At 46.6% G+C, this 70,954-nt stretch overlaps 1 protein-coding gene across 1 annotated transcript; it reads left to right on the forward strand.

Moving 5' to 3' along the window:
• The first annotated feature begins 18,271 nt into the window (after positions 1-18,271).
• Positions 18,272-56,974, forward strand: BCAS1 (brain enriched myelin associated protein 1). Its single transcript, XM_068208064.1, has 14 exons — positions 18,272-18,290; positions 21,557-21,630; positions 21,719-21,800; positions 28,687-29,204; positions 34,094-34,246; positions 34,748-34,792; positions 37,478-37,618; positions 40,470-40,505; positions 40,775-40,975; positions 45,364-45,531; positions 48,628-48,693; positions 52,026-52,156; positions 52,264-52,522; positions 55,888-56,974. The coding sequence occupies exons 2-14, from the start codon at positions 21,562-21,564 to the stop codon at positions 55,960-55,962; spliced, it is 1,944 nt and encodes a 647-aa protein (XP_068064165.1). The 5' UTR covers positions 18,272-18,290; positions 21,557-21,561; the 3' UTR covers positions 55,963-56,974.
• The last annotated feature ends 13,980 nt before the right edge of the window (positions 56,975-70,954 follow it).

Genomic DNA, 70,954 nt, shown 5'->3' on the forward strand with positions numbered 1-70,954 from the left:
GAAGTGCAAGCTGAGGGAAATATTTGCAAGGTAGTGAAATATAATTTTATCAGATTTATTAGTTCCAGAATGAGTGGTGCATCCTACCTGTCTGTTAAATACCTATTTGTGTGCAGATCAAAAAGGATTTTTGGGGACAGAAGGAGCCACAGAGCTGCAATAAGAATTCAAGCCCATAATTGCAAGGATGATTTATTTATTGATCTGTTTATAGATGATGCTTTCATTTAGACACCACGGGCAGCAGTTAATGGGAGTCACTGGGAGTCAAGTTCTCCTGAAATGGAGAGAACTGGTCCCTGGGAGCTGCTCACACCAATCCCAAAGGACAGGGCAGCTGGGGGAATTTTTCAGGTGTGGTTTCCTCGCCTGCAATAAAATCCCTGTGGAGATTGCACCTCCACAGGGAAGGTGCACCTCCACAAAAGGAACTTTGTGGTTCACAGACTGATTATGAGCCCTTGTCCTTCACCCCCTTTCGTGAGCAGGGATCCTGGGACTTTGATCCAGACAAAAACCTTTTTGTGCAGGCTTGGTTTTAGCAGGGTCACAGGGCTGCTCTGACTCACCTCTTGGCTGCAGAATTGCTGGAGTCAACAGCAGGAATGTGGCACCAATTTGTGTCTGGGGATGAGACCTTGGGGCTGGAAAGGGCAAGACCACTCCCATGTGTAGCCAAAGGAACCAGGAAGATCCCCAAGGTCTCTCTTAAGAGAACTTCAGGTGCTGAATCATTTAGTTTGGGATGCAGTCCCTCAGGTTCTTAAATATTAAGATGAAATGAAGCCACCTAAAACCAGCAGGGCTTTAGTTTTTGTTCTAAACCCTAAAATTTCACTTTGTATACATGAGAACCTCTCGGGGACTTCCCTTCTGGTTGGAAGGAGAAAAGAACTAATTGCAAAAGGAATTTTTGTTGCTGAACAGTGGCAAAACAACTTCCCAGCACGGGGCCAGGCTCCGAGGGAAGCCTGGCAAGGGAGACAAGGGAAGGTGTGCCCCAAGACGTGCTCCAGACAGGACAGAAGCTCCAAATGCAGTTGATTCATAACTCTTCAAAGCTCTTCTTGCCCAAAGGCAGAATTGAAAGGGAAACTCATTGCTTAAAGAATCAGAGTCAGCTGTGAGGCAACAGATAACCACTGCAGTGGGGGAAGTTTTATTTGTGTGTGGATACTGATGAATGGAATAAAGGTTTAAAAATAGCACATTGTGCTGCCTGCAGGAGGAGTTGTTCAGGGAGGGATGTGGCTGGTGCCAAATGTTTGATCTCTGCTTTGATCCAACAGCAGGGCTCTGGCAGGTGCCCTCACAAACACAGAGCACTGAGGGATTTTTTTTGCATATTCAACATCCCCTGGGGAAGCTGCTCTTTCCTCTGAGCCTCTCTAGGGTTGTGCTTGGCACCCAGAGCGGTGCCAGACTGGAAAACATTTATTTTTTGTCAAAACATTTGTCAAAAAGGATTTGTGACATGGAGTGAGAGGAGTGTGCTATTTATAGAAGTCAATGGCATCCAGGAAAAAAAAAAAAACAATAGCAGGAGCAACTGGAATTTCTGGGGGAATCAGAGCCCCTGGGCAAACAGAGATGTGGAAATAACATTTTGGGGGTCACACAGTGTCAGTGTGAGCCACGTGCCCCACACTGACCGTGCTGAAGGACAATGGGAACCAGGTTTGCTATTTTTCTAGACAATCCTGAAATTTAAAGTTCTTCTCTGCTTGAAAATCTGATTGAAGTGGCTTTTTAGCAAAAGATTGAGAGAGAAAAAACACATCAGCTGGATGCAAATCTTATGGGAAGGAAACTTTTGGAGAACTTGGAGTTGTTTTAAAGATTAGCAGGGCTGTTACAAGAGCTTCCTCCAGGACACAGATTTTTCTTCCAGTCTAGCTCCAAACCCGTAGTTTTCAACATTATTATGACAACAACTCTTTATTTTAATTTTGAAAGGGCATTTCATGAAAACCCCCTCAGTCTCACGGCGTGTTTTGATTTGTAGAAAGCAGCTCCTCCCAAACACCTTCAGGCACAGCACCAGCAGGCCCAAGTCAGCACCACTAAATTGAAATTGGACAATCTTGGTCTGAGCAGGAGAACTTTACTTCTGCCAAAAGTTGAACCTTTTTTGTGCGTGGATAGCACTTAAATTTTCAGAAGTATGCAGCCATTTCTACCTTGGTGCTCTTGTCTTGCAGGCAGAGGCAACTGATTTATTTTCAGTGGTTAATCCAGAGGTAGAGCTTGGCTTACCTGGCAGGAGAGCCAGACTGTAATTAGGCAGTGTTGGTCCTGGGGAAAACCTGCTCCTGAGCCGCTTCCAGCAGCCTGTGCAGGACTTGATCATCTCCTCAGCTCGCACAGAAATCATAAATATGACATTAACAGTGAAAGTTTTAAAAGCTCAGGGAGCAGCATGTAACTCAAAGTTAATCCTGTCATTATCAAAAGCAGGTGAACTCCTCCTCCTCTGCTTCCTCTCAGAGTTCTCTCCTCTCATTTTGTGCTGCACTTTCCAGATTTACCTGGTACCACTGGTTAGGAGTTGAGGAACCATCGATTCTCACCCTCAGGGCTCACCTCAGCCTGTCAGAATCCTCCCCCTTCCCTCCTGGAATCCCCCACCCACCCAAATTCTCTCCTTCCCTGGGCTGTTTTCTCAGCCTGCCCCAAGTCCTGGTTGGGACAGGGGCAGGCACTGCAGGTGACACCTGCAGCTCATGTCCTTCACCAGCCCATCGCCGATCACACTTAATAAAACACATTGAAACATCCTGGAGCTTCATTTCACCTCATCAGCTGAAAAGCAGGAGAAAAAAATATATGTATTAATTTGGAAATACAGCCAAAAGATGTATTGTAAATACAATGTAAATATAAAAAAATATATTGTAAATGCGATGTAAATATAAAAAATTAATAAATATAAACAGATGATGGGTTTTTGAACACATTTATCCCACAGCTTCTGAGGAATTCGGACGTGAGTGTCAGGGATCAGTTAGTTAGTATAGTATGTGGGTTTTTTTACTAAGAACAGTTAAAGTTTCATCAGGGTCGGACTTTTGTGTCTATTTTTGGCATTCCTCGGTCGGAGAACGCACTGGCTGAACCCGCACTCCCACCCTGTGCTCTGCTATTAATAGCAGGGGGTTTAATGAATAACCAGTGCCAGGGCATGGGGTGAGGGGGAAACCTTCAGCCAGAGACCTTTTCAAGCAGCCACACACAAAAAGCAGCTCAGGGCCCGCCGGGATGAGGGCAAGGGGGACACGGCCCGGGCTGGGAAATGTCCCCAGCTGGGGACAGAGCAGCCCCAGCCTGAGTGCCAGAACTGTGACACTGGTACCCCCCAGCTGTGGGGGAAAGTTGGAAAAACTGGGATTGTTCAGCTTGGAGAAGCTTTGGGGTGACATCACTGTGGCCTCAAGGAGCTGCAGGAAAGATGGAGAGAGAATTTATAGGGATGGAGGGACAGGACACAGGGAATGGCTTCAAAATGACAGAAAGGAGGGTTAGGTGGGATATTGGGATGAAATTCCTCCCTGGGAGGGTGGTGAGGGGCTGGGGTGGAATTCCCAGAGCAGCTGTGGCTGCCCCTGGATCCCTGGCAGTGCCCAAGGCCAGGCTGGACAGGGCTTGGAGCAGCCTGGGGCAGTGGAAGGTGTTCCTGCCCACAGCAGGGGGTGGAATGGGATCAACTTAAAGTTTCTTTCAACCCAAACCATTTTGGAATGAACTGTGGCCAAAGTGCCCCAGATTCCTCCCTCCAGCCTCCAGGGGATGGAGGGAAGAGCAGCCCCCGGGAGCAGGGATGCAGGCTCAGCTGGGATGCAGCTCACAGCTCTCAGCTGCACATTTGCCCAGATTTCCCCAATATTACCATGTTAGGAACTGCTCTGAGTCTGAAAAGCAGGGCAGAATGACGGTGTCAGAAGAAATAAAAGACCCAGGTAATTTTAAGATACTTTGTAAAGATAATGAGGGTCAGGATGCGACCCAAAAATGCAGCAAGTGGGAGTCAGTGTCAGAGTGTGGGCAAGCAGCACATTGCAGCCGTGTGACCTCGGGATAGAGCAGGAAAAACAGCAGGAAAAGCAGAGCAGGAGAGCTGCAGAGCAGTGTGAGACACTCTCATGAGTAATGGGACCTTTCCTTGAAAGGTTAAGTAAGAAACAGAACAGAGTGGCCGTGGCTCTGTTCCAAGGATAATATTTGAACTAATGCAGCAGCTTTGATCATCCCACTACACATCGTGTTTATTGGTGAAAAATGCCAGCATTTCTCTAAGCTCGTGTGGATTTCCCCTCTTTCTGATCCCGCAGCACCCTCAGCTTTCCTGTAAGGTCGCAAGGATTAATCCATGTTTATGATAACTTGAGAAATAAAGTGTTCTTTGTTTTTACATTTTCCAGACTGGGCGGGATTGAGACAAATAATAAAATTGAGCAGAATGACTGGTTGCTCTTCCCTGCCCTCCCAAGTTAAATATTCTTTGTCACAGGCACACTCAGAGCAAGATTTCCACCAGCTCTGAGCAGTTCAGAGCACAAAAATATTTCCTGGTTTGGCAGTGATGGTTAAAATGGCAGAGTAATGGCTGGCTGTGCTGGAAATGACCATTTCCATTTTCTAAAGAGATCATTAAAGCTCCATTGGCCTTCACCTCAAGGAGTTTGTTGCAGCAGAGAAGCTGGCATTAATTTTGTGTGTTAATTGCTGTTTTTTCAGCCAGAACTGTCAATAAGGGAAATTATGGACATTTTCTCCAGCAGGGCTTGAGTCAAGACCACTTTGTTTGCACAGAGGATACTGAAAATATTCAGAGATGTAAAAATCTTTGTAACCACTGTTTTTCTTTTACTGTGAAAATGTTTCGAGAAATTATCTCCCAAACCTATTTCTTCTCTACAATTTCACTGAGAATTTTCAGCTGGAACTGCTTCTGTGTTGAATTTCTTTCTCTTTTACTCTCCCTCTCTGTCTCACCCAAAGCAGAAGCATCCTAAATCCCACACCCTAAACCCTGAGTTTGCTTTTGCATTTTCAGTTATTCCCCCACCCACCCATCCCATCTCCACATTGCACAAACTTTTAAGCCCGGGTTTGTTGCTACCAACAAAAACATTGGGTAGTCAGTGGTGTGAAAAAGCCTCACTGAATTTTCTTTATTATTCTTGGGCAACCTGGTAGGAAGAAGCCAGTAGCAAAGGAGGGTTGGCTGGGAGGAACATATTGCAAAAGGCTGTTCCTCCTTTTTACCAGCAATGAATAAATTCCTCTTGGAGGATGGATGAGTGAGTTTGCTGGGATTATCAGGCTTGCCCATGAGTAAGAGCACTGCCCTGGCTTTCAGCAATTGCTGATCTGAAGGAAAACAGTTCCCAACTTTTATCTTTTATCGGACACTATTAAGGGTAGGAAAAAACCCCCACTGGAATCTGAGGTCTCTGAATCTCCAAGCTACTTCCTTGGTAGAGTTACAACCCATTTTAGCAGCTGGGTGATCCACCAGAGCTGCAGAACATTCACATGGAAGTACAAATATATATATTTTATCATGGTGTGGCTTCTCTAAGCACCGTTTTCAGCAGAATTCCCTTTGGTCATGCCTTGTGCAGGCTGAGCTGGAGCAGAGGCTGGGCAGAGCTACAGAATAAAGCAGGGATTCATTAAAAGGATCTCCCCCATGGATCCACCTTGGGCAGCACCAGAGCCCAGCCAGGGCTGCACCCAAATGAACCCAAATGGTCCCAAAATGCACGAGCGCTCCCGGGGGCTCTCACTGGGATCAGCTCTGCTCCATGGGCACATTGGAGTTCATTGTCCCATTCCAGCTTTAGCCCATGCAGTCCCATCCTGCTTGTTTTCCTCTCTCCAGCCCACGTTGTTTGTGCTCCTGGGCCTGAGGTTTGGATCATTTGTCCTTGGTCCCCAGCTGGAGCAGGAATTGTTTTGTCTCCCTGCTCTGTGCAGAGAGCTCACCATCCCCTAATGTGAAGCCCAGACCCACAGACTAAAGCAGCACAGAACCTGAAAAATGGAAAAGCCAAAACCTGAGGCATCTTTGGGACCAGCTCAGCCCCCAGGAATGCAACCAGGTGGTACCTGGAGCATCAGGGCAGCCTTGGGAAGGGGAGCAGGCTGGGAATGCACAGGGAGCCATGGAGACAGGCTGGACCCAGTCCTGGCCGTGCCTCCTCCAGCCTTTTCCCACTCCTGAACGATTTGCTGAGTGAATGAACTGCACTTCCAAAAAAACCCCAGCTTTGGGGAATCACGGAATGCAGCCACGCTGTGTGTGCACAGCAAACCCGGCTCACCCCGAGCACGCCCAGCAAACCTCCAGCAGGAATCCCTCCTGTGATAAGGGAGAGGCCAACGAGGGCAGCCCATCCCAGCCCTGGCAGTACATGACCCACTTTGCCCCACCAGAAAATCCCTGGGCTTCAAACGCCCCTGCTCTCCTCCTGTGAGCTCCCACACCAGCCAGCAGCCACAGGAAAACTCCATCTCCCACGGTTTTCCTTTAATTGGAAATTTGGAGAAGAATATATATAATAGTGGGGTTTTTTTTCTCCTCTGAGAGTGGCCTCAAACTGTGTAAACTTTCAGGTTAAGTGCTCAATTAAAAGGTCAAATTATCCAAATAGAAAACTGAAGTGTCAGGCAATAATTGTCCACTGGACTCCGTTACCTGAGGAGTTGATTGCACACTGACCCCCATTAAACATTTCCCAAACTAGTGGTACGTGTAGTGCTTCCTGGCAGTTATTTATAACTCCTCAAATCCGGAGTCAGGGAAGTGCCAGGCTCGCTCTTCGGAAGCGTTTGCATGTGAAATTTGCAGGATACACAAACACAATAACGATGCTTTTAGAATTCCCAGCCAATTGTTTTTCCTGGGGCAAAAAAGTAGTCCCTATCTCTCACCAGCCTTACAAAAAGTGACATTTATGTAACAGAATACCGTATTCTCATGCCATGAGAATCCAGAATACGTAAGCTGTTACTAATCCTTGCTGAAGAATTCTCATTTTATGGAATGCGCCCACAATTTTCCTATGGGATTTCTGTTCTGACTCAACACTTCAAGCTCATTCTTTATTTTTGACCTAAAAAACCTCAGCTTCTGTTGCTGCTGTGTCAGCCTCTAGCAGGGGACAGTGGCATGTGGAAACCGTTCCCTCTGTGATCCCTGCTCAGCACATTGGGATGGAATATGGAATTCCTCTCTCTGAGAGTGGCGAGGGGCTGGCATGGAATTCCCAGAGCAGCTGCGGCTGCCCCAACCCTGGAAGTGTCCAAGGCCAGGCTGGAGCACCCGGGACAGTGGAAGATGTCCCTGGCCATGGATGGATGAGCTTTAATGTCCCTCCCAGCCCTGGTTCTGTGATCTGCACAAGGTGCCCGTTGTTAATCTCTGTGCACATTAAAGGTGTTTCCAGAGCTGACTAAAATGGGTGGGTGCCCTTCCCTGGGGTTGGACGTGTTCAGATGAGACCTGGAATGCTTCTGCCTCTTGCACTCAGCAACCCCGACGGTGCCACATGATGCAGAGCTCCCCCTTCCCTGTCCCTCGGGTGTCCCCTCTGGAAGTCACATGCCAGCTGCAAAAACATTAACCACGGTGTCCTCTGTAAACCCAGCCCTGCAGCAGCTGCAGGAGCCCAGGACCTGCTGTTTTCTGGGACATGTGGGCCAGATAAGGGCTATCTAATCCTCTCACAGAGCTACAAACAGTTAGTAGGAACACACACAAAAAAAAAAAAATCTGTTATTCCTCTTTCTTTTAGAATTCCGTGAGCACAAATCATCTCAACACAATGATAAAAAAACTTCCTGAGTCACTGCTGGGTTTGTTGTGAGGCCTGAGTGAGTGAGCCCTGACATATGAGTCACCTTAAATCATTAACCACACCTGAAAACACCAGCACGGACTCCCTGACCCCAGGGAACAAATTTAACAACACAAAAACTTGATCTGAGAGAGAAAAAAAAAAAAAAAAAAAAAAAAAAAAAAAAAAAAACACCAAAGCTAACTTTAGAATGAGCCAGGTTCAGAGCAAACAGTGGCAGTTGTGTGGCTGGAGACACAGCCTGAGTCGTGTGGTGGCATTTATCTCCCCCCCACCTCTGCCTGCACAAGAGGCATCTTCAGAAGGTGTCTCATGCCTAAATTGGGGTTTTTGCTCAAAATGGGAACAAAGGGATGAAGCTGGAGTAGGAGTCAATCATAACAGCCGGTTCATTAATGCTGGAGAGAGAAACTGATAGTTAAAGAAATGTTTAAGTTACTCCTAATTACCCAAATATCGATGTTCAAATCAACTTCTCTTGGTTGTATTTCTTTATTTAAAGGACAATCACCATGATAACCTAATTTTTAAAGGATGTATGAGTATGCCCTTGACCTGTTGACACCCACATGTTATTTTCACAGCTGGGACCTAGGATTTTGCTCAAGATGCTAAAAACAAACCTGCCCATGAGTCTGTCCTGACAAGAACAGCTCTTGTGCAGCCAAACTCTCCCCTCAGTCACCACAGACTGTCTATTTTAACAACACAAGGACAACAGTTGGTGTTGTAGCAGCATGGAGGAAACCCAGAGGGCTTGAAAAGATTATATTTTTTTCCAGAGCAGGCAATTAAAGAATAGAAATCTCACTTCCAGTTTGAGCTGCACAAACGTGCACAGACAGGTGCAGTTCATCAGCCAGGTTTGTCCTTGGCTGAAGGCAGAAGAGAACAGACAGAAAATTCCTTTGCAGGAGGGGAAAATGGATGGAAGTACCTGGAAAGGGTTGGAAGGCACAAGGCTGCTTGAGAGCACCTCATTTTGAGTCCCAAATGCTCAGAAACTTAAAACTGAGGTTGGTTATCTTGTGGCACCTTCTCCCAGGGAGGGAAAGGCAAGGCAGGGAGTGTTTTCCAGCCCTGGAAGTTGCAGGACACAGATGCCAGAAGGAGTTGTGTAAATAATGTCCAGAACCCCTGCTGAGCCTTGGATTTGAGGACAGGTGAGGCAAAATCAGCTCCAAACTGCCCTGTAGCAGTTGCCAAGTGGGTTGGGATCCTGTGGCAAGGTGTGAAGTGCCAGAGGGATTTTGGCCAGCCCAAACCTGTGTTTCCAATAATCCTAAATCTGATATTGCAGTTGGCCTTTGGTGTGGGGACAGCACATGGGCTGAGAGGGAGTTTCTGCTGGGAAATGATGCAAATCCCACGGTTCAGAGAAATCTGCTGGGCTTAACCAGACTTCCCTGGAGTTCTCTCTATCCCAAATTCATAAACAGAATGCAGAGCAATTGCACAAAGATAAACACAGGGACAGCTCTGAGCCAGACCAAACCCATTTGGAAAGACAAACTCCCAAAGCCATCCCCACAGGATGAGCTGGGAAGGCTGGAATCCCTCGTGCTCAGACTGGGATCACTGTCACATCCTCCAGGAACCTCAGCGTGGGTTAGAAGGAAAGACCAAACCATGGACACAATTGATGCTTGCTGCAATAATGGAAATTTTGATGGATACAATAATCTCATTTGGTAGAAATAACGTGGAGGGATATGGCTGGTTGCTAGGAATCTTCTTTCCTACAGTTACCTGGATGCCATCTAAATGATTGAACAATCAGTGGAACTGCAGTTCCAGGTGAGACCTGGGTGAGCCAAGGATCCTGCTGGCTCCAGGAGTGATCCAAGACTTTCAAAGCAAGGCAGGAGAAGGGTGGTTTCAGCAGATACCAAACCCATTTCTCCTTATTAGGGGTCTCTGAATCTCTACTAAGAGATTTTCTTAAGTGCTAAAATGTATTGTTTAATGTTATTTCAAAAGCATATCAGCAGTTACTGTTGTTATCCCAGATTTATGGCTTTTTCCAGGTGGAGGTGTCTGAAATATTTGATTCGTTCATGTTCTGTGGTCAGGCTTTGTCACTGTGTTCACCAACATTTGAAAGAAGAATTTGAAAAGCAGCATTTGAGAAAAGGAAATGCCAAGCCTGAAAGTGTGAGGTGTAAAGTCGTGAAGGAGACAGGTGTGGCAGGAGGAGCAGCAGTGAGCAAAGTGACAAACCCTCCAGTTCATCAGGGAGATAAAGCGGGGGAATGAGGTCACAGCTGGATCTGGAGAGAGCTCCAACGATGAAACCCCAAAACCCCGAGCCCATGAGCAGCGCTGGAGGTGATTCCTGGCCCCATGACCTGTGAGGGTGACTTTGGTAACCAGGGAAAGCGAGATGCCAGGCAGGCAGAGTGTCCCAGGCACTGCCAGTGAGTCACTGCAGCAGCAGTGGGAAATGCTGATCACCCCTTCTCCACCCTTTCCCTTCCTTCACATCACCCAGCACAAAGCCCTGAGCTCTGGGCAGCCTCTCTCTCCCTGCAGGCACCTCCTGCAGCTCCCGGGGGGCTGACAGCAGTGCCAGCCTGGCCCCCAAGTCCTCAGCTGCACTGCAGAGAGCCCCAGCTCCCTCCAGCTCCCTCCAGCTCTCCCCTGTAGCCAGCCAGGCACGTCTCCTCCCAAATCCATTTGCAGAATTCCCAGACAGAATTCCCTCTGACTGGGGGCACTCCTTCTGTCAGGACAAGTGCACTTCTGTGCTGTCACCACGGCAGTGGTGACACTGAATGGCCTCAAATGCTTCAGTCCTGGGCTGCAGCCCATGGGCTCAAAAAACTGTAAATAGATCAATGCAAAGTGAGAATTGTAAATAGATAATGAGAAGGGAGAAGGGAAGGAAAAAAGAGGAAAGAGGAAAGGAAAGAAAAGAAGGGGAAGGAGAGGAGAGGAGAGGAGAGGAGAGGAGAGGAGAGGAGAGGAGAGGAGAGGAGAGGAGAGGAGAGGAGAGGAGAGGAGAGGAGAGGAGAGGAGAGGAGAGGAGAGGAGAGGAGAGGAGAGGAGAGGAGAGGAGAGGAGAGGAGAGGAGAGGAGAGGAGAGGAGAGGAGAGGAGAGGAGAGGAGAGGAGAGGAGAGGAGAGGAGAGGAGAGGAGAGGAGAGGAGAGGAGAAGGAAAGGGAAAGGAGAGGAGAGGAGAGGAGAGGAGAGGAGAAGAAAAGGGAAAGGAGAGGAGAGGAGAAGAAAAGGGAAAGGAAAGGGAAAGGAAAGGAAAGGAAAGGAAAGGGAAAGGAAAGGGAAAGGAAAGGAAAGGAAAGGGAAAGGAAAGGGAAAGGAAAGGGAAAGGAAAGGGAAAAGAAAGGAAAGGGAAAGGAAATTCATTGCCCGTTTTGGGTAAAACGCTGGGCTCAGCTGAGCGCACTGAGCATCTCCTCGCTGAGCGCGGCTTAACGCCGCCACCTGCTGACAGACTGCCGGGCATCCCGGAACTTCCATGGGTATCCCTGAGCTTCCCCGAGCATCCCGAATCTTCCCTGAGCTTCCCGGAACTCCCATGAGCATCCCGAATCTTCCCTGAGCTTCCCGGAACTCCCATGAGCATCCCGAATCTTCCCTGAGCATCCCTGAATTTCCCTGAGCACCCCTCAGCATCCCTGGCCATCTCTGCCAGCTGATGCTGAGAATGTGGTCAGATTTAAAGCTCTAATTGCTTTTTACAAGTGGGCAAAATAAAGGCAAAAGTTAAATGTTATATGGGAAGTGTCATTCCCAAGCCTTGGCCATGGAGGACAGGGCAGGTCCTGCTCAGCAGTGCCACTGCTGGAGAGCTGCTCTCAAATGAGGTGAAACTTCTCCATTTAAAGCTCAAAAAGTGATATTTGGGGTTGAATCCAGGAGCAACTGCTCCAAGCTGCACCAGCCCTAAAAGTCTTCCTATAGTTTAAATTTTTTAACCAATTTTGAGGTCAGATGTGACAAGATGAGTTTTTTTAGCTCCTCAACTTCAAAAGCACAGCTCCCACTTCTGCTTTTGAGGATTTACACGTTTAAATATTTGAGTCACAAGCTTCCTACCTGGCAATATTATCCCCTCCAAAACTGTAGAATATTGCTGGACTTGGGATTATTGATTTTACTGCCAGTGAGTTAAGTCAGGCTGGAGAGCCTCAAATTGCACTATGAATTCTGAATAGCTGATGTCTCCTCTTTGCCTCTCTTTGCAACACTGACAATTTTCTCACCCTGATAATTACTTTTTTTAACCCAAACCTATCAAAACACTTCTAAATGCACTCAAAGCCATGGAAACAGCTAAATCAATAAAACAACAAAATCCCAGGTGCATAAGTTAGTTTTGTTTGTTTGTTTGTTTGTTTGTTTGTTTTTTGTTTTTTTTTTTCATTAAATGAGTGGTTTCATGAACCAGGATTCCCAACTCTCCCTGTGCTGCCTGAAATTCCTGTTTTGTTTCTCCCATGCTGGTGTCACCTTGATGCCTCAGATTTTGGCTTTTCTATTTTTCAGGTTCTGTGCTGCTTTAGTCTGTGGGTCTGGGCTTCACATGAGGGGATGGTGAGCTCTCTGCACAGAGCAGGGAGACAAAACAATTCCTGCTCCAGCTGGGCACCAAGGACAAATGATCCAAATCTCAGCCCAAGAGCACAAACAACGTGGACTGGAGAGAGAAAAATAAACAGGATGGGACTGCATGGGCTAAAGCTGGAACTGGACAATGAACTGCAATGTGCCAATGGAGCAGAGCTGATCCCAGTGAGAGCCCCCGGGAGCGCTCGTGCATTTTGGGACCATTTGGGTTCATTTGGGTGCAGCCCTGGCTGGGCTCTGGTGCTGCCCAAGGTGGATCCATGGAGGAGATCCTTTTAATGAATCCCTGCTTTATTCTGTAGCTCTGCCCAGCCTCTGCTCCAGCTCAGCCTGCACAAGGCAGCAGTGAGGATGTGCTACGGCAGTGTGCCTGCCCGCCAGGGAGCTGTGCTGGAGGACAGGCTGCTCAGGGAGCCCTGGAATTCTCCTGGAATAAAGCTTTGGCTCTCAGCAGTGCTGAGTAATCCGGCGGGGTCACAGAGCTCACACGAGTTCAGAAAGGGAAAGGGACAGCCCAGGGGCTGGCACAGCTCCTGTCTGATATCCCAGTGGCAGCAATAAAATTATATCAAATCCTTATCCCTCACTAAGATTAATGTTTCCTCCCGTAGCGTGAAAGCTATTATCCCTTCAGTGGACTGCATCAGGGATATCCATCCTTGCCTTTCCACTCAGCAAATTTTCAGCAAATCATATTTTTCCAGGGAGAAAAATTGGCTCCAGCTGTCCTAATCCTGCAGTGACCTGAGAGGGCTCTCCTGTGCTGAAGAGGAGCTTTAACCCCGTGCTCCAGGGCAGCTGCAGGAATTCACAGCTGGAATTGCAGGGAGAGCTGATCCCGGTGAGCAGGAAGCACCAGGACAACGTGCCTGAGGCCATTGATGTTTTTTGTTTGTTTGTTTGTTTGTTTGTTTGTTTTGGGGAGAAGCCCAAAGAAAATAGAAGAAAATTTGGACTTTTCTCTCAGCCCAAAGCCACACGGGTGGGGAAACAAATGTTTCATAGCAGCACCTGACAGAAGGGCAGGAGTGTGGCCATCGCCTCACCCGTGTCCAGTTGGCAGCAGGAATTTGCCAGGACAGACCTGGCTGTGGGCACTCTGCTATTCCCAGCTCTGCACTTCCCATCAGAGAAGGCTCAGCTCGTACCCGGCCCCTCCTCAGGACAGGAGAACATCCTAGACCTGACCCAGGTGGGTCAAACACCCCCCGAAAACCATCACTTCTCTGCCCCTGCTGCGGGTCCATGCTCATGTGCCTGCTACTTCCTCACTAAAGGCAAGAATTAAATACAGGGTTTACAAGAAGAATTTTTACACTTCTTTTTCTTTTTAGTAGCTGCAGCTCCTCAAATTTTCCGTATTTCAGGCTTGGGAAGGGGAAGTGCTGACAGGGGAAAGCAGAGCCTGGGGGTTCAAAGCAGAGCCTGCTGGGGAAAGTGGTGACCCAGGCTGTGCAGAAGCTGCATGAAGGAAGTGAATATTTGACATAGTATTGTTATCATCACTGCATATTTGATAGAGATTTAAAGTGCTCCTACAGGAGAGTAATTGTGGTTCAAATGCCTGTTCCACCCACTGAGGCACCACGTCTACAATAACTCTCTGTCTCAATCCTGACACAGGAACCTTTTATCTGTTCTAGAAGCTCCCACATGGAGAAATAGCTGGTGTAGAGTCTGTAATCCTCCCTCTTTAAAAACAGAAGAATAGTGGCAGCAGGAACCTGGGGGATTTTTATGATGGGGGAAGAAGAGACAATCAGATCAGCAGCTCCCTTCCTACAGCAACACTGACTCACAGTCTGCAGAAACTCCAGGCTGAAATATCATCTAAAAACGCTGCTCAGGCATCTCTGGGAAGCAGAATGAGGGAATGTTTCCCATTGAGCTCCAGCTGGAGTGTGTGAGCCAGAGGCTGCTCCCACCCCAGTGTGGATCTGCAGGGATTCCTCTGGGTTTGGTGGAGCTGCTGCAGAGCCAGACCACAGAACGGGCTGCAGCCTCACCCGGGGCCCGCTGAGAGGCACGGGGAGCGTGGTAATAATTAGGGATGGTGCTGCTTCCCAGAGCTCCTGCATCCTCTCCTTTTCATTACCCAGCCAGACCACAGTGGTGAAACACAGGACAGGGCCGACCACTGATGGGAACTCCGTAAGAGACAGCGGGGAAACCCGACTTGCTGAAAACATCACTGGGGGCAACCACGAGCAGCCACGAGCAGTAAAGGAGCCAGATCCAGTCACGCTTAGAACTTCAGCAGAACTTAAGCAGGAGCAGCTTTCCCTGGAGCTCCGAGCCAGGCTTTTCAGGTTTGCAGGAACACGAGTTCAGATGTGCTTTCCTTTTTCAGTTCAAAGCAGCTCCTGCTCCCCCAGAGAGGAGGGTGTTTGTGCTGACGGGGATGACTTCACCTCTGCACCAGCTTCCAGCTCACGTCTGTCCCAAGGATTATGGATTTTGTAATGGATAGCAGGAATTTTGGAGTGCCAGCAGCTTTTTTTGGGGTCTGTCAGATGTGGAAGCCCCAGCTGTGTAGCAGCATCAGTCACTGCACTGCCTTGGGGTTTTTGGAAACCTTCTCTAAGCAGGTTGAACTGACACTGTGACCCTCAGAGGTGTCACTCAGTGTCTCAGGCATGCAGGTTCCACGTGAAGAACCAAACCCTGTGGATCTCAGAGGCCCAGGGGCTGGGCTGGACCTGGGATTCAGAAGGCTCCCACAGCTCTCCCTGCCCGGGATCCAAGATCCATCAATCCATGCAAATGTTGGGCTCTCTCATCTGAAAAAATCCGTGATTCACGCCATCCATCCTCTTCCGAGTGAAACATCAAAGCTGAGTCAAAACCTCATTTATATTTTGTTCCAAACTGTTAGAATTCCACTGGAGTTATGCCTAATTTTGCTTTTTGCTCAGCTGTTCTCCTGCAGGTTCCTTCTGCCCTCCCTTTCTTGTGCTGCCAGGGGGGTTTTGCTGCTCATCCCTCGTGCTCTGCTGAATAAACCTTGACAGCAGCAGCCAGATGGAAACCCTCACCTTAAACCCACACATCAGCCCCTCTCCAGACCACGTGTGCCAAAAGCAGATGCAAACACAGACCAGGAGTCATCTGCTCCTCGACTGTCAATATTTGAATGCTCTTGGCTCTCGTTCTGGACAGTAATAAAAGAAGCTGGTTAATCATTGATAATTGTTGGGAGCTCTGTGCCATTAACAAACGGGAAGTTTTATGCAGCTGTCAGATGCACGAGCTGAGCATTTCCTGCAGGGGAGGAAGATTTATTTGGTGACAGCTTCACTGGAGATTTTTAGAAAGAAAAAATAGCATTCTGAGCACTGAAAAATCATGAAAGCAGCACAGTTTGCTGTGCTGTGCAGAAGGTTTTCTGTGGCTGCCACCCAGCTAAATAATTCCCAGTTTGGCAAAACAAAACTCACCGTGTGCCCCTCTGGTCTGTCCTTGATGAAAACATGGGATGGCTCTGAAATTACTGGGAAGGAATATTAAAGAGTTGAAAGACACATCAAAGAATGGATGGTTCATTGTCCACACAACTGGGAAAAATTAATCAGGATAAAGCTCACCATGATGGCTCAGTTTGAGGAAAAGCCTTTTGTTGAGGAAAAGGAGCACTGCAATTCTTATATTCCCAGGTGAAGGATATGATAACCCAAATTACTTCTTTCATGATCAATATTAAGGTTTTAAGGCTGAATTTGAAGATGTTTTAGGAGCAAAGAGATCCATGGAAGGCAAAATATGGTGCAAACTTGTAGTGAATGTAATGGCCTTCTCTTACAGAAATGAAGCATTTCCAGAATTAAATATTTACATCTTGCATTTCAAAATCACTTCACAATAATATTTTAACCAGGGGAGAAAGACCAAAAAATAAAAAAGACAATTAGTCCAGCATTATTGCACGGATGAGTGGTTTCACAGCCAGGCAGGGATTTTGTGCCTCAGCTTATTCCCAGGGATAAGTTCTGTTCCCAGCACCACATGAACAGCCCAGAGACCATTCCTAAATCGTATCCTGTCTGTGGATGGAATTTTGAGAGCTTGTAGCAGACAGGGATTTACACCAAGGAGAAAACGAGAAAGATGATTGACTCAGTGCTGGAAGAAAAGAGGGAATCAGGATGTCTCCTCCCTTCCCACACCCTGCTGAGGTGCTGGATGGAGATTCCTGCTCTGTTTCCACCCTTGCAGGTTCCTCATCACCCCTGAAGCACCTGACACCCTCTACAGCCAGCACAACCCTCCTGACAAATCTGTTTTCCTCTCTTTGTCATGATTAGCAACAGAATTATACCCAAACCCATAAAGCAACTCTGAAATAAAAGTGCCAGCTGGATGATGCAAGCAAGTCAATCGGGAAACAGATCTCAGGGATTGTGATGGTGTTCCTGTCAAACCGTTAAATTGGGAAATTTTTCTTGCTATTTTGCCTGCCTGTGGAAACCTCACTTTGCAAAGCCAGGCTTTTATGGCTGAGGCGCTGTGAAAACTGAGAACAAAAAGCTCTCCCCGCTGCAGACACCCCCAGTGTGAGTGTGGGCTCCATGACTCACCTGAGGGAGAAGCAAATCCTGACAATGGCTTGAAAACAGCAGCACTTAGTCAGCCTGCACACTGTGCAGGGGGATTTGGGCCACTCAGCCTGCACACTGTGCAGGGGGATTTGGGCCACTCAGCCTGCACACTGTGCAGGGGGATTTGGGCCACTCAGCCTGCACATGTGCAGGGGGATTCGGGACCACATTGATGGCAGCAAACAGTCGTGCCAGTAAAAGAACTTCGGGGTTTTCTGCACTTTGGGAAAAGTCCGCGCTGGGAAGGGGGTTGTGGGTGTCCAGCACAATGCCACCATTCCCAAAGCAGGGTGGTGAGGGCTGCCCCAGGGCCAGGGATCCACGAGTGCCTGGGAGCAGGTTTGGGTGGCCAGAGAGCCGAGAACAGAAAACACCTGGGGAGGGCTGGGGAGGGGCACGGGGCTGCTCCACCCTGGCTGTGTTTGCACCCAGTGTTTGTGAGCACTCCCTGGGCTGACTGTGGGGCAGAGCAGGGACAGGGATAAGGACAGTGGCAGAGCAGTTGGGCTGGGTGAGCAGCACCTCACCTGGACCAGCTCCGGCTCCCAGAGGCTGTCCTGGCCCCTCTCCCCCAGGTAACTCCTTCATATCCTTCAGATCCTTCCTATCCTTCCTTCCCTAATGAGCAGCTCTGCCGTGCTGGTTTGGCTTTTCCTGGGTTTTGCTCTCACAAAAGCATTTTTTGCACTTGCTTTTTGCTGCTCTGCTCCAGCAGTCCTGCCTGTGCTCTCCTGCTCAAGGATCTTGGGAGCTCCTGCAAGTCTCATTTTCTGTATTTAGGCTTTAAAGCACCTGCTCTGCCTTTCCCCCCGCAGTGCCCTGGTCTTTCCTGCAGAATGGGAGCTCAGCTTTGTGGCAGAGCCTTTCCCCAGCCAGACTGGGACTGGTTGTTCACCTGGTGGCATTGTGGAGCTGTCCCCTCCCCGAGAGCCCAGGGTGTGAATGTTTGAACTATTTTGCTTTTCCCACTTGGCTCCAGCGTGGAGTGGCTGAAAGAATTGTATAAAACTGTCCCAAGAGCCTTAAGGACTGCAAGTCCAGCATGCCCACCCCTGGCAGGCTGGATCTGAGGTGTTCCTGGGTGTTCCTTGTTTGCTGTAGGTGACTCATCCCAGCCCTTCCTCCTCCTGTCCCTTGTGTGCCCACTGCTCTGCCAGGGCTCGGAGCCACCTGGCCCTGCTCCCACCACCCCCAGCACGGGTCCGAGGTGCCTCTCCCTGCAGGACAAGGCAGAGCTGCTCTCAAGGTAAGCAGAATTTCTGAACTCTGTGCTATTATCAGCCCTCTCTTCCCTCCACATCAGGCAGAGCTGAAAATTCTGCTTTTCCACCTGGACATGGCCATGTCCTCAAGCTCACCTGGGTTCCAAGGGCAGGGAAATGGATTCCTTTCTATGATGCTTAAATACAACATATGGTAAGTTTTAGTGAGGAATTCATTGTGGAGTTTTGGCATTAATAGATGTGGGGGATTGCAATATTCCAGGCTGGTCAATACGTCGGGAAGGGGAGGCTTGGCTGCCTTCAGGAGTACACAGCAGATCATAGATTTTGCTGTAATTTTCTCTCATATTTTCAAAGATTTTACCATTCTGTCAGCACCAAACCAAAGATTTTTGAGAGAAAGAGAGTGAAAAAGGAGGATTTTCCCAAGCCTTGAACTTGGCACACTATGGTTCACATAACATTAAAACCAATTAAAAATACGTTTATTTTCCTTTTGAATTATTCTCTGCATTACAATGGAAGCAGTGAGGCATAATTTGGGAAAGGGATTGTTTCAGAGCTGTAGAAGCTGGTAGTTCATGTTCCTTTTGGAACCAGTCAGGCTGGATTCCAGCTGGCCTGAGGGAAACCCCCACAAGGACAATATCCTTGGAACTTGGTGAAAAACCTGTACCTAGAAAGGAAGCCTCAGGACAGGAATTACTGCAGCTCCTCCTGACTTTTAAGGGCTTTCCTCTCATTTCGAAGAATGTTCTTGCATCAGAATCACCTCTTTTCCCCTCCCAGTCCTCCAAATTCATCTTCTCCTATAAAAGTTGTCAAATTTTCTCTCACAAAGTGAGGAAGTTCTTCCTGCAGAGCCCTGGCACAGCTCCAGGGAGTGTGTGGATCTCCCTCTCTGGAGACACCCCAAACCCACCTGGCTGAGTTCCTGTGTCACCTGCTCCAGGTGGCCCTGCAGGTGGCAGGGTGAGCTCCAAAGGGCCCTTCCAAGCAGATTCTGCTGCAATTCTGTGATTATCTAATCCACAAACACATCATGGAAGCGCCTTTATTTTCCAAAAAACCTCTTCGTCTTCACACTGAGTAACTCGAGCTTCAAGCCACGGTATATCAAGTGAGAGAAAAATGGATCTGACCACGTAAACAGAGGCCTGAGCACTCTGGGAAAAGCAAAACCACTGCATGGGAATGCCAGGGCTGGAGCTGCTGGTTTGCTCAGCTCTGGAGCCACACACGGGGACAATCAGCTGCAAGAGCTGATGGAGCTGTGCTGGCACAAGGGCAGAGCTATGACATCAGCTGGCAAGTCTGATTCCATTTTCTGTCTTTGGATCATCACTGCTGCTGCTCACATTTGTCTATAGGTGGCAGTGACCTGTTATTTTTCTTTAAAATAGGGCAGAAGTAGCACACAGGGATATTTTCTATATCATAGAGTGGTTTGGGGTGGAAGGCACCTTAAAGCTCATCCTGTCCCACCCCTGCCATGGCAGGGACACCTTCCTCTGTCCCAGGCTGTCCCTTGGACACTTCCCTGGATGGAGCAGCCACAGCTGTCCTGCTCCATGTGCACAGCAGAGAACAGAGTTTGGTGTTTTGGGATTGTGTTGCAAGTTTTCCCATTTTTAGTTAAAAGCACCTCCTATTCATCTTCATCTTTCCTTCAGAGAGTTCCTGTGAGTGAAAATGTTTTGAAATTCCACATGGCTGCTGTGTGTGTTTTATTTCAGTGAGAATTATAAACTGGATTTTAGGAAATGGCTGAGCTCCCCTGGAGCAAAGTCTGCCAGGGACCAGAGCCTGTGGCCCCTGCTCTGCATCAGCTCCAGACAACTCACCTGGTGTGAGAAAATCTGCTCAACAGGAAGCTTCAGGGGCTGAGAATCAACTACAAATCATTGAAATTAAAAAATAAACAGAGAAATTTGCTTCTCTCTCTCACACAGACTTTACAGCACGTGTGAGAAAGGAAGCAAACCTGCAAATATTCCATCCTGTGCCTGAGCTGTGTCCTGGCACAAACCAAGCCTTGGGAGAGCAGGACAAAAGCAAATCCTCCAGATTCAAGCAGACACCGAATTTACCATCGAGCCCGGGTTCAGATCTCGTTTTCTCCTCCTGCCATGGGTTAACCCTGGAAGCTGCCAGGAAACAGCCACAGAGCAAGGACAAGAGCTCTTTGTGCATCCACAGGGAGGCACTGGCTGTTTCCCACCCAAAATCAGGACTTCTGATTTATCCTGGGAATACCAGCTGAGGAATAAAACCCCTGTGGAACCCTCAGCAATCAGAGCAGACCCAGGGGTTGGGGGTGAGAGCTGACCCTGCTCTCCCATTCCAGTCCTAGGCAATGTCATTTACTAAATCTGCTGCTTTCCTCTGGTAACTAAGGTGGTTTAATTAACACTTCATCTGATTTATTTGAAGGAGGTGTTCTCCTCCATTCTTTGCGGCTTCACTGATTCCCACGGGCAGGAAGCAGGGCAGTAATAACTTTGGTAGCCCTGATGGCTGTGCAGGACATCCCAAAGGGTGAGCACAGCTCCAGCCTCCTCTCCTTGGGCACCTCCCTCTCTCCACGTGTGCCTTTGACTTTCTCCTCATTGTTTATTTGGGTACTTTAACAGCAAACACACATTTATATCCTAAGTCAATAGGAGCTCCCCTCTTGACTTGGGTCTGCTTTGCTCCTCCTCCACTTTTCAGGGAGTGTTTGGCCCCAAAGAATTTACAGAGCAAGACCAGAGGGTACATAAATGTATTTTAAATTAAGGGGACAAGAAAAGAAAGTCCCCCGAGTGTATTTGAAATTAAGAGGAAAAGAAAAACAAAACAATCCCCAGAAGCTTTATGTGAATTTGTACACAGGCTGCAGTTCAGAGTTTCTATGTGAGATGCCTTTCCATGCTGCCTCTTTTCCTTCCCTCTGCTTTTTATGAAATAAAAACCAAACAAAAATACACGAGCTGTTGTAATTTCTGCACAGGTTTTAGCCTTGCTCTGCTGCTAACTGCTCCTGAGCCCCGAGGAACGCTGCAGGTGGGACTGCAGCCAGTTTGCCTCCACAAACCAGAAAAGTTTGTTGGCTTGTGCCATTTTTGGGGAGCAGCTGTGAGCCCTGAGCACGATGGGGTTGGGGCAGGTGCCCTGGGAAGGCAGGTGGGATTTTAGGGATTTTAACAGCCTGTCCCCATTGGTTGTCTCTTAACGAGAATTAGGTGGTGATTTCATGTTAATGACAAAGAAAGGGTTATTTGGGGTTTTTCTCTCCTCCACCTCACAGGAGCTATGGGGAATAACCTGAGCGTGCCAGAGGAAGCTGAGGATGACAACACCTGCACAGTGAAGAGTTACCAGGTGAGCAACCCCACTCCCACCTCCCCTGGCTGCTACCAGTGCAATTGTCACCCCGTTGATGTCCTAAACCCCCTGTTGGTTATTTCAGCCTCTCTCCGAGTCTCCGGACAGTATTACAAATGGATCTGTGGTGTTTGTTCAGACCCCTCCCCTGGCAGTGAATGGTGAAGGTATGGATGGGGAAGGGGGGTTGGAAGTGCCCTGGGGGAGGTTTGGACTGAAGGAATAATACTCATGAATAGCTTTGCATTAGGGGATGAACCCATGTTCCAAGCTCTGAGTTGGAAACGTGGCTCTGCAGAAGCTGCAAAGTTTAAATACAGCAAAAAGAAAAATAAGGGATTATTTCCAACGTTCTCTGGGTGCTGGTTAATAGTTCTGGGGATTTGGTTCTGCCCTGGGCCCCAAAAATGGATTTACAGGGGAAGGGGGTTTGTGTGGAGCATCACCAGCCAGGGGTGCTTTGGTGCTGGTCCCTGCCAGGTTTGTGACAAACTCTGCCCAGGCTTTGGGGGAATTCCTGGTGCAGTTTGTGTCTCCAACAAGCCTTGGGGGAATTGTTGCTGCCAGGAACCCAAATTTAGGCTCTTGGAAAGGACAAAATGCAGTAATGGCACCAGGGCAGGGGGATCATGGACTCTTGGAGAGGTTTGGGGTTTCTGGGGGACACCAGGAAATGTTTTACAAGAAGAGAACAGTTCATATGTTGGAAAGGGAGAAAAAAAAAATCCATGTCCTGGCTATGTGTTCTTATCCACAGGATGATAAAACCTTAGAAACCACCTCTGCATTTTAAAATATGAACCCATATTTCTGATCTTCTCAGCAGCAATTTCCAACAACTGAAACTGTAGAAATGCCTTATTCATGATAGAATCTTTATCCATCTGAACATTTCCATCTTGTTCTCTTTTCTGGTCCTGTCTTCTCAAGCAGGGGCATTGTTTTGACTTGACATACACTGAGCAGTTATTTGTTAATAATTAAATATATAGAGAGAATTATTTCTGTCTAGCTTTTAATTTTAAAATAGTGATTGGCTGGGATAAGCACCAGAAAGGGGCAGGCATTAAAGCTGCAGTGAAGTTGTTAAATCAGAATTACATTTGGCCCCTTCTGCTCCTGAGCTGGCCCTTAGTGATTATTTAATGTACAGAAACCATCCTTGCTCTCATTTTGGAGGTTGTAGCCCTTCCTGAAGAGAGCAGGGGCCATCTAAAATCTCCAGTGAGAACTTCATAACAAAATCTAGCTGTTTAACAAAATGCAGCTCCTGAGCTTGAATTCTAGAGAATTTAGACTAAAGCTCAGTAATTTATTCTTTCCCTGCACACTAATAAAATAAACTCTGCCCCTTTTATGGGTAAACTGTGGGCGTAGAACAGTGGATGGGGTGTGAGCAAAGCATTGTTGAGCGAGTTAATCCCATTTCAGCCCAGTTTGGGTGGGGTCAGAGGGAATGGCTTTGCAGGCGTGCAGCTGGACCCTGAGCCCCACTTTCCAGTGCTGCCACCTCCAAATCCTGTTGTGAGCTACATGGCCTGAGCATTAAAAAGTCGTTGCCAAGTGGTTCTGAGAGGTTATCTCCTCGGATCCAAGGGCAGTTACTCTCATCCACAGGCACGTGGCCCTTCGTGCTTTTCACACCTTATTAATTCCTCCTTCCACCCCTTGTTGGCTTTGGAGCCTTTCTGAGCAGCAGCACCACCCCGTCCACAGCTCTGAAATTCAGCCACGCTCCTTGGCACCGCAGTTTCTTTTCGGAATAAATAAACCCCAACATTTCCTCTTCAATCTTATCAGCAAAGAAATTAATTTATAATCCCATGCTGAGAATACTTAATGATTTGTTGTTAAGAGAACCCTCTCCGTCTGTCACAGGCACTTGAAAAATCTAAATTTCGGTAAAAATAATCAAAGGCTGGTTTGGGGCTATGCAGTTGACAGCCAACCTCTGCTCCGTAGCCCAAGTTTCCCAGTGCCATCCCAGCAAAGCCTCTCTGTGTGTGTGTGTGTGTGTGTGTTTTTTTTTTTTTTTTTTTTTTTTTTTTTTTTTTTTTTTTTTTGGTGTAAAGCAGCAGAGTTCTGAGGAGGAAATAAAAGCCAGATGATTTTCACTGCCTGAAGACCTAGAAAATACATGTACATTTTATTCCTCATACGTAAAATCAAGCATGTGGGACTGCTTTACTTAAATGGATTACCTAATTAATGTAACTGCTAAATCAGTTTAAGTAGCAAGTTGAAAAATTAGATGTTGCTGTGTTGATATTTCTTGTAGTTTGACTTTTTTACTGTTTGTAAAGCAGTTTAAAATCATTGAGATACCATTGAAATCTCCATGTTTGTGCAATGTAATCAAGATTTTGGAGAAATACAAGTGATAGAAGTTATTACTGTGAAAACATAGTCGGTCTTATTTCTAAAATGAAATACTACAATAAATAGCAGTTTTGGGGTGTAAAGTGAGGCTATTGAGGGGAGCCAGAGCTGAAGAAAGGGAACCTTGTTGTACTTTCATTAGTAAAAGCACTTGGTGAGCAGCAGGTGAAGGAGGGAAGGCTGGAACTGGAGTTTTCTGTCTCTGATTTGCACGACACAGAGCAGAAATGCAGCAGGAGGACAAAACAGGAACAATTCCTGTGGGCTTGGGTGGTAATTCCATGCAGACTGAAACAGCGCCTTGCTCCTAGAAAGAATTACAAAGGAATTAAAAAGATTACAAAGGAGAAAAGTTGGGTGAAGATGCAGCTCCTTTGTCCCAGGGGGTAAATCCCATTCAGCAAATCCTGCCAGCAGCCAGAACCCACCAGAAATCCTGGTTGCAGCAGCTCCTGTGCCTGTAAGGCCTGAAATGTGAGGGATTTCAGGGATGCTTTTAGAGAATGAGCACTGCTATTCCTGCTGCTCACTCCTCTGCCCCTATTTCCATTAATTTCTGGAAATCTATCGGGGAAAAAACAACAATGCAAATTAAATTAGTGAAACCAGGTGATTCTTGGAGCAGAAATTTATTTGCATGGAATGGTAGAGCAAGATGGCAAAAGGATATTAGTGTGTTCCTTCTGTTCTTAAGGAAAGAGGAGTGTTTTATTTTGGATTTGTTATTTGCTGCAGAAATTCATTCAGGGCTGTTGTATCCTGTGCTGGCCTGCCCTGCTGGAATTTCTGGTGCCAAATGTTGCCTTGTAGCCCTTAATGGTTTCTTCATGGCCATTAAAATATTTTCTCCACGATTATCTGAACACTAGGGGAGGAAAAAGTGCTGTGTGGCTCTAATTCCAAGGCTAAGCCAAATATTTGTTTGTGGCTGGCTTGTACTCTAAAGAGAGAAATGAGATGAGCTTTAAGGTCCCTTCCAACCCAAATCATTCCATGATTCTGTGATATTGCATTAACCATTGATCTTTTCTATTGCTTGCTAAGTCAAGGAAAAAATGTTGGTCTAATTTGCCAAATTCCAGGGAAAAAAAGTGTTCTTACAGAAGAGGGACTTTGTGTATCCACAAAATTTCCTTTTTAACACACCCTGATGAAGGGAAGGGGAAGGAGAGACAAATCTTCTGGAGTGTGACTGCCTTTTGTTAAAGAGTTGAAAGGCAAATGCCCCAGCAGTAGTCTGAAATGCAGTCTGTAAATTGTGTATTGATTTTCATCTCAGAGCAGCTTTTAATCTCTGTCACAATGAGCAGCTTTGATCTGCTCAAAGACCTGGCCTAGAATTTGGGGGGTTTTGCTTATCTTTGCAATTCTGCCTCTGGATTGAGGAATAAATCTGGGAAAAAATGGCACTTGTGTGTCTTTAAAAACAAGAATAACACACATTTTTCACCCAAATACTGGAATTTCAAGGCTTTTCTCCCTCAGTTTGCTGTGGCTGTTCGGTGCAGCCCAGCCCAGCGCTGGTGGGATCTGCTCTGCCTCTGTCTGAGCAGAATTTCCTTGGAGCAGCTGGAGCTCTCCTGACACAGCACACACACAGCAGAGCCCATGGCAGTGACATTTTCCAGGGCTTCCATTCCTTCCATGATAATTTGAGATAAAAGGAGCTCCATAGGTTCCTGAGCTGCTGCTTGCTTAGCTGGTTTTTCAGTGCTGAGCTTATATCCCGATGTTTGAGCCACAGCCAGTTGTCCTGTGGTTCATTTGTTATCTGTTACATAAAGCAGAAGTTCAGCATCTCTTACAATTATTTTCCATTGGATGTTGTTTCTCCTTTCTTTAGCTGGGGAAGGGTTTTTGATTTTTTGCTTCCTTCCCAAGTTTCCAACTATAATTAGAAGTTCTTTTTCAAACATTACTACAGGAGGCTCAGGAAACTACAGCTGATCCTTAGTGGCCCCAGCTGAGTATCTAAATAGGTGCTGGAGTAGCTGTAATTTGCACTTTTGCTGTGCCTGTCAGGACATTGAAATTGAAACAGCTGCTCATGAAATATCACAGGAGGATATTGCTGCCCAAGGATTTCTGCCAGTGGAGCTGCTTCCTTACAGGAACAACAGCAGAAGAATCCAGGAAAAAAAAGTTTTCATGTATATCCAGAACCTGGAAATGTCTTTGCCTGGCCAGAGCAGGCTGTGCTGAGGAGCTCTGGCCACTCTGCCCAAAACACCCAAAAAAGAGGGAGCAAAAGTCTCATTAAGAATGATCCAAGGGGAGGGGTTGGGAGCCAGGTCCTGGGGGCAGCTGTGGGGTGCTGGGGGCAGCTGTGGGGTGCTGGGGGCAGCTGTGGGGTGCTGGGGGCAGCTGTGGCTGCTGTCACCACTGCCCTGACGGTGTTGGCTGTGCCTCTGCTGCTGGCAGATGTTTGGGTCAAGTCCCTGAGGTGATGCTGGCACATTCCAGCGCTGCCCCACTGCAGCCCCAGCACGGGCAGGACCTGCAGCTGCTGGAGAAGGCACCAGGATGGGCAGAGGGATGGAGCAGCTCTGCTGGCACAGCTGGGATTGTTCACCTGGAGAGGAGAAGCTTTGGGGTGAGCTCAGTGTGGCCCTGCAGTGTCTGGAAGAGCTGCAGGAAAGGTGGAGCGAGAGGATTTCCAAGGGGTGGAGGGACAGGGCACAGGGAATGGCTTCAAACTGCCAGGGAATAGGTTTAGATTGGATATTAGGAAAAAATCCTTCCCTGTGAGAGTGGGCAGGCCCTGGATCCCTGGCAGTGCCCAAGGCCAGGCTGGACACTGGGGCTGGGAGCAGCCTGGGACAGTGGGAGGTGTCCCTGCCCTGGCAGGGTGGGGTGAGATGGTCCCCGAGGTCCCTCCCAGCCCAAAGCATTCCATGATCCTGGGGTTTATGGAAAACCCCACTTCCTGCTCATCAGGGCAGCCTGGGCTGTGGTGCAGGGGGAACACTCAGCCGTGGAATTAAAGGTGTGGAAAAAGGAATGTCTGCCCTGCTGCTGGATGTGCCCAGGATCCCTGGGCGCTGCCAGACAGGACAGAGTCTGAAGGATACAGACACATCAGGCCAGGACCTGCTGATCTTCTGTGGGGTTATCCACAGTCCCTGGGGAGGTGGGAGGCTTGGGGGAATTTTGCTGTGAAAAGCCAAGGGGTAGCTTTGAAAGCTGGGATCTAAAATTGTTCACTTTTCCTAATCTCAAAGAATTTCCCACTGAAGATCTGTGCTGTGTGGAAGATGTGTTTCAGTCAGGTTTTTTTTTTTGGTATCTGGGGTCTTCTTTCTCTTAAAGGAAAATGTGAAAGGCATAGTATTGACTAGACTATTACAATTATAATTTGAAATAATTTCAATTTTACATTGAAACTGACAATTTTCCTGTTCTAATTCAGCGAGTCAGTTTGAGCCTGTCAGTTTTCCACAGTTATAATTAAATACATCTAAATTCATCCTTGACATGTGGTGATGACTGACAGGGAAATCAGATCCATATTCCAGTCCAAGCAGGGAAGAGAAGCTGAAGCTCAGGGGGAGCTGTAAGATTTACCTCTCGACAAGACCCTTTTTTTATTGGGGTTTCACACCACATCATCTCTGGTTCTGCCTCCCAGCCACAAAACCGATCCAAGCCAGATTATTTTTCTTTTGTCTCTTGTTTCTTTTGTCTTGTGTAAAGCAGGAGCTGCCTTTTCCTGCCTGTGAATCCCATACCAGGGATTTTCACCTCAGCTCTCCTATCAAAGCACCATTGTTTTGTAAAATCATAAAATATACTTTTAAATCAAAAGGGTTTTTGCATCTAAGGTGTGATGGCCACATGTGTACACATGGAGTGATTTGTGTGAGTTTTGGGGGAGGAAATGTGATTCTGAGCCACGGTTTGTGGGTGAAGAAATGTAAAATGTAAGGAGAAATGCAAGGATAAGAAACCTGGCTCGGATGTGATTTATCAGTATTCAAATCAGGCTCAAAAATAACCCACAGGCAAAGGAGAAGTGGCGGTAGGAGCTGCACTGAGGAGACAGGCAGTAGGACAAGGAAAAATGAACAAAATCAGTTCTGACTGCACAGCCCTGCTGGGAATTTGGCCAGCCAGGAAATGGGATCAGTCCTGGTGCTTCGCAGTCCTTTTGTTTCTCTAGCTTTGACAGAGGAGCAGGTGATGCATTGACATAGAACTGTCTGGAGTTTTACTGGGTTTTGGGGGGTTTTTTGCATGTCACTGATTTTAATTTGCTGTCGGCTGGGCTGAGTAGTGCCAAGCAGGGCTGGTATCTGACTTTGGCACTGCCAGGGGCTTGTGCAGGGGGGAAATTCACACTGATTTCAGTGAGGGCAGGGGGCAAAAATCAGCTCTGGGGGATGAACAGGGGGTAAAATTTGCCCTGATTTCAGTGATGAATGGCAAAAATCAGCTCTGGGGGAGGAACAGGGGGTAAAATTCACACTGATTTTAGTGAGGGCAGGGGGCAAAAATCAGCTCTGGGGTAAAACTGGCACTGATTTCAGCGAGGGGTGGCAGAAATCAGCTCTGGGGGCCGAGCAGCAGCACCGGGGTCCCCGGCGTGCTCTCCACCCCTCAGGCCCAGCTCACCCCAGCGCGGGTGCCCGCGGCTGCCGGTGCCCGTGGGTAATTCCCTGTCTCCCTGTGTTGCAGCGGATGCCCGGGCGGCTGCAGGCCGGGACAGCGCGGCCGTTTCTCCGGCGGAGCCGGGCCCCGGTGCCCGGGCGGGCGGGCAGAGCGGCGGGAGCGCTGCCAGCGGGGCCCTGCCAGCTGCCAGGCGCCGCTCCCCGCTGGCCTTCCCCTGGGCTGTGCCAGGGCGCTCTGAGGAGCCAGCGGCGGCCCCAGCCCCCCGAGAGGCCGCCCTCGATGCCGCCGGGCTGAACGCAGCCCCGAGTGAGGGCGCGCAGGGGCCCGGAGCGGCTGCGCCCCAGGAGGGAACCCGTCCAAACCCGGGCCAGGCCCCGCTGCAGGACGTCGAGCTCGCGGGGACACCTGAGGGACAGGATGTGGCCGCCCCAAAGGGCAAACAAGTGACGCTCTTGGACAGGATCTTCAGGCTGGAGAAGGGCAAGGGAAGGACACGAGGTGACCCCGAGGAGGGAAGGCAGGTGCTGGACGTCCCCGACGGGAGCATCGCGGCTGGCGCGCCCAACGGGGTCCCGCTGGGCAAGGCAAGTGCTTCCGTAAAACAGCCGTTAATCAAATTTTCACTGATGAATCCTCTTGGGAATGTTGGCAGGGTGGGATGACTCTGTGTGGGGTGGGAATGAACCAGTGTTGCTCTTAAAATGGCCACGGGTAACACCCCAGGATGGAGGTGTGGAAGATGAACCTGTGGCCACGAGTGAAGCTCTGTCTCATGATTAAATCCTGGCCTCCAGTTTAATTCACTTTATAATTATCTAAAAGGTTTGGGCAACACAGCTCCAGCTGCCAGGAGGAACAGCTGCCAGCTGCAAATGAAAGCAAAAATACCTGAAACTAAACCAGTTTCTTGTGCTTTAGGATGTTGGAGTTTGACAATGGATGGTTTTCTAAAGGTTCTTTGGCATGTTTTGTGCCATTTTTAAAATAGTCCTGCTTCTCGAGCAATAGATGCTGGATGCCCTATTCATCAAAATAAGGAATATTATGCAGCAATGATTTTTGTACTCCAGCTTATTGTGATGTTTTAGTCAAGGAAAAGTGGTTCATTAGAAATGATTTCACGGGATCAAAATGTGATATAAGAAAATGTGGATCTTAACTGAAAGAGCACACTGGTCAAAGGAGTTGGAAGTTAATATGAGTTTAGATTTTACACTTCCTGCCAGATCTGATGTCAGCAAAGGTATAAATTTCAGGTAATTAACTACAGAAAAAGCCCATCCTCTGAAAGGGAATAATGGTGTAAATCTGACTTCTGCTGGAGAAGTGGAATGCAGGAATTTGTGATCAGATTGAAACCCTGTCTAATGTCAGGAACAAGAGGGAAAAACCAATGTGTAATTACCACTTTAATAATTGCTTTTATTGGCCACCAAATAAGATGGTGATCACTGATGCTTTGAGTAGTGTTGAGCTTAACTCATGGGATACTCCCTGCTTACACTGCCAGCAATGCAAGTTGCCCCAAAATAATTTTATTTTTAATCTTTTTCTTCTCTATATTAGACCTTCTCAAATTTGAAGATTGCATTTCTTGTATAAATTTACACATTGCAATACTTTTCTGAGGGTTCATTTTTGAGAAGGAACAGTGGCATTTTTCACCCCTGCCCCTTAGGAGCGCTCCCATCACTGGTGTTTCAGGCAGCCCGGGATGCACATTTACAGAATCCTTAAAGGCGTTCAGCACCTAAGCAGAACAGGGTGGATCATTTGAAATGAATCCTCTGTTCAGGGCACACTGGCACTTCTGTGTTCAGCCTCTTAGAATTAAGCTTTTCAACACCCCGAATTCCTGCAGATATTTTTGACTGTCACACACAAGTCCTCCCCGTAGCTTGCAGGAATTGTCTCTTTTCCCACCAAACGCCAAATTCTCATTTCCGATTTCGCTGTCACTGCAGTGACACTGCTTTCATTTACAGAGTGGGGAAGGTCACAGCTGGTGCTGCTGAAGGAATGCTGTGAAAGTCCAAGGAAAGGACACTTTGGAGCAGTTTTAACTAAAATTCAGAGTTAAACATTGCTGGGAGCAAACAGTCTGGTTGAAAGCTCAGGTGAGGCAGAGCAGGATCAGGGACAGAAGAGAATTGAAATAATTCTCCCAGTTCAAACAGGGAAGCACTGCTCATTCAGATCAAGCTTTATTAGACTAATAACACCTGGATTTCTTATGAATTCCTACTGATGGGCAGTTCTGGCCCAGTCCCCTTGTACCCATCCCCATCCTGGAGGTGCCTGCTGCGAATAACCTGGAAATCCCAGGCACTGCTGAGCTATGGGTGTTGCTGGGTCTGGCTGGGAGTGTCTGCAGGATCCCAGCAGCTTTTTGGAACCCAGGAACATTCCTGAGGACAGGTCTGGTTATCAGAAATGCCTCTGCACCTCCTAGGTGTGTGCTTAAAGCTGCACCATGGACATCTTTGAGGAATCACAAAAGTGGGGTTCATTGTGTAAATAAATGGCAGATCTGGATCACAGAGAGAGGAATTTTAAACTTCTGCTTGAATTTTTGGCCTATAATTTTGTCTTTGGTCCTTTCAGATATGAAAAGAGGGGGCAGAGAGGATTTGAGCACCTTTTCTGGGGAAAATACTGCAACTAAACAGTGCAATGTGTTACCAAATTTAACTCAATCCCTAAAACAAAGGCTGTGACTCTGCCTTGCAGCACAGTTGCCTTCTGTTCCCTCTGAAGTTCCAATTCTCCTGCAGGATGAGAGAATGACCAAGCCTAATTTAATTACTGTTACTGTAGTAACTACAAACTGTTACCAAATAATCATACTAAAAATCAAGATATCGCTGCCAACAGCTCCTCTACTCTCTTTCTCTCTTTTTTCTTTGTGGATTATGACTTGTAGTATCTGTAAATGCTAAAAGCAAAGTTTCCCTGCACTGAGTGCCAAGACAAAACAAACAGCGTTGCTGGTGAGTAAGAGAGAGGCTCCACAGTTGTAGCTTAAGAGCTGCACAAACATTCTGTGTTTGCTGAGCCACTCTTTATTTTTGTGGTCTACAAAACTACATTCAGAGCGCAGCATAATTAAAACAAGGGCAGAATTCATGAATTCATGAAGCATTTACTATGTAAGCCAAAGAAAAGATAAATTATATGCCTGAAATGTTTCACTGAGCCATGATTCATGCAAACAAAAGTGCTGGCAGGAATACATTCTTTTGATATGTTTGGGTTTTTTTTTTCCTGATGACTGAACTGAAACTACAGTACATTTAAGGTGTTTATTACCCCCAAATTTAGCTTTTCAAAGACACAATTGAACATTTACATAGCATCTATTAACTCCTAATACTGATCTTCTGTTATTCCTGGGGTTTCTTTCATTATTTACCCCCAGGGCTTTGAGCAGGGAGCTGCCACCGAGGCTTTTGTGGTGATTTTGTGGCTCTGCAAACGTGATCCTGCAGGGCTGTGTGTTCTCTGTGCCTGATTTCTGTGCTGATGGCCCCAGCCTGTGCTCTTCCTGCAGGAATATTCCCATGGGAGCACAGGATGGATCACAGCCCCTCTCCAAAGCTAGATTGGAGTGATGCTCTGTAGCCAAGGGCAGCCTCGGCTTGGGAGTCACAGAGAGGGATCCTCGAGCAGGGCAGGGTAATTTTTAGTGGGAAAAATTAGAATAAAAGCATTCTAAAAAACCTTTCCCTGTGCTGGGTGATTAAATACCACAATAATTGTATAACATGGATTTCTTTATGTCACCAGTGGAAGGAATAGACTTTAAATGCTTTAAAACTTCAGAGGGACCAGGACAGCTGGGTGTGGGGTGGGCAGTGCCAGCAGAATACAGGGAATTCAAATGGGCACATCTGAGCTGTGAGGTGGGAGTTCAGGGATTTTGGGATGGTCCCAATCCTCAGGGTCTGCAGTGCTTTCTCTTCAGTGTGACTTTGCCAGGGAGATGTCCTGGATCAGCCAGAGGTGCTGGAAACAGCTGTGTGCAGCTCCCTCCTGAAATGATCCCAAAGGCAGGGCTTGGGCTTGTCTATAATTCCAAGAAGTTATTGTATCTGTTGATTTTTTTCATTGATAGCATCCAGCTCTAAAGAGTTTGATGGCACCAAGCACTTGGGCTGTGAAGCTGGTTTTGTTTAGCAACACATCAGCCGCCTCCTCCTCCTGCCTCAGTTGTCCCTTGACCACCTGGAGCAGAGCCAGCACTTTCCATGGCACCAGAGCTCTGTGTGTGCCACCCTGGGCTGGCGTGGCCACGCGTGTCCTGCATGGGACAGATTGTTCCTGGGGCTGCTCTGGGGCTGGCAGCTGCACAAAGTGGTGTGTGAGACCCTTCAGTGGCCTGCTGAGCATTCCAGCAGTGCTCTGCTGCTCCCTGGGCCAGCTTGCAAAACTGGGTGGGTGGGGAATGACACACAAATCCCTTCTGGCATTTCAATGTCTGCTTTAACTCCCTCTGTTCTGCTGGCACTGCCCACCCCACACCCAGCTGTCCTGGTCCCTCTGAAGTTTTAAAGCATTTAAAGTCTATTCCTTCCACTGGTGACATAAAGAAACCCATGTTATACAGTTATTGTGGTATTTAATCACCCAGCACAGGGAAAAATTCTTTAGAACGCTTTAATTCTAATTTTTCCCACTAAAAAAAGTGCTGAGCTATAATGGGCTAGTTAGGGAAAAATACCTTTGATGTCACTTAGGCACCCTTTGATGTCACTCTCTCCCGCACAACACTTTTGTTGAGCTTTCCTGTGCAGGCTCAAGGCAAAGGTGGCCAAAATGGAAGGTAAGTTCAGTGTGAGAGGTGCCAAACTCTCCAAAACTGGTTCAAGAAGTGTTTTTTTAGAACCTGCCCCTTGTCCAGGTGTCTAAACAGAAAACAAGTACTTTAATATTACCTACTTGTGAGTGCTTGAGCACTGGAAAATGTTTTAGGGCTCTGGGAATTGTAATTTCACGAAGAGAAGAGGCAGCTCCATCTGGCTAAGAGGAATTACTTTGATTTGTTGCCTTTTTCCTTCTTTTAATGTGTGTCACATTTGTGTTTGATAGATAAAAATGATTCCTGGCGTGGCAAAACAGATTCAGAAGCCATCTTTGTATGGTGCACTCTGACACGGAGCTGGCAGGGCCAAAATCTCAGCATTTGCTTCCATTTTTCACAAGTTCAGCCTTGAAAAGAGAAAAGTGGAGTTTGGGACTCGCTCTGTGCTTGTTGTGGCTGAGAACAACGTTCCTCCAAGCAGCAGCAATGCTGAATGTGTGAGGAGAGCGGGGAAGGAGAGGGATAAATGCTGGATTGTTCTGCCCGTGGGCTGGGCAGGAATGGTTGGAATTGCTGTTGTGACTCCCAGCTAGTCACAAAAGCCACTTTTGCATTCCACTGGGAATCAGGCAAGCTGGCACTGAGCAATCTGTGCCCCCTCTTATTTTTTAGGAGCTAGATGAGTGCTGCCAAAAGGAGCTTGGGCAGGACTCTGCAGGTGAACAGGACCCGGCTGCTGCAGCCCCTGGGAGGGCACAGGTAGAGCGGGACAGTGCCCAGGCAGCTGCAGGACAGGGCTCAGTCATGAGCTTCCTCAGAACACTGGTAAGTTCTCCCTTTCCATCTCTTTGGGTTTCAGTTGCTTCCGAAAATCCCCTGTGGGACTGGAAAATTGCTATAAATAATGTAAAAATGGATAAATAAATGTAAAATGTTCTCTGTCTTGGGGGGATGAGGAGGGGTGTGGGGAGGGACAGTGAAATGATCAAGTGAATGCCACCTGCTCTGCAAACTTCCACTTCTACACAGATACAGATCTTTAACTGTCTCAAAGGCTTTCTGCTTGATATTCCTTTTGTGCCACCTCTAAAAGTTCGTTTTTATTAACTGATTGTAACCTTGAACAGTAAATACTAGATCCAGGTATTTTTCATCATAGCCATTACATTGTTCTCAAGGAATATTTGCATTATCAATTTTCCCACTTGAGGGAAGTAATATTTGTATTTTCCCTTTGTGCAAATAAAACCTGCTGATTTCAGACTTATCTTTTTGATCCTTTGAAAGGCTGGGTTGAGTGACTGTTTCTTCTCAAATTCTTTTAAGGTCTCCCCAAGCAAAACTGAAGCCAAAAGCGATTCTGAAGATAAGGTAGGCAATTCCTTGTTCACTGGTCATTAGGTGTTTTTCACACAGGGATTTCCTCTTCGTTTTGTCGGGTTTTTTTTTCCCAACTGCTGTTATAATTTGAAGTAATTTCAAATATTTTTCCCCTGGATAAATTGAAAAGGAAGAGACTAAACAGTGAAGTTCTTAATATCGTCTGTTACAATCAAAATCTGTTGTGTTTTCCGCAAGCTTGATGATGACTGGTGACACTTTTGGTTGTTTCTCTGACTTGTCCTTGATCTAAAATTTCAGTGAAAACTTTGAGTCCACAAAAAAATCATGTTTGCTTGTAGAAGAGTTTTCCTTGTGACTTGAAAAAATTTTATTAAGAAACAAGGAATAAAACCCTAAAAATTGAAGTGTTTTCCCCATGCAGATATTAGCCAAAATCACAACATTTTTGACTTTTCTCCTATTTTTTTATTCTTTTGTCCTTTTCAATGTTCAGTCTTTGCAGCAAGCTTGGTGACTACATGGGAGATTTAATTCTGAATAATTCTGAAAATTATTCTCAATAATTCTGAATAACTCTGAAAATCATCAAATAGGGTGAAGGTCTTCCAAGCAATGCAGAAAATGCAGTTATTAGAGTGCCCTGGCTAAGGTAGACTGGCAGCTCTTCCCAGAGGTGGTGAACAATCTGGTTTGGATGGAAACAGTCCAGCTTGGATGGAAACGACCCCATTTCCTTCCCTGACTCTGTCACCTGCCCCTGTCCAGGTGACTGCTGGTGCTGCTGTCATTTGGACACAAATATTCTGGCTGGGTTTGGTTTGCTGGCACACCTGGCAGGGCAAACAAATCCAGGTGACTTGCAGGATGTGCAAACTCCTTACAGGAGATTAAGTGGGAGCTCTCTTTTACTGGGAATTCCTTTATCTGATATGGCATTGTACCTTAATAAATGGGAAATATGTCGATGAGGGTAATTTATCAGCTCCCAGGTAGAAAAGCTGCAGATTTTTTGGCTGATAGGAAATAATTATTTTTTTTTTTTGTCCCCAGCAAACAACTGAAGTGTGTTAAAGGTAAAGCTTTGCTAAGTGAAGTTTTTCCGAGTGCCGTGGGGCTGTTGGGTGCCTGATGTACCTTCACATCAGAGTCATGGAATATCCTGGAGCTGGAAGGGATCCAAAGGTTCATCCAGCCCTGGCCCAGCACAGACCCCCAACAATCCCACCCAGAGTGTTGTCCAAACGCTCCTGGAGCTCTAGAAGATTTGGGACACGGAGCAATCTCTGGGGAGCCTGGGCAGTGCCCCAGCACCCTCTGGGGGGGAAGAACCTTCTGTTTCTGTAGGGTCAGGCTCTTATCACTGCTGGCTGCAGCTCTAATCAGCTGCTGGCCCACGTGTGCTGCCAGCAGCCAGGCACACCCTCTGTGGCCATCCCTCTGATGCCTTGTGCAGGCTGCCCTAGAGCAGAGGCTGGGCAGAGTTACAGAATAAAGCAGGGATTTAATAAAAGGATCTCCTCCATGGATCCACCTTGGGCAGCACCAGAGCCCAGCCAGGGCTGCACCCAAATGAACCCAAATGGTCCCAAAATGCACGAGCGCTCCCGGGGGCTCTCACTGTGATCAGCTCTGCTCCATTGGCACATTGCAGTTCACTGTCCCATTCCAGCTTTAGCCCATGCAGTCCCATCCTGCTTGTTTTTCTCTCTCCAGCCCACGTTGTTTGTGCTCTTGGGCTGAGATTTGGATCATCTGTCCTTGGTCCCCAGCTGGAGAAGGAATTGTTTTGTCTCCCTGCTCTGTGCAGAGAGCTCACCATCTCCTCATGTGAAGCCCAGATCCACAGACTAAAGCAGCACAGAACCTGAAAAATAGAAAAGCCAAAACCTGAGGAATCACCTCAAGGGCCATCCCTCGGTGGCTGTCCCTTCCTCTGTGCCCACACCAGTTCAGAGCCCAGTCACACCTGCTTGGGCAATTCCTACAAACCAAGAGATTGTTTGGACAAGGTCTGCCCCAAATCACTGGCCTGACCTTCCTGTGGCAGACCCTGAGCTGGTCCTGGGTCACTCTGTGGTCACAAATTGTAAGAATTTTGCAGGAAAAATGGTCAGTTTTGCTGTGAGATTTAGTAAGGAATAATCCTCCATCCTCCTTCCTGCCAGGTAATCAAAGGCATCTTCCTGCTTTAAAGCCTGAGACCTTGAACAATTAATTAATTAATTTCAAGGACATTAATGGAAGCTTGAAATATTTTAGGCAGTGTATATCATGAATATTCACACTGCCCTTTTCCTAAATAATGCATTATATAAAATGTTTTAAAGTCCCTATTATGCTGCAATAAAAAGACTGACGGTTCCTCCAAAGATTTATATATTTCTCTGTTTTAAAATTATAAATCCTAAACTGCCTCTTCATGACTTGAAAAGTCATGTTTGTGGGATTTACATTTCAGTTTAGTGGAGATTTTAGAGGGAAAGTTGTGGTTTTATTTGGAATCAGGTGGATTGCCTTGGCTTTTATTTTGCTGCTCTGTGAAAGAAACTCTGAGGAGAGCTGAGAAATCACTCAGGAAAAAACCCCACAATTTGTCCAGGGCTAAGAGGGAATATTTCCCTTTAATCCCACGTGTGTGAGCGATGGAATAATGTCTTTGATAAAGCAAATATCTGCAGTAAACACTCACCTGCACGTGCTGTTGTGCACAAGGGCTCCAAGGCGGAGAAGGGCCCTGGGGGACAGCCTGGCCCGAAGGCAGCAGCAGGATCCCCCTCCAAAGGAGCCAAGAAAAAGAAGGCAGAGAGCCCCAGGCTGGGCCATAGCACCTTTAGCAAACTCTTTAGGCACAAGGTTGGTATGGAGCTCCAGGAGCAGCAGAACCCTGAGAAATCACAGCTGGCTCCTGGCACAGAGAGAGAGTTCTTGCCCAACATCTGGCCAGATGTGCAGAGCTCTGGAAGTCCCTGGGAGAGCATTTCTGCGCCGGGGGATGGGAACCATCCTGAGCTGCATCTTCCTCTCGTTGGGCCCTCTGTGAGCTCAGGGTTCTGGAGCAATTCCTGGAACAAATCCTATAACAATTCCTGGAACAATTCCTGCCAGTTACTAACATGGACTAAACCCCCCCATGCCACTAAAAACCAAAATCAGAGGTGCTGACAAACAATGAATTGTGTAGAGGTGAACAAAGCCTGAAACCAGAGAGGTTTTGGAGCTCAGCCCAGCCACAGTTCAGGTTTTATGTCATTAATGTGCACCAGAACGTGGCTAAAATTGGCATTTTGGGGCATCTGATACAGCACAGAGGAGGCTGGAACATGGAGTTTCCTGCAGAAACAGGGATTTCTCCCTGCAACCAAGAAAATTAATTAATTTTAGTCCTGCTTTAGTTTGGAGCAGAAAAAAAATCTGGGTTTGATGGGTACTTTAAAGGGCTTAAAATGCACAGTCAAGTAAATGGCTGTTTCACAGGACATGAGCTTTTATATTCAAAAGCAGAAGTCACTGACAACTTCTGGTCTCATGCTCTGTATTTGAAGATTTCTGCACCCTCTGAAGATAACCATGGCAGGGAATCAGAGAATTGCAGCTTTTTAGCCCAGAGAATGCAGAAGCAGAGACCCTTCCAGTGGGGGAGGAACATAATTAATATTTAATTCTCCCTCCAGACACCCACGTGGAATTTCTGGTGAGTAGGGGGCTTTATAATCAAGGGCATAGGCCATCCTTTAATACATTTTAAAACCAAAAATGTTCTTTCCACTATCTCATTTCTGAGGAAAAAAAAAGCCATCTGCATATTACTGAAGGAATAATAATATTTCAAATGAATTCAAGTGTGCAGTTCTTGCCAAAACCTTAAATTTGAGATCTCAGCTTCGTTTCCTAATAAAATTAAAATATTATTTACTTGTTCATAATGAATTAAGGCTTCCTGGTAAAAACTAAACCTGGCTGGCATTTTTTAAGATTCAGTTCCAGTAATTAATCTTGCAATAAATTGTAGTGAGAAAATTCTCCAGAATATTTAATGGAAGTTTAAAGAGTTTTTTGTCTGGAATGACAACACTTATCTTGAAGGAATTCAAGAGCCTGCATTTTTATACCAGTAAAATCTTTCTTATAAAATATCACTTTTAAAATCGCTTTTTCTTGTTTTTATGTTTATTTTCACAGTTTTCTTTCCACATCCAAAATACAGAAGCAGGAGCTGAGATATCATTTATGACCTATTAAGAATCAAGGAGAGGGATTAAAATGGTGCCAATAATTTGCTTGTAAGGCTGATTAAAAGTGGGAATTCAACTCAGAGCAGGGATGTGACAGGAAGGCCCTGGAGTTACCACTTCTAGTAAAAAAAAATAAAAATATAGTTTATATCTTTAAAATCTCTGTGCCTTCCATGCTGTATGAATTAGATGAATACATAACCAATTCTTTTATTGGAAATGATGATTTTAATAGATATATTTGTGTTTAAACACTTCACTGTCTCCTCTGACAGTGTTTTCTCTGCATGTCCAAAATACACTTCTCTACCTAAATCCAGCTTAGATTGGCTGTGAGTTAACAGCAGCATTGTTTTTCAGGCTCCTGTGTTACAAAATCCTAACTCTAAAGCAGCTTGTGATGCTCGTCCCATCCATGCATATTTGCCCTTTATTCCTTGCTAATTTTGCATATAACTGTGCTGATTTATGGAATTTTCCCTTGGAAGAGAAGGGTGAATCCCTCACTTGCAGCACTAATGCTGAAGGTAGCTGTGGCATCCTCCCCCTTGTTCTCACCTCTCTGTTGTTTGTCAGAGCTGACCCCACAAATAGTTCTTGGCTCCTGCAAAACAAGTCCCCTGCAAAATATCTCACCTGCTCTGTGGTGAGCTTCCCAAAGTCTGCCCAGGCTGCTGGAGCCTGGCCCCGGGCTGTGGCTGGATGGGTTTTTGTACAGCTCAGTCATTCTGCAGTGTGAACTCTGCTGCTGAAGGGTAAGAGATGCAGGTAACATCCCTGGCCAAGGAGGAATTTAACTGGCTCCTCCTGGGTTCGTGTATTCTGCTGAAATCAGGAGCCCCATCACTGAATGTTTGTACTAAAGGAAATCCCACCTCGTGCCCAAAAATACAAGGGCTTGGGTGGAACCAGCCTCCAGCACCTGCAGAGCTGCTCTGTGTTCCAGAGCCAGGGCTGTTCCGTGCCCTGGGTTTCCAGAATTTCGTGTGCTGCTTGTGTTTTGGATCCCAGAAATCCAGGCCTCCTGCTGGAAGGTGATGGGAGCACATCCCTGATGATGGTGTGGGATTCCCATGGAAAACACCCAGCTCTGTGTCTGTGAACACGGGAAGCTGCAGACACAAAAAAATCTGTAATACCTTTAAATTCTCTGCAATGATTTACCTGAGCTGAATGGGAATGTGAATATTGGAATGCATATATACATATACATATTTTTAAAGAACAAGTTGAGAGCTGTAAGCACAAAGAGTGCAGCACCAGGCTGGTGCAGGTACAAGGATGGGACCTGGCATTCCCTCCAGCGGCCTCCACTCTTCCAGGGATCAGTTTCCATGGCTGCAGGAGCCAGGACGTGCACACACAATCACTAAAAATAAAATAATTGGTGACACAGACAATTGCTGGCCTGTGGAACTGCTGTGCTGCCGTTGCCTCAGACAGACTCATCTTTGTGTTTTGTTTCCCTTCAGGCTGCAAAAGAAACCCAGCAGACAACGAACACCAAAGTGAGTAGGAGGGGTTGAATTATCTGTGCATTGCAGGAAAAGGGGAATTCTCGCTGGCACATTCAGTCTTTAAGTGTTTTAGTTTCTTTGTCTGAGTTCTGGGTGTGCTGTGTCTGCAGCAGGGAAGCAGGGAGAGAAGGGCAGGGGTGGAAGGGATGGATGGAAGGGCAGGGGTGCAGCTGAGCAGGGAGAGGTGGTGCTCACCTGCCCCAGGTGATGGCTGACTGCTGGATTTGTTCCCCACAATATCCATGTCCTTTCTCTCCCAGAGCCCTGAGCAGCCTCCTGTCACCTGTGTAAAAGCAGACAGAAATGTCCCTCCTTCCCAAGAGCCGCCGGCCAAGCAGAACCCGAAAGCGCCGGAGGCCACGGCCCCTCCGCAGGGAGTGACCACTGAACCCCCCCGGGAGGCCACCAAGGACAAGGGCTCGGCCACTCCTCTGCCCCTGAGCAAGCTCTTCTGGAAAAAGGTACTGGAACTGGGCAGCTCCGTGCTGGCACTGGAGTTCATTCCTGCCAAACCCACCGTGGGCAGCAGCTGCCACGTGTTCAACATCAGGGCCATGAATTTATCTGTGGGAGTTTTCTTGGTTTTATGCAATCAGGAATGTTATTCTCTCTCAATTCAATGCTTCTGTTAAATATGCCCCAGAAATCAGTGTTCTTTACTAAAATGTGTCATTAATAGAGATAAAGCTCTAAAACCTTGTTTCATTTCTTTGCTTTAAATGTCTGAAAGGCTTGACTCAAGAGGGTCTGTTCTTAGCAGAAAACGTTCTGTGACAGAGCAGATCAGGCTTTAATTTGGGGTCTCAATTGCTTGGGGAGACACATTGATCCTCAGGTGAAATATTGATTTTAACTACATTTAGAGCTAATTCTAAAAACACAATCCTTATGATTTATAAGCTGAAGTTTATTAATTTTTAATTTAATTTCATTTTAATTTCATTTCATTTTTAATTTCATTTCATTTTAATTTCATTTCTTAGAAGGTATGAAATTTTACTGAGTCACTGGATGTTAAATAACTGCTTTTCTGGGCTTCTGCTCAAGCTCAAATCCCAGAAATTTGCTGCTTCCAAACACCCAGATGCCCCTGAGTGGCTGCTGCTCCTGCAGCTCCTTTAGCTGAGTTTTCCCACTGGAGATGCAGTTTGGATATTTTATTTATGTTAAAAAAAACCCAAAGGTGTTTAGATATTTACAGAGTAAACATGCTTGAAAAGAATCATAGCTTCAAACATTTGCCACCTGGGACTGAATTTCCAGGGGAACTGAGGGAATCGGGTGCTTGGAATGAGAGGAAAGCTGGGAAGAAGAGGGAGAGGGAGGTTTTTCTGTAGTTGTTATTGCTACAGAAACCTCCTCCTCTGAGTAGTCTGGCTTATTTGAAAACAGAGCTGGGCAGCAGGATGTGTGCTGAACATCAGGATGAAATAAGGGAAAGGAGAGGCCTTCTGGCAGGCTGCTGTGTGTAGTTTCAGTGTAAAACAGCAATAAATCCAGTCTGAATTCAGTCATTTCTTAATGAAATATCAAGGTCTTTTAAAAAAAGAAAAAAACGATGCAAGAAGGGAAAATTTTCTTGCAGAAAAATAGTGAAAATCACTCCTGTGGGGGAGAAATCAGTAGTGATGGTTGGTTTAAAATATTAGTCTGATAAGCTTTTGGTAAGATTTCAACATCTGATTTTGAAATTTTAACCCAAATTAATTATAGATGTTTTTACTGCTGCATAATGTAGGCTCTGCCCACACCAGCTCTCCAAATCTCAGAGCTAAAATAGGGCTTGGTACCTGCCCTGAGCACCTCTAACCCTGGAAAAATCTTCAATTCTGGGGTCTCAAACACCTCAGGGTGTAAATCTTGGACCAAAATTGTCTTTCACTGCTGTTAGCCAATAATGCTGGATTTAATTTCTCCTACACCACCCTCAGCTCTTTATATCAGGGAATAGAAAGTTTTATAGGGAATTCTCTACCACTCCAAGCAGATTTTGTTGCACCCAGAAATATTAAGGGTGGGTTAAAGCATTTACACAAATGCACTGAGATACAATAGCCTGGGAAATCTGAACTTTGGCAGATGAGCTTCTTTCTGCTTGGTTAGAACTTCTTGGGTCTGGGATCATGCTGAGACCAAATATTTTTGCAGAAATTCCCTCCAGAAAACTGCAGTAGAAAACTGAATTTGGTCCTAAGAATTTAAAAGAAACCAAGCTCTGCCTGTTTGAGCATTGACTCCTTTACCTGTAAAAGGCTCATGTGGCTTTACTAAGTTTTCTTGGAAGAGAATAATATTTTATATTTCCTTTGGTGAAAGACCCTGGTGACCCAGTCAGCTTGAAACTAAATAAAATGAGGAGATATGTACAAAAAACCAAAAGGCAACAGGTTGGCCTCAAATTCAGCTCTGTGGGGTGTTCTGCAGTGAATTTTTCTTTTTCTGGCACATTTAATGCACTGTCCTTTTGCTAGGACAGAGAATCCAAGCTCAAATAGGTGGAGAATTCAGAGTCAGGAGTAGCTTTGCTTTTGAAGTCACAAACAGCAACCACAACACTCAATAGATGCAGGATTCAGCTCCAGCTTCTCTTTCCAGGCACTCTCTTAAATATCCATCTTCTGATGAGCTTTCACTTCAAAGTGCAGCTAATGAAGTGCCTGTCAACACGTGGCAGTTAATGCTGCTGCTCTGCCTGCAGATGAATAAATATGGAAAGGCAAAATGAAAAATTCCTTATTCAGCTTCTCAGCTGGGAGCCACTTTGTATTTGCCCCATTTCCTGATCAGTCTTCACGAGGATTTTCAGAACTGTTACTCCAATATTTGCTGTGCCAGCATTTTTTTTTCCCAGAAGGAATACTAATAGGGAGTTACAGTGGGCAATTTCTAATATTTGTGTTGGAAAGCTGCTTTCAAGGCCTAGCAGATATCTGATCAGGGCAGGGAAACATGATGCTTCACATTTATCTGATCAAAGCAGGCCAGGCCAGGGTGGAAGGTGATCAAGGCAGCATTATTTACACTGCTCTGGGATCTGTCTTTAAAAGCAGATGTGTTTGCTTAAAAAAACTTGAATTTTAAGTAGCTCTTGCCATGCAACTGCAGGAAAACCATGCTCTTTTACTGATGTGCAAACAGCAAACTGGTTAATTACTGGGTGAAGCAGAACATGGAATCCTAGAATGGTTTGGGGTGGAGGGACCTTAAAGTGGCCCAGCCAGTGCCACCCCTGCCATGGCAGGGACACCTTCCTCTGTCCCAGGCTGCTCCAAGCCCTGGCCAGCCTGGCCTTGGGCACTGCCAGGGATCCAGGGGCAGCCACAGTTGCTCTGGGCACCCTGTGCCAGGGCCTCAGCACCCTCACAGGGAGGAATTTCCTCTGTATATCCAATCTACATTTCCCTTCTTTCAGAGTGAAGTCATTCCTGCAGAAGAATTTCCTAAAGAAATGTGCAAAAAAAATCCCTGATTCTTGAAACAACTCAATCCCTGAATAGATGACCAACCCTAATTTAACTGGGCAGTGCTTTTTGCAGGTTGGCATTTGGTCCCAGGGTGCTTTTGTTGGTTTTGCCACCAATTCCAGTGCAGAGCCAGAGCTGCAGAGACAAAACTCCTTTGGGGTACAGCAGAGTGATCCCAACCTGCCCTCTTGGAGTGATGAGATCCCAGGAGCTGAGCTCTGTTTTACTGAGCCACTGCTTCCACTCTGCTCTGAATCATTTCCTTCCAGCAAATAGATGGGGAATTGATGATATGGATGTGTGAATAGTCAGAGATCCAGAGTAAAATTATTATAGATTGATTATCTCAAAGCTGTTCATAAATATAAATTAAATCTACAATTCCACGGGGAAGTGGGATGTGCTGCAGCCATCTCAGGCAGCAGGGATAAGGAATATTTATTCCCTCATCATTCTTCTCCCTGTTACCCCACCCCCAAAATGTTGTTTCTTCCACAAAAGAGGAGTCAGGAACAAAGCAAAATCTCTCCTGCTGCTGTAGGAGTCCATGGTGAGTCCCCTTCCTGAATTTGGAGTTCCCTGCAACTTAAAAATGTGGCGGAACTAAAAGGTGTGATGGAATACTGAGTAAATACATTGGATGGCTTGTGTATGAAGGACTAAATAAACTGGGATTTTATTGCTTAGAAAGAGAGATGACAGCAGCACACAGAAAAACTGCTGTAAAGGGGAACAGGAAATATCATTGTTCACAATAAAAGTGGCAGAGTCCAAAAAAAAGAATGTGGTGACAAATAAGAATAAATGGAATAAAGGACAGGGGGAATGGCTTCAAACTGGCACAGAAGTGGTTTAGATGGGATATTCAGATGGATTTGTTCCCGGGCAGGGAGGTCAGGTCCTGACACAGATTCCCAGAGGAGATGTGGCTGCCCCATCCCAGGAAATGTCCAAGGCCAGGTTTCAGCAATTAATAGTGTCCATAGTGTGTTTCAAATAATCTTAGTTCTGCTTTTGAGTGCAAATTCCTGAGTATGATCTTTCTCATATTTACTTGATTTACTTTAGCCTCATCTCCTCAGGACATGCATTGCTGTGTGTAATTTCATTTTCATTCTTTTTACATTGTAATCAAAGCTAGATTCTTGTGACTGGGAACCAGTAACTCAAGAAAGGTTATTTATTTCGTTTACATAAACTGGTGGGATTTTAACACTTATTTACTTATTTTCAATTGGGATTAATCAAATTCCTGAAGCAACACGAAGAGCACAGTGAAGCTGAGGATGTTTTTATGCCCTGTTTGGTTGTAAAATTTTAAGAACTCAACCAACTCCTCATGGATTGAGTCAGAATGTTTCTTCCACTGTCTTTCTCAACCCTAGAACTCCTCAGAAGAAGCAGAGGCCGTGAGCAATGAGAAGGCAGAGGTGGCTCTCGAGGCAGTGGCTCCCGACAGGGACGAGAGCAAGAGCACAGAAAGCGCCGAGGTGAAACCACGAGGGGCGGAGAGCAAAACACCCAAGGCAAACCTGAGGAAGTTCTTTAAGCTGGTAAGAGCAGCTTTTCCCTTCGGGGGCTCAGAGGGCTGGGGAGAGGCTTGGAAAACACTTTGCCTTTGTCTGGGAGGGCACAGGGGTGCTCAGGGATGAGGGGCGCTGAGGGATGGGCAGTGCTGAGGGATGAGGGGTGCTCAGGGATGGACAGTGTTGAGGGATGAGGGATGCTCAGGGATGGACAATGCTGAGGGATGGACAGTGTTGAGGGATGCTCAGGGATGGGCAGTGCTCAGGGATGAGGGGTGCTCAGGGATGGACAGTGTTGAGGGATGAGGGATGCTCAGGGATGGACAGTGATGAGGGATGAGGAGTGCTCAGGGATGAAGGATGCTCAGGGATGGACAATGCTGAGGGATGGACAGTGTTGAGGGATGCTCAGGGATGAGGGATGCTCAGGGATGAGGGATGCTGAGGGATGGACAATGCTGAGGGATGAGTGATGCTCAGGGTTGGACAGTGCTGAGGGATGGACAGTGCCCAGGGATGAGGGATGCTCAGAGATGGACAATGCTGAGGGATGGACAGTGCTGAGGGATGAGTGATGCTCAAGGATGGACAATGCTGAGGGATGGACAGTGCTGAGGGATGAGTGATGCTCAGGGATGGACAGTGCTGAGGGATGGACAATGCTGAGGGATGGACAGTGCTGAGGGATGCTCAGGGATGGACAGTGCTCAGGGATGAGGGGTGCACAGGGATGGACAGTGTTGAGGGATGAGGGATGCTCAGGGATGGACGGTGCTGAGGGATGTTGAGGGATGAGGGATGGTCAAGGATGAGGAGTGCTGAGGGATGGGCGGTGCTCAGGGATGAGGGATGTTCAGGGATGGGCGGTGCTCAGGGATGAGGGATGTTCAGGGATGGGCGGTGCTCAGGGATGCGCGGCTGGGACTTCTCCCCGCATCCCCCCACGCATTCCCCGTCCTGCATCTCCCTCTCGCGGCTCCTTCCGGAACGTCCCGAGGGCTCCGGTGGCCCTTTCCCCGCCGAGGTGGCCCAATGAGCTCCAGGGGTCGCTCCGAGGATGCTCTGCCTTACAAATCGCATCCCCCGGTGGGAATCTCCTGGAGGAACTCATCTCCAACCCCGCCTCCAAATCCATCTCCCGCTGGCCACGGCGCTGTCAGTGCTCCTGTGCCGTGTCCTGTCCTGCCCTGGCTTTGGGGAGTTGCATTTTTAGTGGCACGACTTTTTTTGGCAGTTTATGTAGGTTAGATAAACTGGTGCGTGAGAGGAAAGGAGGCAGTCACTCCTGCAAAGGTCCATCAGGTGGGAAAGAGGAAAGGCAGAAAGTAGAATCTAATCCTGCTTCCCAGAAGAAAATTGGGCCCAAACCATCTGCAGTCCCTGTGCTGCCCTGCTTCCCCACATAAGCAAACTTAGGCAATAAATAGCATTTAGAATTGAGAATAACTCTTATGTTGTCACAACCATTGACAAAATGTAGCAGGGTATTGGCTGTCCCCACCCTCCTCCATTTAAAAGCCTCCCAACCCACCCTGCTCACTGCAGAAAACTTTGTGGGCAGCCTTGGCCAGCAAGCCCAAGTGACCAGAGGCAATGATAAGAGGTCAGCAGTGCTCTGGAGAGAAATCCTTGGGGTTGTTTTGTCCTCGGCTCACTGGCAGCAAGAGGGAGCTTTGTCTAGACCTCAAGGTCTTTACTCTGTTATTTTTGGTCAAAAATAATAAAAACAATGAAAATATATATATATATATATGAGGTGGATTAGAGAGGTTGGCTAAAGCAGAGCTATTTTTATCTGGGTTTGGGGTGTTTATAGGGGAAAAGGTAACACTGATTGCTGTTAGAGCAGGTTTTTTTTTTTTTTTCTAAAGGCATTTAAGGACTTGCTGAAACAGAAAAGCAGAGCAGATCTTATCACAGCCCATCTTCATGCTCTCTGGACCGGGTTTGTCCCCAGCACAGACCACACTGTGCTTCCTCCCCTGCAGCCTCCTGCACAGATAAAGCTCCCCGAGCACAAACCTGTGCCAGGCTCAGCAGTGGCACCTTCCAGGGACAGGGTTTTCCCCACAGAAGCCATGAATTGTCATGGAGTGGTTTAATTTTCTCTCCTGCTGCTGCCATGTATTGATTTCCGTGGTTTTGTAGGAAAATCAGGGTGGCAGTAACCCCATCTGTGGGATTGGTGCTGTTGTGCTTCACATTACAAACGTAGAGCTGCAGCAAACCACAATTCTGCCTGAGATAAATTTAGAACAAAAGTCACATCCTTTCATTGTTTTCATTGAACTTCTGCAATGAGAAATGGCATTTAAATTTGGGCACTCTGAAATCCTGCCGTTTATTTTATGCTTTGCTGCTGAGCTCTCTGGATTCTGTGGCACCCAGGAGAACACATTGAACCCTCCATCACGTTTTTAAACACAAGTGCTCATTCCTGTCATCCCTTTTGTAGCACTAATTGTAACTTAAGCTTAACCTAATTCTCACAAAGCTTGTACTATTCACTCAGTTTGGTCAAACAGGGGTTTCCCACTTTTAAATCTCGGTGGAAATGGGTTTTTTACCTTAAAAAGATATTTCAGAGCCAAGGTTTGCTCCGAGTGCTGCAGCCTCAGGCTCTGCTTGGATTGTCCTAGCTGGGAAGTGTGGGAACCAAGGAGGATTATTATTTAGAGATTTAAGGGCTGCAGGAATAAACTGGAAAGCAAAAATCAGGATTAAATGGATGCTGATGACAAAATATGGAAACATCCCTCTAAAGCTGAGTGGGCTTTAATTATTCACAACACATGCACTTAGTAGGGTAGATAAATAGAGAGCAAGTCCCACGAGGTCTTGTAGGACAGAATTGGCTCTGGAAAGCAAAGAAAAGCTCTTTCCTAGAAAATTCCAGCAGCAGAGCTGACAGCAGGTTCTTGTTTAGTGGCTGAAATGATCCCTGCTCAGGCCTTGATGGGAAACCTGACTGGCAAGAGACAATCCCACAGAACAGAACCAGCAAAGCCCACCCTGGAGATGGGGGTATTTCCAAAGTGGAGCTGCTGAAGTGCCTTCAAGCCTTGATTCCTGGGAATTTTCATCCTGAATGAAGGCCTCACACAGGACCCTTTGTTATTTTAGTCAGGCAAGGGTGATGGAGGGACCCCCCGTTCCGAAGAGGGAGATGGTCCCAACCCCAGACACCACGTAAGTGGACTTTGTCTTTTTGGCCTGGACTTCTTCATCCTCTGGTGATGGGTTCTTGTCACCTCCTTCCATGCAGCTCTGCCTCTTGAAATGTAAAAGTCACTGAAAGGAAAGTGCTACGCTCCCTGAGCTTGGTATATTTACACATAACTTTTCTGTTTCTTTGATCTATTCATAATATTAAACAAGATTTTAAAGAGTCAACATTTTTTTTTAAAAGAAAGCTTTTTCCGGGTGTGTTCCTTTTCTTAAAATAATCAGTGGGTTTGTGTTCAGTCTTCTTCCTCTCTCTTGCTGCTTTTTGACTTTCTGCAAGAACCTTGGCTCAGGCAGTGGAACTAAATACACACAGAATTATTTTTACTTTGTTGATTTACTTGTCTTCTGAGGAAAGGATCATTTAGGTGGAAACTCTACAAAAGAGAACTGAAAATGAGAATGAAAACTGTTCATTGTAATGTAACAAAAGCCATGAAAATATTTGCTTCTTGTTCTGTTTTTGTTTCTTTCGTTCTGTGTCCATAAAATCTAAACCCAACCTTTGGGTGTGGTATTTGCATTCTATTCTTCATGGCTTTCAAAATGCTTCAGAAAAATTATATTTTCATTAGAAATACAAATTCTGTTAATTTGAGAGCCAAACCCTCACCTGCTGCAAGTGAAGATATCCAGAAGAATTCATCTCTCCATAATGAGAACTAAAACAAGGTTCTGTCTCTAGACAGTTTCCTTTAAGAGGAAAACTGAAGTTGCATTCAAAGCTGACATTTCAGAATTTCCTTTTTTAAATAGCTGTAAAATTATATCTCTCTCTTCCTATTTTCACAATGTCTGATGACACCAAGGTTAATTTTTATGAATTATGTCTCTAAAAGCATCCTACATATAGAAGGGCCTTGTCTTGTGACACTTAATCCTTATTTCATGCCAGAGCTTTGTGAAGTGATCTGGGTAAGACACCAAAAGTTTCAGCCCTGGATCTATTTTATTATTTTAATGGGCAGCCAGCTTCCTTCCATTTTTGTAAATCAGTTTATTGTTCTTCCTCATTCTCTCCCTTGCCCTGGTGTAAAGTAGAACAATTTTATTCCTCAGAGGAGCCCAAGGAAAACTGGATCTGCTGTCGACTTCTTCCTTTTTTGGGGATTTCTTTGAAAGGATTTCCTTAAATTATGCCATAGTGTCTCTGGAATGCTGTGATTTTCCTCCCCTTCTCATCCCCGCCACTCTGTACCTTCCAGAAATTGCTCCAAAACCACAGAAATCCTGGGCTTAAAAATCAGCCTTGGCCCAAGGTCTCCTGTAAGATAACGGGATAAATGCTGCCCATTTTTCTTTTTTTATTTCAGTGGCACTGCTAATGTTGAGGGAGGCAAAGCAAACAGCCAGGAGCAGCTCCCCTTTGGAATAAGGAGCATTAACATCTTTCATTATTCATTGGCCTCACTCCGCATTTCCTGAGCTGCTCCCATCAATCTCAAATCTGCCCATTTCCTGCCTTTCAAGGTTAATATGAAACACCTCAAAGAGATTACCTGATAGGGTTTGAGTTGGGTATTTTTTGCCTGGAAAATGTATTATGAATATTTTTTAAAAAGTGTTTTGTCTGCCTGACATCAAAGCCCCACCTGCTCTCAACCATGGGGACGGCTCTGCGTTGGCTGCAGCGCTGTCTCAGGCACGTGTGGGGAGGAAAGCTCTAATTTTACACCCGCAGAGCAAAGCCACAGATTTCACAGAGTGGTTCTGAGGGTTCCAGGCTCCTCTGGCCCCTTTGAACTCGGCTGTGTCTGGGCTCAGTCTTGTTGCTGTGCTTGTTGCTGCAGCCAAGGTGAACATTTGCAATTTCACCAGGGAATCATTCCAAAGGTGAGCTGAGGCCACTTCCAGTGAGAAGGGTTTTGGGAAGCAACTGCTGGGGCAGCAGCTCAGAGCTCCCAGAGTTACCTGAGCCAGAGAGAACTTGAAATGTGCTTGGTGTCCATCCTTGTGCTGGGCGAGCTCCTGCATCCCCTGGGCACTGCAAAGTGTCACTTCCCAGGTGAGGTGACGCAGGTGGGGTGTGTGTGGTGTCTGTGAGCCCAGAGAACAGCTTTGCTGTCCTCCGACCCCGCTGAACCTGCTTTAAAAATTTATAAATCTACTGATCCCCTCCTTCACCTTCTCCTGCACAAAGACGAGCTGCTGACTGGATTCTTTAAGAGCAGAGCAATCCAGGTGTGAGGAAATATTTACCCACATATATCAATCTCTGGAAAAAGAAATCACTCCAAAAGCTCATATGTAGTGGAGGAGTTGAGTCCCCTGGTCAAGTCTGACTGTATTAAATGGGTTCTGTGATTTAAACATGGAACTTTTTAAAGATTGGGTAGCAAGAAGCTGAATTGAGTGAAAAAGGCAAGCAGCAGGATTGTTGTCCTCTCTCATTCTTGTTTCCCCAGTATTATTTAAAAATAATATTCCTATTATTTTTAAGTACAAGAGGTGTATTTGCATTCTGTTTCTCTGGAGTTTCTGCTTTCAGGGTTTTCTCTGAAATCATGATATCTAAAAATGTTTTTGTTTTGAATGAAAACTAAGCCTGGCATGTGAGCACATAACCCCAGGCCTTCAGAAAAACACCAAATATTTCAAGACTAATGGTAAAATTCCCAAAGCTGGAAAAATACACAGCATTAAGCTTGGGCCATGGCCTGAGGGCAGATGTGAGATTTCCAGCTTTTCAACATGGCAAATTTGTGCTCTTTTAGTGATGGCAATAAATAAAGCCATATGGTTGGTTTTTTTTTTTTTTTTTTTTTTTTTTTGCATAAGAAAAAAGAAAATCCTATTTGCAGACAGATTTCCTGGCAAAAACACCCTCATTTACTACTTTCCAAACAGTGACAATTTCATTGTCTGATCCTTTGTTTGCCAGACATGATTTTTCTTGTGTGAACTTCAAATATATCCTGAACTTCTCTGAGTTCTGGAATCTTCCCCTTTACTCTAGACAGGTGCTTTGTGATTGTGGTTTTTTGGAAAATTTCCTGTCTCTTCTTTTGCACTTGTACATGAAATTTTCTATCATATTCTGGATTTCCACAGGCAAACCCTGTGTTGTTAATTTTTGGTTGGAGTGTTGCTCATTCACAGGGAATTTGTTTTCATCCTTTGCTTTATGGGGTCTTTTGACTTTTGTCCTCTCTCAGATCTTTTCCTTGCACTTTTTGGGTGCTTTCCCTGCTTGGGTTGCAAACTCTGGGGGTATTGCAGGGGGCAGTGACTCTGTGCATGTTCTCTGCCTCCTCGAGCAGCTCCAGCAGACACACCAGTGAAGTTGTTCCAGGCAGGGATGGTTTGATCCTGCAGTCTTTGCTCATGGAATTCCATCAGCTCCCTGGGAGCCCTTCCCTGAGCCAACACTGCAGGAGTTCATCCCAGCCTCTAGAAATGCAAACCTGCTGGGCAGCAGGATGCCTCCTGCCAGGTGGCCTTTCATTTTTTTAATTATTTTTTTTCCCCCTAACATATTTATGGATCTCCTTCTGAACTCTTTCTATTCCCCACTAAAAATAACCCCTGTTTGAAACCGCTGCAGACTCTGAACGCCACGGAGAAGCCTCTTGCCCCATCTGAGAGCGACCCTGGGGGCCCAAGGAGCAAAGAAGGCTCCAAAGACAAGAAGTCCACGGTGGAGCTGGGCAAGCAGAAGAGCAAGGAGCAGCCTGAGCCCCGGGAGCAGCCAGCAGCTGACCCTGACTCCATCCACAACGGCGGGGACGCCAAGGAACCCTCCTACAAGAAGACGGAGAAGAGGCAGTCCCTGGGAGGGTTTTTTAAAGGCCTTGTACGTTCATTTATCTTCCTTTTTTTGCTGTTTTCCAGCTGGTTTAGGCATGCAGGCTCTGATCCGTGTGGGATTTGTGCTTCAACTTCACCATCAGGGCTTGGGCCAAAGAACAGCAAGGTTTTGGGAAAGGAAGGCAAATTCAGGCCTGGGGTGCTGATTGAGGCAGGGGTGGTTTGCCCCGGGGGAGCTGGAATTGTTGGCACAGCACTGGGTTTGGGGTTCTTGCCTTGGCTATGGGGATGACTCAGTGTTCCTACAAATCACAGGGTGTTCATTAAGGGAAAGTGGACGTGGGGCTGGTTTACCAGGGGAACCTGCCTGCCCACGGGGGGGTGCAGCTGGGACATCCCTGCAAAACAAAATCCCTGCAAAACAAAATCCCTGCAAGCTCAAAATCAAGGGAGGTGATCAAAATCAAAACTCCTTGGTGGAGTTTAACAACAGACACAAATCTAGAATTCTTCCAGAAAGCGAGGTCTGAAGGAGTGAGGAAACACCCTCAAAATTCATGAAAGACACAGAGAAAGGCAGGAAAGGTGGCTCAGATTGGAAGGACAAGAAAAACTTTTAGATCAAGGAAGGAGATCGTGAGAGGTAAAAAGACCATTTGAGGAATAAAACAGAAGCAATGTAGAGGAAGCAGAGATGTTCTGTAGGATTTATTTTTTCAGTTTGCCTCAGTTTGGCTGTGCAGTCCCTTATCTTCTGCTGCAATCACAGAGAGTGCTCCTGCAGCTTCCCTCTCCCATTAACTCTAAAAAAAGAGAAATTTTTGACAGCAGTAAAGTTGATTTGGTCACTTTATTGTGCTTCAAAGTGGCAGCAAACCACATAACAGTGAGGTCTGCGTATGGGAAAACTCTCATGAAATATTATTATGGATTATTATTATTATTATTATTATCTCACTTAGAATATCCTCAAGGTTACCAAGAACTAAGAAACTCATTCTGCAATCTAAAAAAATCATCTCATCACCTAGGTGATCAGAAGGTGTAATCATTGATCTAAAAGTATTAGATCACACACACCAACCAATGCCAGCATTGCCATTTCAAGATAACAGCTCGATTGTCTGGGAACAGCCCAGCAGAGAAATTCAGCTTTTTGTTGATAAAATGGGAGCAGGAGATGTTGAAGAGGGGATCCAGCAGCTCACCCAACAACTCCTATTCTGGATTTTAACACCACCCTCTCCTGGATGCTGAGTCCCCTGGGGATGGCACAGGGCAGGAATGCAGATTAAACACTGCAGCTCCAGCCTCTGCTCCCAGCTGGGCTACAAATGCTGGAATTTTGGCTACAAATGCTGAAATTTTGGCTACAGCTGGAGCCATTTTTGCAAGCAAACAGCATCAGTGCCGGCTGCAGGGTTTGAGCACAGATAAGGTTGTTCCTATGGAAAAAGAGATTAATTTATAAGCTGTAGCAAATGTATTTACGGAGTCTTTGAAAGATTAGATTAGAAAGAAAAAGAAAGGGGGAAAAATATTAATAACATTGTTTCCTGAGCTGGAATAACTCATAGTCCAGTTGTCAGGAGCTGGGAGTGCTCAGCACGTGGAAAGTATTTGGATTTTTTCTGATCAGAGTATGTGCTGCACTGACCCAGGCTTCTCCTGAGCAAAATCTGGGGGAAAAAGTACTCCAGCACCACAATTTTGCTATGTGTGCACTTTAAAATGTTCTGCCCAAATGTTCCAACCTCGCTGCCACAAAGCCGTGAGCTGGTGGTACCTGAGCTCCTGAATCCCAGGGCAGAGCTGGAATTTGTTCCTTAAAAAAGGCAGAAGAAATGTCTTTCTTTCACGAGAAAGATGGGCTTGGAGAATTCCAGTTCAACAGGAATCATCAGCCAGTCTGGTCTTCCTGCTTTAATCAGCAACCACCTTGAAAATGGGTGCAGCAGGAGACTGCAGCAAAGTGAGTGCTAAATGAGGCAAAAATTGAGATTATCTCCAAGGAGTCTCCTCTCCTCTCTCCACCCTTTCATAGAAGAAAGGCAAATTGTATCATCTCATTCCCTAATCAGTTTAGAAGTGACTTCATCATATTCAGACAGGAGCTGGAGCTGGCAGACCCCATTACTCCTGTGATGTGGGAAATCTTTACCTCATGTGGAGGCTTTTAGGGTTTCTGGGTAAATTTGGAGTGAAGAGCTCACTTAGTTTTGGTTGATGGATAAATGATGGATTTGCTGCTACCAGTAAGTGGCCAAACCCATTTATTCTGCTCCAGAGCATCCTCCAAACTCAACATCAGAGGAAGCAGAAGCGAAGCCTCTGCAGCAGCTGAGCTGCTCAAGATTACCATCAGTTTTAGATGGGATTTTTCAGTCCATTGTGATTTTTGGCTGCTCTTTTTCATACTTAGATCCTCCAAGGTGAAAAATTAAAGGAAGATCAGTGAGGTGGAGCCTTATCAGTGTAAAAACCTTGCTGGTTTTACTTCCCTGAAGGGGATGAAAAAGTCAAGACCTTTCACTCTCCATGTGTAACACAGAAGCCTCCTGAGGTGGTGACTCAGGCTTCCAGGAAGGGACAATTCACACATTATTCTGCCTGGTTCCTATCCTAGGGAAGGCACAGAGTCACCTTTAGCTTTGTCATGCTGGATTTTCTGCTTAGCAAAGCATGATTTGGGTTACAAACAGCACTGACACCCCACAGTGGTAACAGTGACCTCAAACACTCTGGGTTCGTTTTGCTGAAGTTTTGGCAGCTTCAAGGCCAGCAAAATTAGGTCAAGCACCTTAAACCAGAGCCAAGTTTTTATCAGTTAGTGAAAAATGTAGTTGGTATAGTTAGAGCTATACGTTTCCTTCATCTAAGCTGGATTAGTGTCTTGGAGTGGTTCCAAACCCAGAATTATGTTTGCAGTGTAAAAAAAGCTTTATCACTCGAACATTGTCGAATACCTGTCATGCATAAAAGTATTTAATGTTCCTTTAACCTAGAGCAGAGCAGGGCTGGCTAGAATACACCATTCATCATGCTTGAAGGACTCTTAGCAGGGTTGCAGTGAAGCGTTTAGGGCAGGGAAATGTTAGAGAAAGTTATGCCAAAACTCCAATACTACAGACACACAGCCTGACTCTGGTATGTGAGCCCAGTTCCTGAAAACAATTGTTTCTATGCCAATTGAGACAATTATATTAAGAGAACCCCCTCATTTAGGCAGGAACTTTGTGTGGTTCTCATGATGCAGATGGTGCTCATATATTTGTGCATATTAAACGAAGAGAAGCAGGGAGATTAAATCAGTGGGAAATACCTGGCAGCAAAAGTCTAGGACAAAATTCCAGACCTGACCATTCAGAAATACTTGGAAATGTTTCTAAAGGTGTCTCTCTTGTTCCACAGGGCTCCAAAAGGATGCTGGATGCAGAAGTGCAGACAGATCCCGTGTCCATCCTCCCTGCTGGGAAATCCAAGTAGTGCCCAGCCGTGGCTGCTGAAGGGAGGCTCAGCAGCTCTCTGGGAGCTCCTGGCAGCAGAAATGACTCCTTTCTGGCAGCAGAAATGACTCCTTTTCCTCCCCACGGCTGTCAGCAAACACCCGAGGCTGAAGCAAACACCGGGGTATCATTGCAGGTTGTCACTGGCAGGGTTTGTTCCTCACCTGTAGAAAGCAGCTCTAAAGATCCCCGTGAAATGTGTTGAAGGTAAGGTGCTGTGCATGGTTTAGGTGTGCAGAGGGGAGGGTAACTCAGGTACGAGGGCAGCAGAGAATTCAATAAATGGCAGAAAAAGCAAAGCATGTGACAGAGGAGGGCAGCGAGGCAGGGGCAGAGAATCCTCTGCTTCAGAGAGCTTGAAAGCAGCCAGGAAAGCACAAATCCCCCTGAGAAATGTTCTGCTTCAACGTAACAGCAGCCGAGTCACTTCTGGTGGGGTTTCCACAGAGCTGGGATCCGAGCTGAGCCCTTCAGCCTGGCAGAGCCCGTGGTGAACAAGTCCTGCTTCCTGATGGGTATTAATGTAAATTAAAACGCTAAAATGCAAAGGCTTGAGGTGATTGAGGCAGCTCCTCTCTTGCCGGGCGGGGTGGGATAACAAATTAAAAGCTATTTAAGGTTCTAATAGGACACAAGAGGGCAGCCACGTCCCCTAACGCCGGGCTGTGCCTGCCAGCCCGGAATTAATGTTCCTTAGATCATAGGAAACTTAGCTGTTCATCCTGATGTTTGTTTATATCCGTGCTTGTAATTAATCCTAATAAAAACCAAAATCAAAGCTGCCCAGGCAGCTCCCTGCTTCACAAGACTCCTGTAATAACTGTAGTTGATAAATTTTCCAGAAAATTAAGATTTCTGTTTGTTCAGTCCTAGCCTGTACAGGGAGCCAGGGGCCTGACGTTTTAATCCACACTGATCTTAATGATGCAATACTGTATATTTTGACATCCTTATCTTTAAATAAACTAATACTTATCCTTTGAAACAAAAAATCAGTTGCTGCTTCAATTTTCCAACCAAGTTTGTTATTTACATCCCCGTGGTCAGATGATTGATGTGACATGAAGGCATACATCAGCACAGACAAACCTTGCCTGTGGAGGGAATAGTTGTTATTCTCTCTTTGGCTGAGCAAAGATTACACCTGGAAAGCAAGGGAGAATTCTGCAAATTCTGCAGAATTATGTTTCTAGCTAATCAGAGAGGACAGAGGTGAAAAGCCCCTGCAGTTCAGTGGGATTTTGGCTCTGGGTTCTGCAAACCAGCAGCTTTGGGGTGCCCAGCCAAAACTTGCAGCTGGTTCTGTGCACAGAGAGCACAGACCAAAGGTTCTGTAGTTATAAAGGCCCTTTCTGCTCCCCCAATGGCACTTTGATGCCAAACAAAGGGATATCCAGCCATGGTGATTGCTCCCAGATTTCCAGCCTGACCCACAGCCCCTCCTTGTCCTTCTGGGCAGGACCAGCGTGACAGAATTGGGGTTGTTCTACCCAGCTTTGCGCCACAAAAAGAAATAAATCAAATTAGGCTTTGTCTACATGACATGAGATTGAATTGAATAAAGCACAGCCAGGGAGACAACCCCCGTGGTCACACAGGGCTGTGGGAGTGCCAGGTGTGAGACAGGGGCGCTTATCAGAGCACAGGGAATAAATGACGTGATCACACTGCTGTGATTACCTCAGTAATGCTATTTCAGTAATTTTCAAATAAAAATTATGATTGTAATCAATTATATTAGCATAGAATCATGGAGGGGTTTGGGTGGGAAGGGACATTAAATCCCATCCAGTGCTACCCCTGCCATGGCAGGGACACCTTCCACTGCCCCAGGCTGCTCCCAGCCCTGTCCAGCCTGGCCTTGGGCACTGCCAGGGATCCAGGGGCAGCCACAGCTGCTCTGGGAATTCCATCCCAGGGCCTCCCCACCCTCACAACCAGGAATTCCTCCCCAGTATTCCCCCCCAAACCTCCCCTCTGGCGGTTTGAAGCCATTCCCTGTGTCCTGTCCCTCCATCCCTTGGATATCCTCTCTCTCCATCTTTCCTGCAGCTCCTTCAGGCAGTGGAAGGAAAAAAAAGCTTCTATTTTCCAGGCTGAAAATATAGACTATACATATATATACACAACTATATTATAAACTGTGTAGACATGAATTATTTTTATATTCTGGCTAGAGCAGGCTTTCCCTGGAGGAGAAGAGCTCTCCCCCTCTGGGAGCAGGGCTGTGCTGAGGGCACTCTGTGCTCCCAGGAATCAGGGCTGCTGCCCATGTGCCCTCACCCCATAAAGGGGCTGATTTGAGGAATCAGGAAATGCTCTTGGCACAGAAACAAGTACCAAGAGTGGCTGTGGGTGCCCTCCATGGCAGGGACTCTCACTGCAGACGAAATAAAACAACTCTGAGAGTGGGCACGGGCTCCACGCAGAAACTGCCTGGGTTTGTCTGATCCCTCCTGCCAGCAGCAGCACCAGCAGCTTTGGAGAAGCCACTGAGCCTCCCCATAACGCAGCCACACGTGGAACCAAGAGGAAGAAAGGTCTTAGGGGAAGCATCCCCAGCTCAGTGAATTTCCGCATTCCACGCGGATATGAGGAACATTAAAGTGCAGCTTTCATGTCCCAGCCCAGCAAAGCTTAACAAGTCATTTGGAAATCAAAGCTTTGGAAAGGGCTGCAGCCCAGGACTAAGGAAAAGAGCAGCCAAGGCCAACGTTGTCAACAATAAGCTCTGCTTTTATGCTTTGGAGCACAACTGGAGCAGATCACGCTGATCAAGGGTCTCAGGGTGTGTTTCATGGGGGCTTTTTGCAAGGCTTTTAAGCATATGATTAGTATAAAAAGGAATGGATCCAAATTGCAAGTTTTTGTGCAAGAAATGCTGGCTTACAGCACACAGAGGTTTACTTGCCCCTCAGGAGGAGCAGGTTCCCAGTGGGGTTCTCCGTGTCCATCCCTGGAGGTGAGCTCAGCTCCACTGCGTTCCCAGGCTGTAGAGCCATAAACTCCTCTTAGAGGGCCTAGAAACCACCAAAAGCACCAACTCCCTCCCTGCTGACCATGCCAGACCTGACTACCCTCAGAGCAGGGAGTCTGACCAGGATCTTGGCCCTTGGAAGTTTAAGATCCTTCACTTTGGGAGCGGAGTCTGCTCACACTGAGGCAGGCCCTGACTTCCAGGTTCGTGTTTCACAGCTCTGCACCCACAACATGTTTTAAGAGCACCTGGTAGCTTTTGGGGTGTAAATGTTTGCAGCTGGCTTTAAAGCCACTCATGCAACAAACCCCAAGGTTTCCTGCAGGGAAGGATGGTGTGACAGGAGATAAACACAGAGGGGTTGTGGCTGTGGGACTGACCCCATGGGGGCTGGAGGTGGGATGGCTCTGAATTCTGTACAGGCACACAATCGCTGAGAATATCAGTGAGAAATCTGGATTTGTTATAGACTCCACCTCTTCTGGATAGCACACCCTGGGCTTTACTGGCAATTTCAGCAGCTCAGCAGTTCTGAAGACACAAAAACAGGAAATTCTGCAGCAGCCCTGATGAGGCTGAAGATGCTTACGAATTCCTTAAAGAGGCGTCATTTTCTGGAAACAAATTATCAAAAACCTCGAAGAAGAATAAACCTCTTATCACCACTCTTTGCTTTTACTTCATCATTTCCTATTAAATCTGTCACCTGCTGAAGGGCAGAGGAAAGAACCTCCTGCACAGGAAGCACCAGAGATTTGACTTTAAACCGGAAAGGGACAAAGTCCAAATTCCTCCTTTATCCCACCCCAGAGTGAGCAGGTGATGCAGAATCCAGCAGTGCCCCTTCACCTGCCTTTACACACAGCAAAGTCCTTTATTCTGATCACAGGGCACAGGGGATGAGAAGGACAGGCCCTCAACACGATGGCACTTAAAACGCAATCAGAATTCTGCAGACTCATCTTTGTGCACCAGTTTCAGGGATGATTGTGATTACTTCACGGGAGTTATCTGGAAAACAGAGGGGAAGTGGGGATTAAGCTGCAGAGGTTTCACTTTTTTTTGCTGTCAGCAGTTTCAAGTCCATTGGAGAAATAGATTCTGAGCTGGTATAGGCTGAAATTTTATTACTTTGGTAAATGAAACTGAAGTAGCCCAGAATGTTGGGACTCCATCATCACAGGAAGCTTTTCTCTCTGCAGCTTTTGAGCCCTGGCAATGGCTGCCATGAGTGAAGAAAAAGAATTGCTTGTGAAAAATTTGCTTGTAAAATTGAGCTGAAGCAATCTTTTTTTTTTTTTCCTATTTATAAAAATGTTTTAATTTTTTTTTAATCACTGCTTCACATATTGAAAAGGCACATGATTATCGAATGCCCTGTTCAGGAACCCTTCATCAAATTCAGTAATCAGGGCTAGATAACTTTATTACTCCCTGTTTATTGCCACAAAATGCTCTATCAACATTCACAACCCCAGCTATGGAGCAGAACCAATCTTAGATGTTATAGAAAAAATTCTCTTTACCCCAAGAACCCATGATTGGGCCACACCAGAAGGATTTTGGTGCTTCCAGCAGTGAGTGGAGCAGCCCTGCCAGAGACACAACCACACAAATTTCATTCCAGCAAGACTAAATCCATGCAAAAGCTTTTATTGCCATTGTGACTACACTTGAAAATAATTTTTTGGCTCTCTTGTCCCACTTTGCTGCCTCCACACAGTCCTACCACAGTAAAACTGCTGAGTAAAACGAGGTTTTGCCCATGTCCATCTGCTGAGGAGGTCTGCAGGTGCCACGGGGCCCAGAAGGGGTTAAGGGCTGCGCTGGGCTCAGCCCAGTTGGGTTCATCTGGGAGGTGATGAGAAGGTTTAATCCCCTGAAAGGGCTGGGGAAGGGAGGCAGAGCTCCCAGGAGCTGCTGGAGGAAGGGCTGGCTTTTCACAGGAGCAGGTAAGAGCTGTGCCCAGCCAGCTCTGGGGTGGGTTTGTGTGCTTTGGTGCCTTTTCAGTCTTTTTGGGGCTTCCCAAGGAGACAGCAGTGCTTGATTAGGTTGTGTGGTTCCAGCTTTCTCTGGAGTTTGTGGAGCGGTTCCCCCGTGGTTTGGGCTGATTCCCCTGGAGCTTGTGGGCTGGTTCCTCCGTGGTTTGGGCTGGTTCGCCCGTGTTTTGTGGGGTGGTTCCTCTGTGGTTTGGGGTGGTTCCCCTGGATTTTGTGGGGTGGTTCCTCTGTGGTTTGGGGTGGTTCCCCTGGATTTTGTGGGCTGGTTCCCCTGGGCTGATTCCCCTGGATTTTGTGGGGTGGTCCCCCTGGCAGTGCTGTGCAGTTCCTTGGCTCCATCCCCACCAAACCCCACCCTTTGGGAAGTGCTGCCCACCTGTAGCCCAGCACATCCCTCTGCTCTCCCACCTTTTTGCTGGAAGCCAAAATGTGGCCTTGGCCACCTAATTAAACCCTGAGAGCATAAATAACTCTGACCTCTTTAAATATCTATTTAAAGGTGAATGGCAATGCTAAAATGTGAATTTAGTGGGGCCTGGAAGTACAGGGGAACATTTATCACAGAAATAACAAGTTTTTAAAGTTGTCTTTCCTTGTAAAATGTGCTGGGAAGGAGGGGATGTGGCACTAAAGCCTCTGAGAGACCCAAACAGGGTTGGTATTGAGAGTTTTGATGTGAAAAAATCATGGATTTTGGTGCATCAGCATCAGAAAAGCTTTCTTGGTGAAGGAAATTGTGAAATACTCTTTCTTGGGTTAATCTTGGTGGGGGATTTTGTCTGTTTTATTAGTTCTCAGCATCACTTAAGATTGTAACTGCCTTGATTAGTACAAAGAGATTAAGAAATGGTGTAAAAGGAACCTGAATTCCAGCATCAGAAAAGCTTTCTTGGAGAAAGAAGTTGTGAAATACTCTCTCTTGGGTTAATCTTGGTGGGAAATTGTTTCTGTTTTATTGATTCTCAACAAACAAAATTACCAGCAACTCTCAGGTTTGTAACTGCCTTGATTAGTGCAGGGAGATTAAGAAATGGTGTAAAAGGAACCTGAATTCTGCCTTCAGAGCACTCGGCAGCTGTGGCAAGGTGAGGGTTAAGGGAAATCTCCTTTTTTCCCTGGTCCTGTGTGTCAGTCAGGGAGCTGACCTGCAGTGATGTAACACAATATGGACACCGAGGCTTTTACCAAATGTCACTTTGAAACAAAGCATGTGCTTTTAGAGAAAGTTGTTTGTTTTAACTGAGCCCAAAATTAAGCATTCATCATCTTGTCTCCTGTACAGCACATTATTCTAGCCTGGAAAAAAAACTGAAACTAAGCCATATGCTGGAAGGGGAAGAATTCAGAAAAATTTCCTCACTTTCCATCCAGTCTGTGCCTCGTTTTTTGAGCTTCAAGGGGAGGAAAAATGTAATTGCTGTAGACAGGGTAAAGATGGTAGTTGCTATTCCCAGTCCTTTACACAGAGTAGGTGCTTTCAAGAACTTAGAAACAAACATTGCACTAAAATTACTGCTGGTTACCGGCAGAATTGCTTGTAAATGTCTCTGTTCAAGGCTGGAAATAGAATTTGGGGGTTTGCAGAACGTGTTCCTCAGGCTTGTTGTTCACAGATGTAGCTTTGTTCTGATGGGCACGCGGCTGCCAAGAATTTCCTAAGCAACTGCTGATTATGCAGGCTTCAGATTTGGGGGGTTCTGCTTGTAATTTCAGCAAGAACTGAAGATTTTATAAATGCTGGTTCTTTGCCAGTGAGATGTTGTGGAGGTCACCCCAAATGGACATTGTCAGCTCGTTTTCAGCTTCCCCTTTACTTTCAATTTACTCCTAACTCTTCAAAAGATTGTACTGTTAGTTCATATAAAAGGTGGAAAATATTATGTTAGTTTGGAAGTAGATTTGGAAGTTTGGGGACTAATCACTGTTTTTGTGGAATATTGTCTATTTTCAATTTATTGTTGGACTCCACATATCGACCACATTTATCTAAGTATTTCTTTATATCTGACTTCTTAACACTTCTTTAGTTGAACTCTGCCCTGCCAATAGGAGAACACAAAGTACTCCTGAAAGACCTCAATTTGCAATCTGAGACAGTTAAAACTAATGTAGCAGCCTAGTTGTTATCACCAACAACCATCTCAGATATTTAAAGGGAGATTTTTATTCCAGTTGTTAGCCTGGATTTAGATTTTGCTGTTAACTGTCTGTAGAAAAAAAAAATTAAAATTAACCGTCAGTTTTTGCAAGTTAATGCAGTGTTGATTTCAAATCAGACACCTCCAGGAGGAGAATGCTTTATTCTTCCTACATTTGTTTACACTTCTTGGATGTCCTTGGGGTTTTTTACATTCAAGGCAGAGATCACACAATGAGGGAGCTCCATCCATTGTTTAATTTCCCTTTTCCCAGCGTTTATCACACCTGAGCTGTTTCTGCACAAGCCAGGTTTGGTACCAGAGCCCTGGCTGCCCCGTGGCCATTCAGGCAAGACAGGCTTCTCCTTTTTGGCCTTTTAGTTTTTTTTTTTTCTTGTTGCACATTTAACTTGCATAATCAGAAGCAGTCCTGAGCTGTTTCTGATTTAAAGTCCGGCCCACCAGGAGGTTTAGGCTGGGCCCAGGTGATGAGCAGGTGAGAAGCTGAAGGTGCTGCCCTGCAGAAAAGCTCAGCTCAGGTGGGAGAGCGAAGGTGCCAAAGGGGAGGTGTCCACCCTGGACTGGACTGCACACAAGCTGCTGCAGAACCATCTGCAGGACCTGTTGAAATATTCAAGATTGAGTAGAGAAAATAATCCTGGCTATTGAAAATCAGATTACTGCTGTCATGTGTGTGCATTGGCAGGGCAGCCCCGCCACAGATGGACACTATTAAAGGCAGAAATCAAACACCAACATGTGTTCCAGGCAGAAAGAGAGCCTGAGCTCTCTGCTCAGCAGGGGAACTCTTGGATTTATCTTTATGCCAGAAAGGTGAGCAAGATTTGAAGCTTTTTTAGGCTGCTCCAGTGCTGGTTACCTGGAACACTGTGTGGTTCTCACAAATTCCAATCCAACAAATGCAAAATGTTTACCTGGAATTCTGTGTGACTCTCACAAATTCCAGTCTCACAAATGCAAAATACAGTTGTCTTTTTGTTTGTTTTTTTTTTTTTTTTTAATGAAAAAGTCTAATGCATGAACCTGGGCTCGCACAAAGTCTTGTCACCCTTTCGGGCAGGTTTCAGTGTGTGGCAGGACAATTCAGATGTCAAGAAGTGCCTTGCTTTGACTGCCATTTAACGGGTGAGCATGAGAATTCCCCGAAGTGGGCTCAGCAGAATGACAGAGTGCAGAGCAGAACAGCGCTGCCAGTGATGATAAATGCTGCAGGTCCTCCCTGGATTACTCGGGCTGTGACAATTCCGGGCAGAGCAGGGACAAGGATGCGGTGCCAGGTGTGCAGGGCAGGCTCCTCCCGTCGCTGCAGGACAAACCCTGGCGACACTGGCACTGCGACCTTGTCACTGCGCCATTGTCACTGCAACACTGGCACTGCCCTATCGTCACTGCCCTATCGTCACTGCGACACTGGCACTGCCCTATCGTCACTGCCCTATTGTCACTGTGACACTGGCACTGTGACACTGGCACTGTGACACTGGCACTGCCCTATCGTCACTGCCCTATTGTCACTGTGACACTGGCACTGTGACACTGGCACTGTGACACTGGCACTGCCCTATCGTCACTGCCCTATCGTCACTGCAACACTGGCACTGCCCTATCGTCACTGCGACACTGTCACTGCCCTATCGTCACTGCCCTATCGTCACTGCGACACTGGCACTGCCCTATCGTCACTGCGACCTTGGCACTGCGACACTGGCACTGCCCTATAGTCACTGCGACCTTGGTACTGCGACACTGGCACTGCCCTATCGTCACTGCCCTATCGTCACTGTGACACCGTCACTGCGACACTGGCACTGCCCTATTGTCACTGCCCTATCGTCACTGCCCTATTGTCACTGCGACACTGGCACTGCCCTATCGTCACTGCCCTATCGTCACTGTGACACCGTCACTGCGACACTGGCACTGCCCTATTGTCACTGCCCTATTGTCACTGTGACACTGGCACTGCCCTATTGTCACTGCCCTATCGTCACTGCCCTATCGTCACTGCGACACTGGCACTGTGACACTGGCACTGCCCTATCGTCACTGCCCTATTGTCACTGTGACACTGGCACTGTGACACTGGCACTGTGACACTGGCACTGCCCTATCATCACTGCGACCTCGTCACTGCGACCTCGTCACTGCGACACCGTCACTGCGACACTGTCACTGCCATATTGTCACTGCCCTATCGTCACTGCGACACTGGCACTGCGACCTTGGCGCTGCGACACCATCACTGCAACACCGTCACTGCCCTATCGTCACTACCCTATCGTCACTGCGACACTGTCACTGCGACACTGGCACTGCCCTATCGTCACTGCGACACTGTCACTGCGACACTGGCACTGCCCTATCGTCACTGCCCTATCGTCACTGCGACCTTGGCACTGCGACACTGGCACTGCCCTATCGTCACTGCCCTATTGTCACTGCGACACTGGCACTGAGACCTTGGCACTGCGACACCATCACTGCGACACTGGCACTGCCCTATCGTCACTGCGACACTGGCGATGCGACACCGGCACTGTGACACTGGCACTGCCCTATCGTCACTGCCCTATTGTCACTGCGACCTTGGCACTGCGACACCGGCACTGCCCTATCGTCACTGCCCTATCGTCACTGCCCTATCGTCACTGCGACACTGGCACTGCCCTATCGTCACTGCCCTATCGTCACTGCGACACTGGCACTGTGACACCGGCACTGCGACACTGGCACTGCCCTATCGTCACTGCGACACTGGCACTGCCCTATCGTCACTGTGACACAGGCACTGCCCTATTGTCACTGCGACACTGGCACTGCCCTATCGTCACTGCGACACTGGCACTGCGACACTGGCACTGCGACACTGGCACTGCGACACTGGCACTGCCCTATCATCACTGCGACACTGGCACTGCGACACTGGCACTGCGACACTGGCACTGCGACACTGGCACTGCCCTATCATCACTGCGACACTGGCACTGCAACACTGGCACTTCCAGCTGAATCCCATCCCCGTCCAGCCCTGGGCACTGCCCCGGTGCCTTTGTCTTGGGAGGGTTTGGGCTCCATCCTCACACAAACTCCCAAAAACATCACTGCTGTTACTACATGGTTGGGAAATTATTCCCCCAAGAATTACAGATATTTTTAACCCCCAGTTTGTCAAAGTTTGCTGGTGGTTTTATTTTTCCTCTTATTTTTTTCTCTCATTATTTTTTTCTCTTATTTTTTCTCTTATTTTTTTCTTCTTATTTTCTTCTTATTTTTTCTTTTTTTTCCTTCTTATTTTTTCTTTTTTTTCTTCTTATTTTTTCTTTTGTTTTCTTCTTATTGTTTTCTTTTTTTTTCCTTTTTTTTTCCCCTCGTTGTTTTTTTCTTGTTTTTTCTTGGGGTTTTTTCTCTTTTCTTCTTTTTTTCTTTCTTTTTTTTCCTTGTTTTTCCTTTTTTTTTCTTTCTTTTTCTTGTTTTTCTTGGTTTATTTTCTTTTTTTTTTCTTTTTTTTTCTTTTTTTTTTCTTATTTTTTATTTTATTTTTTCTTGTTTTATTTTATTTTTTCTCATTTTATTTTATTTCCTTTTTCCTTACCATAGCCCTGCTGTTGGTACTGCAGTTAATCTATAGTAAGGTTAGTTTGTTTTAACTTTTATGGAGGCGCTTGAGAGCATCCTGTGGATTACTGAGCTCAGTAAAATCTCAGTGCCCTACAATTCTGTTTGACACAGAACTTCCTCATTCAAACCCAAGGTCAGCAATAAAATCATAGATGCTGCTTTTCTAACAGGGCAGGAGTGAGCTGTTCTATGCAGAAATGTCTGCCTGAAACAGATTTTCCATGAAGTGTTTTGTCAGTGCGTGCACACACTCACCACCCCGGCATTCCTGGGACCTCAGGGATTAAGTTCCCATAAGCATGGATGATATAATTTCTTCCAGGACCAGATTCATGTGGTAATGTCATTGTTACACAGCTCAGCTTTAAGATAACGACATGAAGTGCTAAATAATAAAAAAGGTTTCTTCTTCCTTGCCTCCGCCACTAATTTTTCCAATGAGAAACTGAAAATGTGATTTTTTTATTTAATGTAAAAAAATAGAGTGACATTCTGTCCTAACACAGACATGACATCAAAAAGAGTTTTATCTCCCTTCCCTGCCCCTGAACCAGAAGCAGTTTGCTCACCCTGCCTGGTTCTGCTCTCACACAGAGAGCAGGTTCTTTGGCAGCTATTGTAAATGCAGGTGAACCCGGTGGGGAGAAATGCTGGTGTGTGACTCCAGCTCAGGAGGCTGAATGATTTCTGTATTATAACTATGATACAATCCATTAATATACTGTTTAAAGGAGATACTAAAACTAGAAACCTGCTTTTCTAACTACCAAATCTCACTCACAACTCATGCCCCTCTCTGAGAGTGCAGCCACAGGTGGGTTGGATTGGCCATCAGCTCCAACAATCCTCACCAGAACCCAACCAAGCAATCACCCCAGGTAAACAATTCTCCAAACACATCCCACATGGGAAAAACAAGGAGCAGGAATAGAAATTGCTTTCTCTTTCTTTCCTCTGTGTACTTCTTTGAAAAAATCCTGAGAGAGAGAAGGATGTGCCTGCCACAGGCATGTTCTTTGGCATATTCTTCCACATGTTCTTCCACATGTTCCTTGGCATATTCTTCCACATGTTCTTTGGCATGTCCCGAGCCTGAAGCCGCAGCCCCGTCTCTCTCAGCCCTGCTTGGCTGATCGGTTTTCAGCCATCCCCGCTTTCCTGGCACAGTTTCCTTTGAATGTTGCCTCACATCACTTCCCTCCTCTCTGCACCCTCCTCCCTTCTCAGCCCCATCTCTCTCTCCAATGCCAGCAGAGGGCACTTGGATTTAATTCCTTGGATGGTTCAGGCTCTAAAACTATTCGGCAGTAGCACTTTCAGGTTTTTTGGGGTTTTTCCCTGAGAAACCCCAAACAAGCCCATAATCCCAGGCTGTGTGATCCCAGTTTAGGATCCCGGATGGACCTGGGGAGGAGCTGGGGGTGGCACTGCAGGGCTCCCCACTGTGCTGAATTCCAGCTCCTCTGTTCTTGAGGAGGATTTTCTCATCCTGGGGGGAGGATCATGAGATGTTTTCGGAGCAATTTCTGCACAGCTCTGGGTAAATAAACTTCTGCAACCTCAGCAAAACCAGGGCTTATCCCAGCTATAGCTCAGCACCCCCCAGCTTCCCTGCTCCTCCTGTGTTTGCTCTTTTGGGGTATTTTGATGTTTTCCAGGATTTACAGCTCAGGCTGGAGGTTGTGTCTGGTGATCTCTGCTCAGGTTTCCTGCTGTCCTCCCCTCCCTCATGGAGAATAAAGCAATGCCCCTGCATGGTTTAATCCCAATTCCTGGCCCAGAGAGCTCCTGTCTGGCACTGGTGGGGCCTCTCTGGGGTTTCATTTGGTGCCTTTGTTGGGATCCCACTGGTTAAAAGCTTATGTGGGGCAAACAAAAGCCAAGGAGTGCCGGGAAAGGGGTGATGCTAAAGGGGAAATGAGAGACTGATCCTGCAAAAACTGATGTGCTTAGGGCAGAAAAAAAAATAATGCAACTAAAACTAAAAATGTAACTCTGCACAGTGTGACGAGAATGCTAAGTGAGCACCACAGAAGTGCCTTCAAATTAAAAAGAGAGAGGATAAATAAGAATAAGTGCTTGTTGTATATGAAAAGATGTATTCCCCGCTCCATTCTCCCTTTGTCTTTCAAATGCAGAAGAAACAAAAAGGTCAGGAGAGATTTGGTCATACCATAACACGGAAGTCACTTTTTGTGCTGCTGTGAATGTGGTATTGTTCTTCTCTTGCTGTCCCGTTCAGAGTCAGAATGAAATTAAAACAATGCTGCTGAGGAGAGGGACAAAGCCCGTGGTGGAGAGGAAACGTGCTCACCTGAGAGCCTCACCACAGTGCTTTGAAGAAAAACTGCTGCTTGTTCTCAGCAGAACCTCCTCAGGAAGCAGCTTGCACTCCGAGACCTCAGTGTAAGGTTCCCTCCAGCACTGCCACCCCCTGGGAAAGCTGGGACCCCTGGAAATCACTGACGGGTGTTTTGTGCAAAATGGAAATGCTGTTGATGGCTGACAATGGTACAGGGTGAAGCAAAGACAGCTATTTGTGATTTAATGTGGTTTACAGGCCATACATGTATTTATTTCCACTTGTACACCATGTATTTATTTCCACTCGTACAGTCAGGTGTGTGCTTTCAGCTCGGGCAGCAGTCAGGGAGCTGTGTGCCTGCTCTGAGAGATCCACAGCTGCCTGGTTATGGCCATAATTAATGAGGTACTGCTGCAATCAGCAGCCTGAGTACAGCAGGGCTGCAGCCACAGCTGTCAGCATCAGCTGAGTCATAAATGTGGGGAGCCTTGAGTCAGGAATGTGGGGTACACTGGGGTCCCTGAGTTGTTAATGAGGGGTAACTGGGAGCCTTGAGTTGGTAATGTGGGGTACACAGGGATCCTTGAGTCATTAATGTGGGGTACACTGGGGTAATTGGGATCCTTGAGTGGTTAATGAGGGGTACACTGAAATAATTGGGATCTTTGAGTCATTAATGTGAGGTAACAAGTAACTGGGAGCCTTGAGTTGGTAATGTGGGGTACACAGGGATCCTCGAGTCATTAATGTGGGGTGACTGGGATCCTTGAGTCGTTAATGTGGGGTACACTGGGGTAACTGGGATCCTTGAGTTGTTAATGAGGGGTACACTGGGGTAATTGGGATCCTGGAGTTGGTAATGTGGGGTACACTGAAATAATTGGGATCTTTGGGTCATTAATGTGAGGTAACAAGTAACTGGGATCCTTGAGTCATTAATGTGGGGTAACTGGGATCCTTGAGTCGTTAATGAGGAGTACACTGGGGTAACTGGGATCCTTGAGTCGTTAATGAGGAGTACACTGGGGTAACTGGGATCGTTGAGTCATTAATGAGGGGTAGACTGGGGTAACTGGGATCCTTGAGTCGTTAATGAGGAGTACACTGGGGTAACTGGGATCGTTGAGTCATTAATGTGGGGTAAATGGGAGCCTTGAGTCGTTAATGAGGAGTACATTGGGGTAACTGGGATCTTTGAGTCATTAATGAGGGGTAGACTGGGGTAACTGGGATCCTTGAGTCGTTAATGTGGGATGACTGGGATCCTTGAGTCGTTAATGTGGGATGACTGGGATCCTTGAGTCGTTAATGAGGAGTACACTGGGGTAACTGGGATCCTTGAGTCGTTAATGTGGGGTACACTGGGGTAACTGGGATCCTTGAGTCGCTAATGTGGGGTGACTGGGATCCTTGAGTCATTAATGTGGGGTAAATGGGAGCCTTGAGTAGTTAATGAGGAGTACACTGGGGTAACTGGGATCCTCGAGTCATTAATGTGGGGTAACTGGGATCCTCGAGTCATTAATGTGGGGTAACTGGGAGCCTTGAGTCGTTAATGAGGAGTACACTGGGGTAACTGGGATCGTTGAGTCATTAATGTGGGGTAACTGGGAGCCTTGAGTCATTAATGAGGAGTACACTGGGGTAACTGGGATCCTTGAGTCGTTAATGTGGGGTGACTGGGGTGACTGGGAGCCTCACCCTGTTGTCGGTAACCTCAGCAGAGTAACTCCTGTGGAACCAGTAGCTTTTAAAAAGAAGATTTCTTCTCCTTCAGGCTGCACTGGACCAAAGTCTTGATAGTCCCGCCCTAAAGTGCAGCTGAGAAATCATTCCAGCATCATTCCCAGTGCAACCCCAGCTGGGTTTAGGAAGCACACTCTGCTTTAGCTGGCACGTGCTCCCAGCTCAAA

Source organism: Anomalospiza imberbis, chromosome 17 (assembly GCF_031753505.1).
Source record: "Anomalospiza imberbis isolate Cuckoo-Finch-1a 21T00152 chromosome 17, ASM3175350v1, whole genome shotgun sequence".
In the NCBI taxonomy this organism is placed as follows: domain Eukaryota; kingdom Metazoa; phylum Chordata; class Aves; order Passeriformes; family Viduidae; genus Anomalospiza; species Anomalospiza imberbis.

Coding starts and splice junctions, on each gene's coding strand:
- BCAS1 (XM_068208064.1), top strand. CDS start 21,562: ATGGGGAATAACCTGAGCGTGCCAGAGGAAGCTGAGGATGACAACACC. Junction 21,631..21,718: donor GCACAGTGAAGAGTTACCAG/GTGAGCAACCCC, acceptor TGGTTATTTCAG/CCTCTCTCCGAGTCTCCGGA. Junction 40,506..40,774: donor AGCAGACAACGAACACCAAA/GTGAGTAGGAGG, acceptor TTTCTCTCCCAG/AGCCCTGAGCAGCCTCCTGT.